Genomic DNA, 72,089 nt, shown 5'->3' on the forward strand with positions numbered 1-72,089 from the left:
CACATCAAATGTCAGTCAAAAATATTGCATTTCAACCTGCTTCAACTAGTAAAGTTTTCACACAAAGAAGTGCCTATTGTTAGAGTTTATTTCATTTCCTAGAATTGTAAAGACATATTATTTTACAACTATTGAAAATACTTTGTACTCACCTCCAACTAGTCACAGGTAAATGCAGAAAAATTTATATTACTTTGTACCATATGAAATTGCTGTTTTGTAGGTCAAAAACACTGTATATAAAAGCTTTATTCAATTAAAATATATACCATGAGTAGCAATAATTTTCTTCTAATAGGACACTAAATATTTCATTTTTATAAAAATTCATCATTTGTTAGACTGTTTAAATTGTTGAAATCCTCAATTGCTTCTTCAGTTGAAAAATGTTATTTGTTAGAAAACATCTCAAAAAACAAATCTCCAAATAATGAAAAAGATGGCAGTTCATTGGATAAAGGCTTGGGGACTAACATGGACATGACAAAATAGCCCAATTCAATTAATTGGGCTATTAACCAAAAGATATTTTCTAAGTCAGATTTTTCAGGCCTAATTTTAGCTTCTTGTCAATATGCTGCTGTTATTGTTCATCAGGGTTTAAATAGTAGTGATTAATTACCCCTTTCAGATTACCACATGGTCTTCAGAACTTTTTTGGTCCCGATGAAGATGGCGCAGGTTTGGGAGCCTCAATGACATCTAACCATTGTATAAATTGCTATCAAATGTCATATAGTATCCTGGAGTTTTTTTGGTCACAGGTTATGATCCACTCCCACAAGTGGATTTCTGATGTTTTGAATCTTAACTAGTTCACCTCCAGCTGTTTCCATTCTTTATCATCTCTTAAGAGGACACACTCAGGTCCATTTTTATACTTTCCCCAGTCACAGCAAAATTGCTGTAAGGCCTTAAATTGTTGTTTGTAAGTTAGCTTACACCTTAGCTATTAAACTGACCTTTGCTTAAAATGAATTTTGATCTCCCTTAAGGCTCAGTTTTTAATTCACCTCCCCAGAACAAGATTTTTCAAACTGTCAGTGAGTTGTTTTTTAGCCCGCAGAGTGCTCTAAAGCCAAATTTATGTTTCTACCCATCTCATTTGCAGTATATTCCAGATTGGAATCATGTTTTTAAAAGTGTTCACAATTCTCCTGAGACTACTATATTATTTATTTCTCTGGAAAACAGTAACAAAACAACCAACAATCAAATAAAATGAAGAAAAGCCTAATACTGTTACAGTTCTACATAGCACAACTAATAACATACTTTGTCAACTCTAGTAATTGAAGTCAATTTTCAACTGATCTAATATTAGCAATTTCATGTGGTACAATTCACAAGTTAATCAACAAATACATACTGAGCATCTACTATTGGCTAACACTAGTCTCATATCTGTATAAACAGATATCCTGAAGAGACTGGATTTAAATATGAAAGTCACTAATTTCAAGGACCCTAGTCAGGGAGCAATATGGTGTCATACTTTGTTATTTTTAAAAACATCTATTAAAATGTATATTTTCTTCCATGTGATAGCTACACATATTTTTTTTCTGAAAACATGTTAAATGAATCCTTGAAAAAGTTTTTGAAATAAATGTTCAATATGGAATCGCCCAAGTTCAGCACTGAAATACACACTCTTCAATGGTGCTAACTTTTAAAAGTCAAAACTTGCCTACATTTGCTATATATTATTTTGAAACTTCAAGAGGCTTTTATGAATAGGAACAACTAGCATTTACTTATATAGTACTTTCTAAAGCACCCTCATATACATTACTCTCATTTAAGATAGCAAATGAAGACTACAAAATTTGCACTAGTAATGAAGTGGAATAGTAGTAAAAAAAAAGTAATCTTTTTGCATGTGCATTTAAAAAAATATTGTAAAACATTTAAAATCCTGTGTCACTGAACCTTTGTAATACACAAGGGGAGAAAACCCCACTTCAGTTAATGCCTGTGATTAAGCATCACTGCCCACTGCAGGTGGACCAAAAGTTTCTCTAGTGCGCATTAACTGGACATCTTTCTCAGCCATACAAGTATCACAGCCCCATACTGCTGATGCTTCTGCTGTTAGCAGGCCATAAGCTGTTTCAGTCATTCCAGTGCAGATCCGATGAAACCATTTCTGACAAGATGCTTCACATAAGATGGCATCCTGATCATCATTCACTTCATTTGTACAAATTCCACAAGGATACACTGGGTCAGAAGAAGAATGGCCATGACGGCTTGGGTGGAGAGAGGATTTATTGCTTTTTTCAGTGGTGCACGTGTCTGCTGCACCTCTAGGTTGTCGTGGCTTATTCTGTGTCCCATTCGCATGGCTGTTGTTTGTAGCTTCAGTGCTACTTGAACGGCTATTTTCTTGATTTACTGCATTGTTTCTATTAACGTTTTTTAATTCAATATTACTCTGATTCACTGTGTCATCCATATTTAAGTGAGGTGGATGAGCAGAGGAATTTTGATTAGTGTTTTTGGTTGCTCCTTGATTAAAGTCTGATTTTGGGGGTGGTGCTTTTGCTTGACCAAAAGTATTTGGGGGAGGAATAAAAGAATGATTAGATTCTAGTGGAGAAGTAAAATTTGAATTATTTCCAGGGACAAAATTAGATGCCAAGTCAGAATTAGATACCTGGCCAGCATTCTGTGGAGGAATCTGATTGAAGTTTTCAGCAGGATTTTGTCTGAAATGTTGATTAGGTATATTAACATTCTGACTTAGTGCATTATTATAAGATGGATTTCCAAAACTAGAATTATCATGTGGCCCAAAGTTAAAAGCATGAGGCCGATTAAAACCCATGCCCAGAGGATTCTGAGGAAATGGGTGTGGCTGATTCCTGAGTGAGTAAGGACCACAGTATGGGGCAGACATTCTTGGAGGAACATGAGGTGGCATTCTGAATGTGCTATATCCTCCAAAACCAGGATAACCAGGGCCAAGATATGGATTTGATGAAGGTAGTGGTTTATAGGAGATAGTATTATAGTTGTCATCAAACGGATTAGCAGCCACTAGATGGTCAGAGTTTGGATTCGGTGGTGGAGCATACTCAGACAGTGGAGGAAAAGAAGGCCCCTGAAATGAGAATATAAAGTAAACACATGCTTTTGATAAAAAAGTCATTAAAATTGTCCTGTTATGAAATCTTAACACTTATGAACCTAGCTTCAGTCAAATTTCTCTTGCAGTGTAATAAAATTTAATTCTTCACTTAACTTTTGGGTTGGCCAATATTGGGTTGGCCAAAAAGTTTGGGGCTTCTTCCATGTAAGATGGCTCTAGTAGCACTTAGTTGTCTTTAACTTCATTAAAAACAATTTTGTTAGACTGTATTGAGACAGCTGTCATATCGGCATGTGGTTAAAAAAACATTAAAATTGGTGAATTTTTGTGTGGCCATTTTAATATTGAAGATGGAAGAAAATGTCCAACATTTTGGGGGTATTATGCTTTTTTTCAAGAAAGGTAAAACTGCAACTGAAATTCAAAAAGATTTGTGCAGTGTATGGAGAAGGTGTTGTAACTGATTGAACATGTCAAAAGTGGTTTGTAAAGTTTCTTGCTGGAGATTTCTCTCTGGATGATGCTCCACAGTCGGGTAAATCAGTTGAAGTTGATAGTGATCAAATCGAGATATTAATTGAAAACAATAAAGGTTATACCACACAGAAGATAGCTGACATTCCCAAAATATCCAAATCAATAAAGTTATTGGTGAAAATGAAAAATATGTCTTTTATTTTATGGAAAAAACTAGACAGACTTTTTTGGCCAACCCAATATTTATATATAATTACATTTAATGATAAAAATGTGCAGGTTTCTTTCGCTTAAAAAAGGAAATAAGATATGCTTTTCTGAGTGCAAATCCATTGTTACTTCAAACTCTGAAAGCATTTAACCTTTAAAAGAAAATTCATTATAATTTTCATTTAGTATGTTTGCCTATAACTCTAGAATCTTTCACCTAAAATTCTAACTAAAAATGCCTTTTATACTCCTAAATAACCATAAAATTAAATAATTAACAGGATCTAAAATTTTTTCTAGCTTAACTTCAGGGAATAATTATTAACTTATTCCCAAAGCACTAAGCTCAAGGCCTCAGAATGGAAAAATAAATGGCCAGTTTTAGTTACACACTGCAAGGTTAAGAGATGGTGGCCAAAATGGAAAAGAAGTCATTGGTGCACACATCACACTTATTTGCAGTCTTTATCATAAAAAAGAGTGCTTCAAATTTATAGAGAATAAAATCATGAAAGCCAGTATTTATAATTGCTTAATACAACCACAGGTTACAAACAAAAGATACCTCCACCATGACTGCTTCATGATACACACATGCTACTGCATTATTATAATTGTTGAACATTATTACTTCAAGTTAAACTTATGTCAAAATGTATTTTCAACCTTTTAAAAGAATACAGGTATTGATGTCTTTTAAATTATATTTAAGAATAAGCATATTGATTTGTCTGCCTACACTTCCCTCTTGCAATATCCACTCTAGGTTTACAGTCCAGCACCAGCCACTAGCTGCAGAGTTAAAAAAACAAACAAACAATCATTGCAGAATTAATTCACTATTAGTTTCTGAATGAGAATAGGAAACAAAATACATGACCAAATTTAAGTTTACCTCATCAACCTGATCATATCAGCAAAGAAAAACTGTTATTACAAAAAAATGTCAATTTACCTGTGTATTTGTCTTTCTTTTTTTCTTATCTGGGCTTCCAAGTTGTACACCTGGTCCTCCTAACCCATCCAGTCCACTATCACCACCTGAAAATAAATAAAATCCAGATAATATTTCTACTTGTAAGTGAAATCACTTTTTATACCCCATAGCAATAACTATTATAATTACCTATTTATATATTTTCTACTTTTGTTAGATAAAAGCAATACTAAATTTTTATTATCTTTGTTTTTCAAAAAATCTTCCCCATAATTTCAGACTGAAATAGCCCTTCATCTCTACTTCCAAAGTTTTGGGGCTTTTTTGTTATTCTTTCAGTGAAAAAGAAAGTCTCCCTCCTGCCTTTAAACCTTCAGGCACGTTGGTTCCCTGTCCCTGAGGCAGTCACTGCTAGGTAGATTCTGGTCTATCTTTCCAAAGATAATCCAGATAAATTCCATTATCATATGTAACCTTTTGGTTACAAATGGACACAAATGATGGTATGCATACTATACACAATGGTCTGTACCGTGCTTAGGAACCATTCCATGTCATTACATACTACATTACATAACTGCTCCATTCTCTAATAACTGAGTAGTATTTCATAGTATGATTATAGCATAATTCATTAAACTTTCCCTCCCCCATTGATACCTAGGTTGTTTTTAAACCTTTGCTATTCTGGAATGAAAATCCATGTCTACATATCTTTATATGCAAGTAATTTCTAGAACTGTGCATTTTAATTCTTAAAGGGGATTATTTTCTCAAAGTGTATGATCAAGCAAAAACAAAACCTTGACTGTGAATTTTAGAGATTAACAAAATTTATCAATGGAATTTTTTCCATTAAAAATCTTATTATGGAGAATTCTGAACACATACAAAAGTAGACGGAATAAAATTATGTAGATACATATACAGATACACACTTGTAATGGATTAATAAATAAATTCAATGAACTGACAGAATAGAGAAGACCTACTCACTCATATACATGGACTCTGGAAAAGGAATATTTATTTATTTATTTATTTATTTATTTATTTATTCATTCATTCATTTAAAATTATATTTTATTGATTATGCAATTACAGTTGTCCTGATGTTTCCTCCTTTGCCTCCTTCCACCCAGCAACCCCCATTCCCTCAGGCAATCCCCCAACCATTGTTCATATCCATGGGTTATGCATATAAATTCTTTGGCTACTCTGTTTCCTAGACTATACATCCCCATGGCTACTCTGTAACTGTCTATTTGTACTTCTTAATCATCTCACCTCTTTTCCCATTCTCCCACATCCCCCTTCCATCTGGCAACCATCAAAATGCTCTCTGTACCCATGATTCTGTCTCCGTTCTTTTCGTTTGCTTAGTTTGTTTTTTAGATCCAACTGTTGATAGATATGTATTTTTGCCATTTTATTGTTCCTAGTTTTGATCTTCTTTTTCTTAAGTAAGTCTCTTTATCATTTCATAAAATGATGGTTTGCTGATGATGAAATCCTTTAGTTTTTTCTTGTTTGGGAGCTCTTTATCTGCCCTTCAATTCCAAATGATAGCTTTGCTGGGTAGGGCAATCTTGGCTGTAGGTCCCTGCTTTTCATGACTTTGAATATTTCTTGCCAATCCCCTCCAGCCTGCAAATTTCTTTCGACAAATCAGCTGACAGTCTTATGGGAACTCCCCTGTAGGTAACTAACTTCTTTTCTCTTGCAGCTTTTAAGATTCTCTCTTAATCTTTAACCTTTGGCATTTTAATTACCATATTTTGCCATGAACAGTGCACACCCACGTTTTTGGCCCAAATTTTCAGGAAAAAAATCTTTTTAATTTCTTAATTCAATTATTTATTTATATTTAGAAACAAAACTGATTATTGTATTTTTGGGTACTATTTTGCATATGGGTATCATTATTGCTTTCTAGAGTTACACTTTTAACACATAAGCATAAATAAAAGAAGAACATTTATACAGAGTTGGAATTAGCACTACCCATGTATAAAGTGCATCCTTATTTTCTCTCAAAAATTTGGGCAAACAAGTGCATGTTACACACAGTGAAATACAGTAAGATGTGTCCTGGAGTGGTTCTCTTTCCATCCATTTTGTTTAGGACTCTCTGTGCATTCTGGCTTTGCATATCTGTTTCCTTCACTAAACTAGGGAATTTTCCCTTCATTATGTTTTCAAATAGATTTCCCATTTCTTGCTTTTGCTCTTCTCCTTCTGGCCCCCCTATGATTCGAATGTTGGATCTCTTGAAATTGTCACAGAGGCTGCTTATACTATCCTCATTTTTTTGGATTCTTTGTTCTTCTTGTCATTTTGATTGTTTGATTTTTGATTCCTTATGTTCCATATCGTTGATTTGATTCTTGGCTTCGTACACTCTACTGTTGTTTCTCTGTAAATTGTTCCTTATTTCAATTAGTGTATCCTTCATTTCTGACTGGATCTTTTTTATGCTGCTAAGGTCCTCACTAAGTTCCTTGAGCATCCTTGTTCTGAACTCTGCATCTGATAGATTGCTTATCTCCATTTTGTTTAGCTCTTTTTCTGGAGTTTTGATCTGTTCTTTCATTTGGGCCATGTTTCTTTGTCTCTTCATTTTGGCAGTTTCCCTGTGTTTGTTTCTGTGTATTAGGTAGAGCTGTTTTGATTCCATACTTGGTAGTGTGGCCTAATGTAGTAGGTGTCCTATAGGGTTCTCTGGCACGGCCTCCCCATAAACCAAGCTGGGTACTCAAGGTATGCCCTTTGTGTGGGCTGAGTACACCCTCCTGCTGTAGGTGAGCCTTAGCTGCTATTAGCAGATCAATAGGAGGTATTTACCCAGGCCAGTCAGCTGTGAGGACTTTCTGTGACCACTTACCACCAACCTCTGTCCTCTGTGGAAGATCAGCTAGCTGTACAGGGGCAGGGTGGTGATGCTCCAACATAGTCTGTAGCTATCCACTGGGTGCACTGGCCCTGGGGATTCCAGTCTTAATGGATGTGGTTTCTTTAATTCTGTAGTGGTCAGACTTCCACTCAACTTGATTTCTGATGGTTCTGAGTGATAATTGTTCCATATTTTAATTATTATTTTGATGTGGTTGTGCAAAGAGGTGAGCCATATCTGTCTACAATACCATCTTGACTGGAAGTCTCTGGGAAAGAAATATTTAAACTGAAACCTGATTTAAATAAATCTTTCATGTGAAGAGTTGAAGGAAGACTCTTTAGGCCAACAAAACAGCATATGTAAAAATTCTTAAGTAGAAAGGAGCTTGATGTGTTTGAGAAATTTCAAAGAGGTCAGTGTTTTTTAAGAAACTATGGAGGGTATCTCTAGAAGAAATTGAAGAGATGGTCATGACCAGATAATTTTAGATTGTTATGGACTGAATGTCTGTCCTACCCACCCCTACCCCCCCAATCCATACATTGAATCCTTAACAAAATTTGGTGGTTTTTAGAGGTGGGTCCTTTAGGAGGTACTTAGGGTTACATTACGTCATGAGGGTGGGGATCTTATGATGGGATTGGTAGCCTTGTAAGAAGAAGGAGAGAGAGCAATCTCTCTCTCTTCCTAGGTGTATACACCAAGAAAAGACCATGTGATGATACAGCAAGAATGTGGGCATCTTGAAGCCAAGAAGAGAGCTCTCACCAGGCACTGAAATGACTGGTACCTTAGCCTTAGATTTCCCAGCTCCCAGACTGTAAGAAAATAAATTTCTGTTGTTTAAGCCACCAGTCTATGGTATTTTGTTATGGCAGCCCAAGCAGACTGAGACCTAATTTATAATAAGACAGTTGGATTCTACTTGAAGAACAATGGATGATCATTTAAGGATTTTGAACAGGAAAGTGACATGATTTATGTTTTTAAAAATATTTCATTAGCAGTTGTGTTGAGAATAAACTGGTGATGGGATGGGGTAGAAGCAGGGAGACTAGTAATGATATCTTTACAATAGTAGTACAGGAAAAGAAATGGTACTTGTCATAAAGAGAAACCAGTGTGTTGGAGATAGTTTCCTGTATAACAAATACAAAGAATATTTCTATAAGAGCCACTTAGAGGATCTTAATTAACAAAGGTGAAAACCTATGACAGACAATAACAAAATTTAGTAAGGTTTCTGCACAATAAATTAATAATTAAACATTAAGAGCTTTCTTATATACAAACTACAACCAGCTAAAAGATGAAATAGAGGAAAATTTTCCATTTACAGGAACAAAGCTGAACTAAAATAACTAGCAATAAACTTAAGAAATGCCTAAGATCACCATGAATAAAAACTTTTAAAAGCCCTGTTGAGAGGTACTGAGGAAGAATTCTAAGTGGAAAGGTATTACCTGTTCTGGCTAGCCATCTAGAATAAAATAATATTGTTTTTTACCTCACTTATTATCCCAAATAGTTTGTTGTGATGATCTCAGAGACACTAGCACCAGATGTCTGAGTCCCACGCCCAAAGGACCCATTCTCCATGCCCAGAGGCGTTAATACCAGCCTAAGCACCACCCCCTTCTCAGAGATTTTCATTTAAACTCCTTTGTATTTATATATTTTAGTAATTCTAAACTCTCCTTTGTTCCACAGTCTTAGGAATGGTAGCTGCTTTCCACCACTGACACCTGAGAAAACTTTTGTATCCTAGTTTACCACTTCAGTTTAATATCGCTTAACAATACTTCATATTAAATATTTTCTGTTAAAAACAACTGGTTTCTGTTTCCTGACTAGACTCTGATACATATCTCAATTCCCATCAGCCAGAAACTAACATTACTGCTAAGTTAACATCATTCCAGACACTTAGCTTACTATCTACCTACCAACTTTTCCTTCTGCATATACAGAGTAAAAGCAATACCTTTATAAAAATAGGATACTTTTTAAAAATGGAAGCATTAAATTATAATTTTATTGAGATTTAATATAAGAAAAAAGACAGAAGTTAAACTGAAGAATATGCTAAATATCTCTTCAGCAAAAGAGAAATTTAGGAAAAGAATCCTCTAAGGCTAAGAACAGACATTAAGAAAAGCACTAGCAAAAGATAGACACATAGATCAATGGAACAGAATAGAGAGCCCAGAAATAAACCCATATCACTATGGTCAATTAATATTTGACAAAGGGGGCAGGAGCATAAAATGGAGTAAAAATAGCCTCTTCAATAAATGGTATTTGGGAGATCTGGACAAGTATATGCAAAAAAAAAAAAAAAAGAAACTAGGCCACCCACATACACCATATACCAAAATAAACTCAAGATGGACAAGAGACTTAAATATAAGACAGGACACCAAAAAAGTCCTAGAGAAGAATGTAGGCAGGAAAATTTCAGGTATCCCACGCAGCAATATTTTCACTGATACATCCCCTAGGGCAAGGGATAAAAAGGAAAAATAAACAAATGGGACTGCATCAAACTAAAAAGCTTCTGCACAACTAAAGAAAACATCAACAAAATGAAAAGGGAACCAACTGTATGGGAAAACATATTTGCCAATGATACCTCGGACAAGGGTTTGATCTCCAAAATACAAAAAGAACTCACATACCTCCACATCAGGAAGACAACCAATCCAATTTTAAAAATGGGCAAAGGACCTGAACAGACAGTTCTCCAAGGAAGACATACAAAGGGCCCATAGACACATGAAAAAAATGCTCAACATCACTAGTCATTAGAGAGATGCAAATTAAAACCATGATGAGATACCATGCCATACCCATCAGAATGGCTATCTATCATCAATAAATCAACAAACAACAAGTGCTGGAGAGGTTGTGGAGAAAGCGGAACCCTGGTATACTGTTGGTGGGAATGCAGACTGGTGCAGCCACTGTGGAAAACAGTAAAGAATTTCCTCAGAAAACTAAAGATGGAACTGCATTTGATCCAGAGATCCCACTGCTGGGATTATATCCTAAGAATCCTGAAACACCAATTCAAAAGAACCTACATACCCCAATGTTCATAGCAGCATTATTTATAATAGCTAAGTGCTGGAAATAGCCTAAGTGCCCATCAGTAAGTGAGTGGATCAAAAAACTGTGGTACATTTACATGATGGAATACTATGCAGCAGAAAGAAGGAACTCCTACCCTTAGCAAAAGCATGGATGGAATTGGAGAGTACTATGCTAAGTGAAATAAGCCAGGCAGCAAAAGACAAATACCATGTGATCTCACCCATAAGTGGAACCTGATCAACAAAACAAATGAGCAAAACAGAACCAGAGACATGGAAATAAAGGACAAACTGACAGTGATCAGAGGGAAGAGGGATAAAGGGGGAAAGAAGGGGAAGGGGCAAATCCAGGAACATGAATAGAGGACTCATGGGCATGGACAATGGGGTGAGGATTGACTGTAGGGGTGGGGAGGGCAGGGGAGAACAATGAGAAAAAAGGTGGGACAACTGTAACTGAACAACAATAATTAAAAAAAAAAGAAAAGCACTGTGGATGAAATTATGGTTTTTCTTTTTTCAATTTTAGATAGCATTGACTGACTTCTTGCTTTGAAAGTTGAGGATAATAAAGAATCCCATCCTATTTTAGGAGGATATTTTCTATCTCTAGAGTCAATTCTTCATTTCAGGTAAATCTGCTTTTATCATATTGTTGAATACTTTCCTGCTCTATTTGTTGAGTGCTCTATTTCAGGGCACTCATTACTATGCTAGAGAAATTTTTAGCTCCATATTTATTAGTTAGCTCTTCTGACTTTTTGTCATTTTTATCTGCATTTAATCTGATTATTTGAAACTTATAAAATGTTAACCATCTCTATTATGTTCCTTCTTCTTATTCCTAATTTATTCATTTTGAAACTATGTTATCACTTGAAGTACATGTGAGATATATCCTTCTATATGTAGGTTATGGATTATTCATCTTCTGTGTGCTATTTCTTTTTGTTTTCTTGGTTTTTGTTAGTTCACAGTTTGCTACTGTATTTCACATAGTCCTCTTTTTTAAAAATCCTCTCCTGAAGAGGGAATTTCAGGGGGGAATGGGTAGGGTTTACAGTAACAAATTTGGAGGACACATGGACAAAAACTAGGGGTGGGGGGCAATGGGGGAAAGGGGGGAGGGTTGGGTGGGTGGGTTGGAATGGGAGTAGGGGGAGAAAACTGTACTTGAACAATGATCAAAATAAAAAATAAAATAAATAAAAATAAAATAAAATAAAATAAAATCCTCTCCTGAGGATATATTTATTGATTTGCTTTAGACAGAGAAATATAGAGAATGAGAGAGAGAAAAGAAACATCTATCTGAGAGAGAAACAACTGGATCCCTCCCATGCTAGCCTTGACCAGGATCAAACCTGCAACCTTTTAGTGCATGGGACCATGCTCTAACCAACTGAACAACCGGGCTGGGGCTCTTTTAAAAAAATCTTCCAACTTTGCCCAGATCTTTTATTTGCTCTGACTTAACATGGGTGTCTTTTGAGTACCATTTATTCACATCTAAGATTGGTTGCTTGGCTTAGGTAGTATTCTGCACCTACTGAGATAATCATATGATTTTTTTCCCTTTAAATTACTTTAATGTTTCACAAAGTCCCAACACTCCTGAAATAAACCCAATTTACTCATTTTTATATAAATATTATCATGTTACTATGACTAGATCTGCTAATAATCTCTTTAGGAAAGCTTGCCTATGTTAGTATGATCAATTTTTTGTGTTTCTTTGGAATATCCAGACTCTTAATTCTGAGGCCTTGTTAAATGCTCATCTACTGAGTTGGGAGGTGCAATAACCCTTTCACATGGGGGAAATCCCTTTTGTCCCCTGATCCTTGATTCAGTATGTATCCCCAGAGACTTGTGTCAGAGACAGTCCTTGTTTTAATTTTCTCCATTTCACTCATTTTTCTTATTCAAAGGAGTGAGAAGGTAAGAATGCTGATTTAATGCACACAAAATGTGGGTGCATGTTATACAGGGTAAAATATGGCAAACATACTGTTGATGGAAAAGTGGATAGGGGTTACAATTTCAAAACATTGAATCTTAAATTCACACATATTTTGACCTAGCAATTTCATTGAAAGGAATTTATTCTACAGATAGAGTCATACAAATTCCCAATGACATATGTGTAAGAATATCCATGGACACCTTATTTATAATAACAATAAATGAACATGATTGAAATGTTAAAAAAAAGAATGCTGATTTAATTTGCTTCTCTATAGACTTGTGGTTATTACTGATAATTCTCAAATATTCTATAAATCACTACCAGCTTCCAAGGGGCAGGTGTTGTCATATAAGCCTAAGAAAGTATATTCACCTTGTTCCAGATTTTTTGTATTGGGCTGTGTTATTTCCCTTGGTGGTTGCTATTGCTGAATATTTTTGCTGTTTTTATTGTTTTTATTTTTTAAAGATTTTATTTATTTTTAGAGAAGGGAAGGCAGAGAGAAAGATACAGACAGCAACATCAATGTGAGAGATATATCCATCAGTTGCCTCTCGCACACCCCCAACTGGGGATTCGGACAGCAACACAGACACGTGCCCTGACTGGGAATCAAACTAGCAACCTTTCGGTTCATAGGCTGGCACTCAATCCAATGAGCCACACACACAGGGCCATTTTCGCTATTTTTAAAACACTGTTTCGGTTCTTTTCACTTGGAATTAAAAAAGAGATTTTGTTCTACCTTTTTTTTTTTTAATCCTGTCTCAAGGACATGCCCATCGATTTTAGAGAGAAGGGAAGGGAAAGAGAGAAAGACAGAAACATCAATGCAAGAGAGAAATATCAATCAGTTACTTCTCATATGTGCACTGTCTAGGGATTGTACCCACAACCCAGGCATGTGCCCTGATTGGGAATTGAGCCAGGGACGTTTTGCTTTGTAAGATGATGCCCAACCAAGTGAGCCACACCAGTCAGGGCCATTTTGAATCATTTACATAAATTCATTATTTTCAGATCTGTGAACAAAACCACCTAAAATTCTTTTTTTTTAATTTATATTTGTGACATTAATTTTTTTGTTAAGAGTCTAACATTTCCCTCCATAAAACAAATATTCAAGTGCTCTCTGGTCTCTCTTCTCCCACTTAACTGTTCATCCAAAGAATGAACTATACAGATGCTCCTCAACTTATGATGGGTTACGTCCCAATAAATCCATTATAAGTTGAAAACATCAAAGGTCAAAATGCACCTAACTTACCAATCATCATAGTTTAGGTTAGCCTACCTTAAACATGCTCAGAATGTGATATCCAAAACATACTGGAAACATGGAACACTGCAGAGCATCAGTTGTTTACCTTTATAATCACCTGGCTGACTGGGAGCTGTGACTCTCTGCAGCTGCCCAGCATCATGAAACATTACCTTATTGCATATCAATAGTCCAGGTAAAGATCAAAGTTCAAAATTCAAAGTATGGTTTCAACTGAATGCGTATTACTTTCATACCATTGTAAAGTTAAAAAATTGAAAGTCAAACCACTGTTAAATTGGGAACTGGCTAACACTTCCAATGGCTCTGACTCTTGGCCTTTCCTATGTCCTTCCTGCTGCTAACTATAATACTGGTGCTTCCACTCCATGACATAATCAGCAATTTTAGACCAGATTCATGTTCATCAGTGCTAATGGGAACATAAGCTACTAAGAATTTCTATGGTTCTCACTCTTTAAAAATGAAGTGATGGAACACTATGCAGCAGAGAGAAAGAAGGAACTCCTACCTTTCACAACGGCACAGATGGAACTGGAGAACATTATGCTAAGTGAAATAAGCCAGGTGGTGAAATACAAATACCATATAACCTCCCCTATAAGAGGAACCTAATGAACAAAACAAACAAATGAGCAAAATAGATCCAGAGGCATGGAAACAAGGAACAGATTGACAGCAACCAGAGGGGAGGAGGGAGGGAGATAATGGTGGAAAGATGGGGAAGGGACTAGTCAAGGAACATGTATGAATGACCCATGGATATGGACAACAGGGTGGGGGATTGATGGTGGGAGTGGGGGGTGGGCTGGGTGGTGGAGGGAAAGGGGGGAAAATGGGGACAGCTGTAATAGAATAACTACAATATATTTTTAAAAAGATGAAGTGAAAGGTCAAAATTCAGGGGAGGGAAGGTAGTTACAGAACTAGTTATTTGGGCTACCCTAGTAACTTTTGATACCAAAGCTTCTCTCTGTCTGCTCTACATACCTGCTGCTGCTAACTTTGCAAGGTGAACAATGACAATTCATCCAGAAATAGAGAGTTATGGGGCACAGAACTGAGAAAAGGGGAATTCCAAAGCTTATTGTTACACTGGCCACCCTGATCTTTCTATTTGTTAATACTTGAATTTCTTCACCTCATCTTCTCACTCCCACCTGCCTAGTGGGAAATGATGATGTTAGAATAGAATGAGAAGCTTCTTTCTTCTTAATAAATGGATTTTACCTGTCTACATATTATCATTCTGCATTATGCCAATCAATCTCAATTAAGCAAAATAATAATACTCTTACCTCTCTTTTCACCCTTTAACATTTATCTAGAGCTGGAAGCTGAAATTGTATTTCTCCTTAAAGCGTTTTATATGAGTCTAATCTCTTAAATGAAGTAATTATTTCCCATCTAAAGATTCTACAAATTAAGGATATTTTATACAAAATCCATGTGTAAGTATAAAATTATTTTTACTTGTATTTTAATTGTTATATAGTGCAGATTATTTACTTTAGGCCTTTTCCTTAAGTGTAATTATAACCTCTTTATTCCTCCTTTTAAAGACTCAATCCATATTGGCCCCCAACTCCTTTAAAGGGAATGAGGGCATTGTTTTGTACACTAGAGAGCAGCATGCCTTTATATATTTTAAATTTCCATTTTTTCATATTACTTTACTTACAATAATGGTTTGGTTTTGACACACCTCATAAGTACTGTGAGTGCATTATTTTAAACTATAATTAATATGTTCCTTTAACTTGCTTCAGCATTATTCTAAATAAGTACATATCTTTTAACATTTTAAAGTATATTTTATTGATTATGCTATTACGGTTGTCCCATTTTTTTCTCCCCTTTATCCCCCTCTGCCCTGCACCCCCATTCCCTCCAGCATTCCCCCCTTTAGTTCGTGACCATGGGTCATACATATAAGTTCTTTGGCTTCTACATTCCCTATACTATTCTTAGCCTCTCCCTGTATATTTTGGACCTACCAATTATGCTTCTTATTCCCTGTACCCTTTCCCCCCTTCCTGCTGATAACCCTCCATGTGATCTCCATTTCTGTGATTATATTCCCATTTTAGTTGTTTGCTTAGTTTGTTTGTTTTTGTTTTTTTTAGGTTCAGTTGTTGATAGTTGTGAATTTGTTGTCATTTAACTGTCCATATGTTTTATCTTCTTTTTCTTAAATAAGTTCTTTTAACATTTCATATAATAAGGGCTTGGTGATGATGAACTCCTTTAACTTGGCCTTATCTGGGAAGCACTTTATCTGCCCTTCCATTCTAAATGATAGCTTTGCTGGATAGAGTAATCTTGGATGAGGGTCCTTGCTTTTTTGACTTTGAATACTTCTTTCCAGCCCCTTCTTGCCTGCAAGGTTTCTTTTGAGAAATCAGCTGAAAGTCGTATGGGAACTCCTTTGTAGGTAACTCTTTTACTCTTGCTGCTTTTAAGATTCTCTCCTTATCTTTAATCTTGGGTGATTTAATTATGATATGTCTTGGTGCGCTCCTCTCTGGGTCTAATTTGTTTGGGACTCTCTGAACTTCCTGGACATTGTGTGTCTATTTCCCTTGCCAAACTAGGGAAGTTTCCTTTCATTGTATTTTCAAATAAACTTTCCGTTTCTTGCTCTTCCTTTTCTCCTTCTGGCACCTCTATGACTCAGATGTTGGAACGTTTAAAGTTGTTTCAGAGGTTCCTAAGCCTCTCTTCATTTTTTTTGAATTCTTGTTTCTTTATTCTGTTCTGGTTGAATGTTTATTTCTTCCTTTTGTTACAAATCATTGATTTGAGTTCTTGTTTCCTCCCTTCATTGTTGGTTCTCTGTATATGTCTTTATTTCACTTTGTATACCCTTCACTTCTTCCTTTATTTTGCAGCCATACGCAATGATTTCTATGAGCATTCTGATTACCACTGTTTTAAACTCTGCATTTGATAGGTTGGCTATCTCCTTATCACTTTGTTCTTTTTCTGGACTTTTGATCTGTTCTTTCATCTGGGCCATATTTCTTTGCCTCAGCACATCTGTTAAGCTGTAAGGGGCAGAGCCTTAGATATTCACCAGGGTGGGGCAACCCACTTCACTGGGTTGTGGCTCTGTATGTGGGAGAGGAGTCAGAGAGGGAACAGTGTCACTTGTTTGGCTCTGGTCCCACTTTCAGTCACTTCCTGAGCTACCTGCAAGTGAATTGTGCCCTTCTGGTGATGATTCCCAGGTGTCTGGAATGTTCTAGGACCCTGTGGGCCCCTCCAACAGACTCTCCTGTGACACTGACAGTTTCTCTTGCTACTGCAACCCCCACAGATTTTTACAGCTAGAAGTTTTGAGGCTTTATTTGCCTGGCACTAGAACCATGGGTTTCATGGTCTTTCTTGCTCCCCAGCTATTCCTCTTGGTTTATCTGCATGAAAATGTGGGACTGCCAGCTGCGGCCTCACCTGCCCTGCCTGCCAGCCACTGCCTCGCCACATCCTCTCCATTCCAGCTGCTCATCTCTGCCTTTTCTACCAGTCTGGATGAATGCTTCTTCTTTAACTGCTTGGTTGTTGGACTTCCATACAGTTCAATTTTCTGGCAGTTATGGTTGTTTTTTGTTTTTAAATTGGTTGTTGTCCTTCTTTTCATTGTGCACAGAGGCAAAGCGTTACCTCCTGTCTACCTATGCCTCCATCTTGGCCAGAAGCCCTCAGGTGAGTAAGTGTATGTTCTAATATATGTATGGATTGGTTTAAGTATACATGCTATAGTGATTAAATTACACAAGCCAGGTTTGTTTCCCCACCCCGAATTCATATGTTAAAATTCTAACCCTTAAGGTAATGGTAATAAGATATAGGGCTTTTAGGAAGTGATTAGGTCATGAAGGCAGAACCCTCATAAATGGATTAGTGCCCTTATACAACAAACCTAGAAGAGCTCTCTCAACCTTTACCCATTTAAGGACACAGTGAAAAGCACCATCTATGTACCAGGAAGAAGGTCCTCACCAGACACCAAATCTACTGGGGCCTTGATCATGGACTTCCTAGACTGCAGAATTATGGTAAGTACAATTTCTGTTGTTTACAAGCCACTCAGTCTATGGCATTCTGTTATAACAGCTTAAATAACTAAGTGCCTAACACACTGCTTAGCACACAGTAGGCACTCACATACTAGTTCTCAGTTTGCTTTCCTTTAGACAAAACTATACCATAAGCTCACTTCACTCCAGTTTCTATAGTATTTAAGATCCTATTAAAATATCTAGTATTTGGCAGTGTCAACACACTCAATGGACACTCAAATATTAGTTTTTCATAATAGCACAGAAGTTTGGGTTATAATATCAGATTATTCTATCATTTACTATGATGTGAACATCTTAGCTAACAGCTTTGTCTTCACCTGAAACACATCTATAATGTTGCTCTCCACCATGGGATGAAAATATTGTGAATTAACTTGTGGATATAATATTATACAAATTCTACCAAGTATTTGACAATGCTTGATGACTGAAAGTGTCATTACTTCCTTTTAGAATGCAAGGAATAAAGTGTCCACTGTGTGATGCTCAGTACTAGATCAATCTGCATATGTAATAAACATTAAATTCAGAAAGCAGCCAACATCAGGTATTTAAGGTTTCAAATACATGTGATTCTTATGCCAGATGTTTCCCCAAAACTAGTGATCTTTGTATTACTGACATGCATGAGGTTTAAGGTTTAAGCTTACAAAAGTAAAGCTTAGGAAGAGTGAGTGGATAGCATCAATGTGTGAAGCTGTCTCTATACAATAATACCCCTAAATAATAAATTTATTTTATTACCAATGTCAGCCAAATTTTTATACAAAAAACTTCAGAAATCATGGAGAACAAAGCTGCAAATTTTTACAAAAATCATGTAATAAACATTGTGTAATTGTCTTTCTCAACAAAACTGAAATTTGAGCAGTTTCTGCTTTTATAACTTTTCTGTTCACTATTTTCTCCCTAGAGGAAGATAACCTTCATTGTTTTTCACCCCATATGCATTCCCAATCTAAATGAAAAGGAACATGCTGTTCATTATTTACTGATGGATTAACTGATTCAATATACCTAGGAGTGAACGTTGTCCTCCCTCAGTAGCTCAGTTGGTTAGAGTGTTGTCCTGATATGCCAAAGTTGCAAGTTAGATCCCTTGCAACTAATCAAGCAATGATTGCATAAATAAGTGGAACAAATTGATGTTTCTTTCCCTTTCTCTTCTTTAAAATCAAGTACATATTTTTTAAAAAGTGAATGCTGATCACATTACTATATTTTAGAACGTGTATTTTACTTTTTTAATTGTATTTTGAAAATACTATTAGAGTAGTTCTTCTGATTTTCCCCCCTTTTCACCCCCTCCATCCAGCATCCCACTCCCTCAGGCAATCCCCAAATCATTGTTCACGTTCATGGGTCATGTGTATAAGTTCTTTGGCTACTCCATTTCCTATACTGTACTCTACATCCCCATGGTTATTCTGTAACGACCTATTTGTACTTCCTAATCACCTCACCTCTTCACCCATTCCTCCACATCCGCCTCCCATCTGGCAACCATCAAAATGATCTATGACTCTATCTCTGTTCTTCTTGTTGCTTAGTTTGTTTTTTATATTCAATTGTACAACAGATAGATTTGCCATTTCATTGTTCATAGTTTTGATCTTTTCTTAAATAAGTCCCTTTAACATTTCATATAATAATGGTTTGGTGATGATGAACTCCTTTAATTTTTTTCTTGTCTGGAAAGCTCTTTATCTGCCCTTCGATTCTAATTGATAGCTTTGCTAGGTAGAGCAATCTTGGCTGCTTTTCATGACTTTTAATATTTCTTGCCAATCCCTTCTAGCCTGAGAAATCATCTGATAGTCTTATGGGAACTCCCCTATAGGTACCTAACTTCTTTTCTCTTGATGCTTTCAAGATTTTATCTTTATCTTTAACCTTTGGCATTTTAATTATGATGTATCTTGGTGTGGGCCTCTTTGTATCCATCATAATTGGGACTCTTTGTGCTTCCTGGACTTCCAGGTCTATTTCCTTTACTAAATTAGGGAAGTTTTCCTTCATTATTTTTTCAAATAGATTTCCATTTTCTTGTTTGTTCTCTTTTCCTTTTGGCACCCCTATGATACAAATGTTGGACATCTTGAAGTTGTCCCAGAGGCTGCTTATACTATCCTCCTTTTTGGATTCTTTTTTCTTCTTGTTGTTTTGCATGGTTTGTTTGTTTGTTTGTTTTTGCTTCCTTATGTACCAAATCATTGATTTGATTCTTGGCTGTATCAACTCTACTCTTGTTTCCCTGTAAACTGTCCTTATTTCAATTAGTGTATCCTTCATTTTGGATAGGGTCATTTTATGCTGCTGAGGTCCTCACTAAATTCCTTGAGCATCCTTATAACCAGTGTTTTGAACTATGCAGCTGATAGATTACTTATTTCCATGTTGTTTAGCTCTTTTTCTGGAGTTTTGACCTGTTCTTTCATTTGGGCCATGTTTCTTTGTCTCCTTATTTTGGCAGCCTCCCTGTGTTTGTTTCTATGTATTAGGTAGAGCTGCTTTGACTCTGTGTGTTGGTAGTGTGGCCTAATGTAATAGGTATCCTGTAGGGTTCTGTGCCACAGCCTCCCCTATCACCCATGCTGGGTACTCAAGGTATGCCCTTTGTGTGGGCTGAGTACACCCTCCTCTTATAGTTGCTGTTGGTAGATCAATGGGAAGGATTTACTCAGGCTAGTCAGATGCAAGGATTAGCTGTGACCACTTACCACCAACCTCTGCCCTCCATGGAGGATCAGCTATGGAAGGGCAGAGTGCTCTAACATGTGCTGCAACATGGTCTGTAGCTATCGACTGGGTACATTGGCCTTAGGGTTTCCTGGGTAGTGCAGGCCAAGGTCTGCACCACTCATGTTTTGCCCAGGGCCACCCTGCCTGAGCTATAAAGCAATCTGAGATAGCTGCTATTTGTGCTGGGCTTGGAGATTCCCAGGAGAAGTCAAGTTGTGAATCTAGGCTGGCTGCTGCTAATGTTGGACCTGGGACTCACTGAGGCCAGCTTCTGCTTGTTTGAGAGGATTTAGGAAGTTGTGCAGCATGAGCAAAGACCTGCCATTCATATGGAAAAGCAGCTTTGGTGGGCCCAAGTGTTGGGTGGGATGGAGTCTCTGGGGATCTCCAAGGTGGGTCAAACAGTGTCAGACAGGTTGATGGAGTCTCAGATATGGCTCTAGCTTGCCAGCTCTGTGAAGAGAGGGTTTAGAAAGTGGCCTCTGCTGGCCTTGATGCCAGACACTTCAGTTTCTCCCTGTGTGCCATTGGTGTCTTTCAAGCTGCTACCCTGATGTTTGAGCTAAGAGGGGGTGAGTCTGAGTAGGTGAGTCCTTGAGTGGATTCTTGAAGAGGAACTGCTTGGGGGTCCAGAAATTTCTTCCACTGTCTTAATCCCCACTGTTGTTTTTTTCTTTTTTTTGTAGTCAGAGGTTGTGGGGACTAATCTTCCTGGCACTGGAACTCTGGGCTGAGGGCCTGGTGTGGGTCTGGGACTCCTCACTCCCTAAATCCCTCCCGAATTTTTATCCACCACACATGGGTGAGAAACCAGCCCATTCCACATCTGGGTCTTTCCTACCAGTCTGGATGGAGGTAGTTTCTTTAGTTTCATAGTTGTCAGACTTCTCTTCAACTCGATTTCTGATGGTTCTGAATGATGGCTGTTGTATTTTTTAGTTGTAATTTGATGTGGTTTTGTAAAGAGGAGAGCTACATCTGCCTATTCCAGCATCTTGACCGCAAGTAGAATATATATTTAGACTTTATTTTGCTGATTTTAAAAGTAAACACTTACAGATAATTTATAATGTACAAGACACTACTGTCAGTGATTTATATATATTAACCCATTTAATTGTTCAAACAACACTACGAGATTCTCATTTGGCAGCTGAGGAGATTGATGAGTACAGAATATAAGTAACCTGTTTAAGTCTGCACAGCTAGTAAGTAGCAGAGTGGGATAAGAAACTTGGCAGTTAGGCTCCAAGTCAAAATACTATACTGTTTCTCAGTATTGCTGTTAGCACATTTATAGAGACTGGGAACAGGAAAGAAGACCTAAAATCACTCTTCACCATATCTTATGGCTCACCTTGATAATAAAGATGACTTGGATATCTTGAGTTGCCTGAAATAATAGTATTAGAAAGAACTGTATAATCTTCCCAAAAGGTAATTCTTCCATACCTCTGGTGAAAGAAACTACTAAGGCTATATTAATTAAAGTTACTGAAAACTCTTTGTTTTAAAAAAATAATTAATTTTTAAATATATAATCTTTATATATATATATATATTTTTAAAGATTTTATTTCTTTATTTTTCGAGAGGGAAGGCGGGGGAGAGAGAGAGTAGAGAGAGAGAGAGAGAGGGAGAGAAACATCAATGTGCGGTTGCTGGGGGTTATGGCCTGCAACCCTGGCATGTACCCTGGCTGGGAATCGAACCTGGGACACTTTGGTTCCCAGCCCGTGCTCAATCCACTGAGCTACGCCAGCCAGGGCTAATATATAATCTTTATATTTTTTCACCAAAACCTCTTTGTTAACAGTTATCAAATTAGATTGCAAAAACACTTGTTGAGCTTCTGTAAGTATAGAAATGAAAGTAATAATTCCTTCCTGTAACATCCCATAATCTAGAGGAAATAATTTCTTTTTTTATTGAAACTCTTAAATTTAACATGATAAATACTATGATAAAGATGAGCACAAGATGTTGAGTGAACATAAGGTACTCGCATGTAATCTTGACTGTGGGAGGAGTGTCAGGTACTCCTTTGAAACCTTGACTGGGAAGTTTCAACTGAGCTGATACGTTGAAGATAAGTATCTCACCAAAGAGGGAATAAAAAGAGGACATGCCTAGGAGAAATAACAGAATGTGCAAAAAAAGATTTATAGGGAAGAGAGAACATAACAATGTCTAGAGAGTAAATATGAATATTTCAGAACTAGAGCATAATACAAGGGGGAACATTTCATGGAATATGAAGGATGGAGAACTAAGCAGTAGGCCTGGACCAGTTGAATTTTTATCCTAAAGGCAATGGAGAACCACTGAAAATTTTTACAAACCCAAGATCAGTATGACTGAATTGTGCTTGGGGAGCACTATGCACTATGACAATGGAACATAGTGACTAAGTCTTTGGGCCCTAGAATTTAAGTTCTAGCTTTGCCACTTATTAGCTGGGAAAGCTTGAATATATTACTTAACCACACATTATTTAACCTCTCTGAGCATCAATGCCTCAACTGTAAACCTAGAATGATAACATCTAACTCACAGGATTATTGAGAGGATAAAATAAGATGATCCATTTAAACCACTTAGCAAACTGGTAAGTTTGGTAACTGGTTCAGTGGGAGGTAATCATTTATCACCATCAGGAGCAATGTGAACAATGGATTTAGGGGGACAAAATGGGAGGCAAGGAAACCAGTGAGGGCTATCATGATAATCAAAGAGATAACATCTGAACTCAAGTGGCTACGAAAAGTCCAGGTGATGATGGGTTCAAAACATATTAAGGGTAGCCCTGACTAATGTAGCTCAATGGGTTGGGTATTGTCCTGCAAACTGAAAGGTCACCGGTTCAATTCCCAGTCAGGGAACATGCCTGGGTTGCTGGCCAGTCCCTGGTTGGAGGCAAGTTAGAGGCAACCGATTGATGTTTCTCTTGCACATCCACATTTCTCTGCCTCTCTCCCTCCTTTCCTTTCCTTTATAAAAATTAAATAAATAAAATCTTTAAAAACAAAACAAAAACATATTAAGGGTAAAGGTATTCTAGAACTTCAGGATACTTTTGGGTGGGAGTAGGGGATGGGTTTGGGTCACTGGATAAATGCTGTTCACCAAGATAGGGATTATGTGAGAAAGAGTAACTGGACATCTCACAGATAGATACCTTTCATTCATTACATTCAAAATAAAATTTATTAACTTCTCCCTCATAAATCCATTCCTCCTTTTATATATCTGTGAAACCATTCTTTTAAAGTTTTTCTCCTCTAACTCTCTGGGTACTTCTTCCCATTCTGCTCCTCAGGGTCCTCTTTGCCCTTCTGTATCCTAAATATTGTGTTTCCAAAGTTGCTTTTCTCTTCTGACTTTTCACTCTCTTAGGTGAGCTCATCTACTCCCAAGGCATTAATTAGTATTCATCTGTTTACTGATAACTTCCAGATCTCTATTTCTGACTCCAATCACTTGCTTCAGTTCCAAACCATTATACCCATTGTGTATCCTGGAAACATCCCAGGGGAATATTCATTCAACGTGTTGAAAACCAAGCTTATTTTCCTAATAATCTGCCTACTTCTTACATGTACTAATTAAACAACAAACAACAAAAGCTAAAAAAGAAAACACCTTTCCTTTAGACATTCTCTCACCTTCTCTTCCCCTTGACTCTGACTATATAAATTATGCATCCTCTCCAATTTTAATCCAAATCCTCCATATGCCTATCCAATGAAGGCAGTCTATATTTTTTTTAGCAAAGTGTACCTTTAGCACTTCCATGACATTTCTGTGTTATCCCATTCTAAAATACATCCTCACCTTTCCAATTACATTTTTTTGTTTAAATTTTATTTTAATTATTGTTCAAGTACAATTTTCTATCTTTTACTCCCATCCCAGCCCACCCACCCAGCCCTCCCCGCCTCCCTTCTATTTCCACCCACCCCTAGTTTTTGTTCATGTGTCCTTTATACTTGCCAATTACATTTTTAACTTAGGTTAAAAACATTTCATTTGAAATAAATGTCTCAGCTTCCTCCTCCTTTAAATTTCTGTCTTCCTCCATTCTTTTTTTCCCTCCAAAACTACTCTTCATTTGCATCCTTGATACTATTCCCCTTCTCTCCTCTGCAGAGACCTGATTTATGAGAATAGGAGTCTTATCTGTTTCATCCCCAACTTCTGGAACAGTGAGAGCCTAGCACATTGTAGATATTCAAAACTATGCACTGAATATTTTATTCAGGAATTATTCTTTCTTTCTCTTGCTTTTTTAGTTTCTCCCCTCTCCTTCTACATTGATTTCTTCTACAAGTCTAAAATATGCTTAAGTCTTTTTTTCAAGGGAGAAAAAATAAATAAAAAGATATCCATACAAACTTTTTCTTGACCCTATCTTTCCACCTACCACCCAAAGTTCTTTCAAGTTGCATTTGCACCACTTTGCATTTGCAAAGTAACTTCATTACTTTGAAATGTGGTTTTCTCCTAAAAGTGCCTTCTCAAAATCACTACTGATTTCCTAGAACTTTTTTCATCCCTCATGTTCTTTGTTGATCCTATATTATTTTACACAAAGGAACTCCCACTGCTTCTTAGAACTCTTCTCCAGGATATCTTCCATGGTTTCCTTAAAAACAAATTATATGTACCTTTATTTTCTGTTGGTGGTCACCTCACTTATCATGCTGTTTACAAATGTGTATTTATTTGTCAGCATCCTGGACTAGACTAAAAATGTCTTCAAAACAAGCGTTATGTCTTCTTAATATATATATCCCCACTGTCTGACACTATGAATGCTCAATAAATATTTGTTGAGTAATGAAATGAATATTGTCATTACATCAACACCCAGGAATTCTAAGAACATTGTAGAATGGGAATGTTGGTTAAAATAAATAATACAGATAACTTGCTAAGAGAGAAGGACATATAAAAGTAGTATGAGGGGCTATGGACAATCAGAAAGCGGCCTAAATATATGAATGAATTATTTCACATACTTACTCATTCACTCACTTGGTATTTACTGTGAGCAAGGCAATTTGGGGAGAAATTGAAAGATACTCCAGATATTATACCTAGGCTCATGGATGTGTTTTTTTTAAAGATTTTTTTTATTTATTTATTTTTAGAGAGAGAGAAAGTGAGAAAGGGAGGGAGAGAAATATCGATGTAAGAGAGAAACATCGATTGGCTGCTCCTCCTAAGCAACTCGACCAAGGACTGAACCTGCAACCCAGCCATGTGTCCTGACCAGGAATCAAGCCAGCAGCCTTTCACTTTGAGGAACAATGCCCACCCAACTAAGCCACTGTTCAGGGCCTCATGGATGCATCTTACAATCAAGGGCTGAGAATCTAGGAGTGATTAGACTGGTAGAAAGTAGGAAGGAGTAAGATACTTTGCCTTATTAAAGAGTAATTCTGAATCTAATATTAAAATATCAGGACAAGTTTAGATGACCATAAATTAGCTTCCTCTAATCTGCTCACCTTTGCAATCTAGGTCTACCGGCAGCAGTTCTCAAACTTGAGTGTACATAAGGAACACCTGGGGATCTTTTTTAAAACATATTTTATTGATTATGCTATTACAGTTGTCCCATTTCCCCCCTTCACTCCCCTCCACCCTGCATACCCCCTCCCACCCACATTCCCTCCCTTTAGTTCATGTCCATGTATCATACTTACAAGTTCTTTAGCTTCTACATTTCCCATACTATTCTTACCCTCCCCCTGTGTATTTCTACCTACCTTCTCTACTACTTATTCTCTGTACCTTTTCCCCCCTCTCCCCATCCCACTCCCCTGTTGATAACCCTCCATGTGTTGGGGAATCTCTTTAAAGATGGAAAAAAGTCTCCCAGGAATCCTGATTCTGTGGGTCCAGGAATGTGTATCTTTAATAAGCATCCCACAGGATTATGATGCATTTGGTCTGCAGAGTATACTACTGTAAAGTCCTTAGTCATTCACGTCATGATTTTGCCATATCTGAGTTACACCTATATCTTAGCTTTATCCTACTTAAGAAGTTTGTTGGCTTATATTTTTATAGCACACATGATATAAACATATAACTATTAAAAAGTTGCCCTGGCTGGTGTGCCTCAGTGGATTGCGCTCTGGCTTGCAAAGCAAAAGGTTGCTGGTTTGGTTCCCAGTCTGGGCACATGCCTGGGTTGCAGGCCAGGTCCCCAGCTAGGGGTGTGTGAGAGGCAAGGAATTGATGTTTCTCTCACATCTCAATGTTTCTCTCCCTCTTTTTCTCCCTCCCTTCCCTTCTCTCAACACACACACACACACACACACACACACCAAATAAAATCTTTTAAAAAGTTTATCTGTATGCATCAGCAGATGTGAAACAGTTTGAGAAACACTGCTCAAGAGTTTATGCTCTGTAAACACCACATCCTGCAAGCAGTCTGATGACACAAATTATAACAAAGTTCCACGACAGTGAAGTTCAACAGAATAGTGCTTCAGAATAGTTCATGTACACACCCTGGTGTGTACCTTTATGGATTATAATGACTTATTATAAAAATTCCTCCTAATATTGACTTTAAAAATACTTTGTCTCTTACTCTGGTATTTAATTCTCAGAATGTTCTTGAGCAGACACCTAAACCAACTCCCAACAATTAAGGCATCAAACTTAAAAGCAGCAGTTGGAACAAAATGAAGATAGATTTGTGCTCCCAACGCACAGTAAAAAATATATATCCATTTTATTTAAACTTACATTTGATTAAGACTGATAATTGAGTTCACAAATATAAACTTGATAGCTCTCTTCCTTTTCCTTCAACACTAAAGTAATTTATAATTATAGGTAAAATAATATGGCAAAAAGATCAGAGGAATAATTGCATCTCAGAAAACTCTATTCCTTAAAGGTTTGGCAACTTGCAACCACAAACAGAAACGAAAGTTGAAATAGAAAACCATAACCAAATTAAAGATTGTGTTGATATTAAGCCTTTAAAAACAATATTCTGCTCTAAATTATGTACTGGCTTAAATGGCTAAGAAAATCAATCTTTACCTAAATAACTAGCGGATGTTTTTCAGGTACCACATTCTCACTGTGTCAAAAGCCAGTTCCATATATTTAATCTCTAGTCACACGGAACAAAAACAGATGAATGACTGTGGTCCTTGACCTCTACATCACTTAAGTCAAATGGAAATTTACTTTACTACTTACTGATTTATAAAGCACTTTATCCTGTTTGGATAAAAGGATTATTGCAATAGCCTCTGAACTAGCCTGCCTACTTCCACCCTTGTTCTCTACAGTCTATTTTCCACACAGCAGCCAGAGAAACCCTGTTAATATGTCAGATCAGTCACTAGTCTGCTCAAAACCGCCCCTCCCTATCTTAAAGGCAACGTCTTTTAAAAGGCCTACACAGGCCCCCCTGTACACAATCACCTTGTCCTTAAGCTCAGCTCATACTACTCTACCTTTGCTCACTCCTCGCCAGCTACATTAGCTTCTTTGCTGTTTCTTCAGTACACCAAGCCAATTCCAGCCCTAGGGCCTTTGTATTTGCTGTTCCTTTTGCCCAGACTGCTCTACCCAAAGGCAGCAAGGTGCTTCTGCTCTATCACTTCCTTTGGGTCTTTGCTCAAGCATCAAGTTCCAGGTGAACTCTCTTACACAAATTGCCACCTCCCCACCCTCATACATATTTCCTAACTACATTCCCTGCTTTATTTTTCTCCATAGCACTTACCATTGACATTCTACACCTTTTATTTGTTTAGCAGTTGTTTACCCCACAAGAGTGTGAACTCCTGCTGGGTGATGATTGTGTTTTTGCTTTGTTCACTGTTATATCCCAGGGCGAAGACCAGCGCCTAGCACACAGTAGATGTTCAATAAATATTTGCTTAATGAACAAACGGTATTACATCAATTTGCGGGTTTTCATCCTTAACCCTATTAACAGCTAGAAATGAAAGCTGGAGGATATCCCCCAAATTTCCAGACGGCACTTGGGGTCTGTCAACTTACATGCATTATCTTTTGTCTGGTACATCGTTCCTCTGATTTTTCTTAGATAGTAAGGCAGCAGGAAAAGGCCTAACGTGGGCAAGGAAGAAACAAACCAATCATGTATAAAACTGATTTTGGGTGGCTTGATTCTTCTCCATAAGCCAACAGAGAAAATGCCTTTTGAATTTTCATAGTTTCTCCTCCTAAACCTGAGGGAAATAAGCTGTATGTCTGTCTTCTGGGGGCGTGTTGGGGGGTTGCTGGAAGAGACGCGAAGGTGCACCTTCTTCAAGAACGTCAACTCTTGTGCGGTCTAAGTTACTTTTTGGGGGGGGTGGGCATCGTTCGTGGTCTCTGCTAGCGGGTGTTTCTTTCTCACCCTCTGATGTACCTATTGTGCTGTGTCTTGCGAATGAGATAAGGTGGAAGAGGAGCGGGGGACGAAGGGATGCTGAGCGCGGCTTCAACTGCCTCCTACCACAAAGTCGGGGAGGCGAGGGCTCCGCGCGGGTGTCTAGGGGGCGAGCGGGCGCCGGAGTCACGCGCCTCCGACCGCAGCCTCGGCCCCGGGTCTCAGGCGGGATGCGGGCTGCACGGAGTTAGGCCCGGACAGAGGCCGGTGGCCTCCGAGCGGCCGGGCACGCGGCCCCCGCGCACCCCGCTCTCCCGACCCCCTCAATCCGGCGCCCGTCTCGGTTACCTCGAACTCTCTTCAGCGAAATGGGATCCTTCTCCTGTTCCGCTGACATTACAAACCGCAAAGCATGACTCCCCCCCAGGCCGCGGGAATTCGGTCTCTTTGATGCGGCGGCAGCGGCGGCTCCTCCTCCTCCTCGCGGGGCCGCTGCGGCTGCGAGGCAAGCCTCGGAGCCGAGGCGCGGCCGAAGGCGGCGTGGACGCGGGCCGACTTTGCAAAGTTTGGGAGGAGGACGAGGCCTCCGGGCGGCCGGGCAGCGTGCTGGGGCTGGCCGAGCTCAGCGGCGGTAGGAGGGAGCGAGGCCTGGGGGTGGCCCCCCGCCCGGGGCCGGCATGTGCGGAGGACTAGTGCGCCGCCGTCTCCTCCCACTCCTTCTTCGTCGCCGCCGCCGCCGCCTGAGGAGCCGCTGACAGGGGAGGCAGGAGCGGGCGGCCCGGCCCTGGCGGCGCACTCACAGCGCCCTCTGAGGAGGAGGTCTGCGCTCTCACCGCTCCCGAGTCACAGACACAAAAGCCCCCAGCGTGGAGCCGCCTGCAAAACCCGCTCTAGGGCGGGCGACAGACGTGGCGCAGCCTGGCGGCTTCCCCTCCCTGGGCTCCCCAGCGCCTCGCGGGGACGGACTTCTTGGGGCGGGGGCCGCCGCCTGGTCCCACCGCGCCTCCCGCCGCCGCCGCCACCAACGCCTCGCGCTCCGCCTCAGCCCAGCCCCCACGGCCCGCGCGCGCCTCTCGCTCCGCGCCGGGTTCGCGGGCCCGCGGCCCTCCTAGCCGGGGCGAGCGGCGCGCGCCGAGGGGCCGTCCCGCCCCGCCCCGCCCCGGCGTCTTCTGCGAGGCCGTGGCATCTCCGAACTTCGTCGGAGGCCACGACTGGCATCACGGCCTCGCAGCAAGGGATCTGAAAGATCCCTTCGTGTGTACACACGATCAGAGAAAAGTTTCTAAGTGGGAGCTGTAGAGTTCTCGGCGGGCTTGTGGACACCCACATTCCCTAACTCCGTGTCCGGGTCTGGACACCTGTTTGTGGAATGCCCCAACTTCAAGTTTTAACAACTTGACCGGAAGAAAGAGCGATGCAGAATTAATACAAGAAGGGAGACTGGGTAGAAGCTATGAGAAGGCTTGACTTGCTTTTAGACGTTAAATTTTGAGAGGACCACCAACGTGCTTGTAGATTGGATTTGGTCACTGGTAACACATCAGTTGAGCTGTGTGACCTGAGGCAACGTACATAACCTCTCTGAGTCTCATTTCTCATCTTTGAAAGGCAGTGGAATCTTCTAACTCTGACATTCTTCAGCTTACTCTTAGGAAACTGTTCTCCCCATTTGTCGTTAGATTTTTCAGTTATCCTACTAAAGAGAATCTGTAGGTGCAGACTCAGATCTTCAATCAGGAGAGACTCTGGGTTTATTTTGATGTCAGAGTCACTAGAAAACACTCATTATTCATATGAGGACTTAGAACTAATCACAAACAGGAGTTGCATCCTTCTGGGGACAAGACCCATATAACTCAATTAACTGCATAAACAGATGTAAATTTGAAATGTATAGTCTTAACAGATACATAGCAGATAAGCACCACAGCAGCAGCAGAATCGGCTTTACAAGACAGGATATGGCATGGCCAGGGTACAAATGTTACCCTTTTTCTAATAAGTTTTTTGGGGGAAATTCCTGATTAGAAGATTCAGACTAGGATAGGCTAGGAAAAGTTTTCATACAGGGCACATCTAGGAGAAGGCTCCCACAACTAGAATATAAGCTCAATATAGGCATTTTATCCAGTTCACTACTATATCCTTTGGTACCTAATAATGACTGGCAAGTGTTCAAAAAAAATTTTTGTTGAAGAGATGCATGAATAAACAGGCTGGAAGTGGCACTGAGCAGACTGGATGGACAGGGTTTGGTAAATGTGATAAAGCTCTAGCAAATGCTAAGAATGATAAAGCAAATTGGTTTTTATACTTTATCTCACAGGATTGTTGAGAGATGAGAAAGCACTTTGAAAATATCAAGCAATATGGAAACAGAGTTTTTATTATATAATCCTTAGTGCAAGGGGAGTGGTTGAGAAAAATCATTGCTAAGAGATTTTGAATTCTTTATTGTAATTCCCTAAAACTAGAGACTCAGATATAATATGTAAATCAAGGGAAATGAATTGGCCTCTTTTTAATGATTCATCAAGAATAAAAAGACCATCTTACTTGGCCATGGATTTTTAGATCAATTTGTCTTCCAGATTCTGATGACTCACTTGCTACATATCAGAACTACCAAGAAAGCGTTCTAAATTTCAGATCCAAACTCCTCCCCAGGTTTACTGAATCAGAATCTCTGGGAATGAGGTCTGAAATTTGTCTTTACACTTTTGTGGTGATTCTACAGCAATGATCATTATGCCCTAGACTCCTTATGTTCCCAGTGTGACCGAATTCCTAACAAAATATACCTTCATCTTGCTGTTGTAGTCCTTATCTGTGGAACTTGTTTATGAATTTTAGAGGTAATCTAAATCTTTAATCCCCCTCTCATACAGGGAGATGCAGCTAAATCTATTGTTGTCAGGCCTGCCCTACTATTCAAAATACATGCTCAGCCCTGACTGGTGTGGTTCAGTTGGTTGGGAGTCATCCTGGAAAGTGAAAGTTCATGGGTTCAATTCCTGGGCAGGGCAAATGCTTGAGTTACAGGTTTGGTCACTGGTTGGGGTGTGTATCAGAGGCAACCCGTCAATGTTTCTCCCCCTCCCTTTCTTCCTCCCTTCCCTTCTCTCTAAAAATAAATAAGTAAAATCTTTGTTAAAAAGTTTTTTTAAAATAAATAAAAATACATGTTCAGTCCTACCTAAAACTCAATAGTAGGCACAACTTAGACTAGAACAAGGCTCAGTAAACTTATTCTATGGAGGGCCAGATAATATTGTAGGTTTCGCAGGCCATATTCTCTGTCACAGCTACTCAACTATACCACTACATTAGGAAAGCAACCATAGATAATATGTAAAGATAGATGGGTGTGGTGCATTCCAGTAAAACTTTATATATAAAAGCTGGCAGTGTACCGAATTTGGCCCACAGTCTGTATTCTGCTGACCCCTAAACTAGAACTTGAATCACACAAAGGACGTTGGAGCTCAGGGGACAGAACTAGGCTACAGACACAAATGAGGGAGACATTGCCTAAGAATGGATAAACTCACCCAGAAACAATGAGAAATGAGAGCCAAGAACAGAATCCATGGAAATACTGACATTTTAAACTGTGGACAGAGATAGAGGAATCTATCTGTAAAGGAAATAAAGAAGTCATGAAAATAAAAAAAAATAGGAATGTCAGGGCAATCAAGAAAGGAGAGAAATGATCAACATTGTCACATGCTGCAGAAAGAAGTACTCATTTCTATCTTTAGACATCCTTGGCCTGGAATCTACTTAACCTCCTTGTTTTCTTATATTTTAAAGTAATTTACAGTCTTTGCCTTTAGTATTTTACATCTCAAGTGTTATGTGTTTATATTGTGGGAAGTAGCATAGTGGAGCATTTAAACATAAAGCCTCTAATATAAGTTGGTTTAGATTAACATGAAAACTTTTTTCAGAAAAAAATATTGCTCTAAGTTTTATTTTCAAACATTGAAAATTATAGATTTGTTTTAAATTGAATAATAGTAAAAATGAGACACAATTCTAGGTGTTTGGAAGTTCTGCAATATTGGTTTGAATTCTTTTGCGAAATAATTGAAACTGTGGTCATCTCAGTAACCTCTATATGTTGGTCAGCCACATCCAGCATCCCCTTGTTGACAAATATAGGGAGTCACAACAGCAAACTTTGGAAGATGTTTGTATAGGCTAGGATTCAATCCAGACACAAAAATCACACAATTTCAACATGGTATATTTAATACAAAGAATTACTATCTTATTTACTTATTTTTTAAATTATATTGTATTGATAATACTATTACAGTTCTCCTAATTTGTCCCCCTTTGCACCTCTCTACCCAGTACCCCCTATTCCCTCAGGCAATCCCATCATTGTTCATGTCCCTGGGTCATGTATATAAGTTCTTAGGCTACTCCATTTCCTATACCATTCTTCATATCTCCCTTTCTATTCTGTACCTACCAATTCTTGATCCCTTTCCCCCCATTCTCCTTTTCTCTCTCCCAACTGATAGTCCTCCAAATGATCTCCATATCAATGATTCTGTTTCTGTTCTTGTTTGTTTAGTTTGTTTTTTAGATTCAATTGTTGATAGCTGTTGAGTTTGCCATTTTGATGTTCATAGTTTTGATCTTCTTTTTCTTATATAATTCTCTCTAGCATTTCATATAATAATTGCTTAGTGATTATGAATTCCTTTAGTTTTATCTTGTCTGGGAAGCACTTTATCTGCCCTTCAATTCCAAATGATAACTTTGCTGGATAGAGTAATCTAGGTTGTAAGACCTTGCTTTTTGACTTTGAATACTTTTTGCCAGCCCCTTCTAGCCTGTGAAGTATTTTTTGAGAAATCAGCTGACAGTCTTATGGGTACTCCTTTACAGGTAACTCTCTGCCTTTCTGTTGCTGCTTTCAAGATTCCCTCTTTATTTTAACCTATAGCAGTTTAATTATGATGTGTCTTGGAGGGGGCCTCTTTGCATCCATCTTTTTGGGACTCTCTGTGCTTCCTGGACTGCATGTCTGTTTCCTTCACCAAATTAGGGTAGTTTTCTTTCATTATGTTTTCAAATAGATTTCCAATTTCTTGATCTTTCTCTTCTCCTTCAGGTACCTTTATCATGCAAATGTTGTACCTCTTGAAGTTGTCCCAGAGGCTGCTTATACTGTCCTCATTTTGGGGGTTCTTTTTTCTTCTTGTTGTTCTGCATAGTTGTTGTTTGTTTGCTTTTTATTTATTTTTTTTTGCTTCCTTATGTCCCATATCATTGATTTGATTCTCGCCTTCTACAACTCCACTGTTGTTTCCTTGTAAATTGTTCTTTATTTCAATTAGTGTATCCTTCATTTCTGACTGGATCTTTTTTGTGCTGTTGAGGTCCTTAGTTCCTTGAGCATCCTTATACCCAGTGTTTTTAACTCTGCATCTGATAGATTGCTTATTTCCATGTTGTTTAGCTCTTTTTCTGGAATTTTGATCTTTCATTTGGGCCATGTTTGTCTCATTTTGGCAGCCTCCCTGTTTGTTTCTGTGTATTTGGTAGAGCTGCTATGACTCACTGTCTTGGTAGTGTGGCTTAATGTAGTAGGTGTCCTGTAGGGTTCCGTAGCACAGCCTCCCTTATCACCCAAGCTGGGTACTCAAGGTGTACCCTCTGTGTGGGCTGAGTACATCCTCCTCTTGTAGTTGCTATTGGTAGATCAATGGGAGGGATTTACTCAGGCTAGTCAGCTGCAAGGATTGGCTGTGACCACTTACCACCAACCTCTGCCCTCCATGATCAGCTATGCAGGAGCAGGGTGGTGGTGCTCTGACATGGCCTGTAGCTATTCACTGAATATGCTGGCCCTGGGATTTCCTGGGTGTTGCAGGCCAAGATCTGCTCCTACCTGTGTTTTGCCTGGGGCCATCCTGATGAACTATAAAGCGACCTGAAATGGCTGCTATTTGTGCTGGGCTTGGAGATTCCCAGGCAAAGCCAAGCAATGAATCTAGGCTGCCCTACCAGTGCTGAGCCTGGGGCTCACTGAGGCTGCTGTTTCTTGTTGGAGAACATTTAGGAAGCTGTGAAGCATGAGCCAAAACCAGCCATTCATATGGAAAAGCAGTTTGAATGGGCCCTAAGTTGAATGGAGTCTCTGGGGATCTCCAAGGTGGGTCAAACAGTGTCAGACAGATTGATGGAGTCTCAGATATGGCACCAGCTTGCTGGCTATGTGGCTCTGTGGGGGGAGGGTTTAGAAAAGGGCCAATGGCCTCTGTCTACCTTGATGCCAGATACTTCAGTTTCTCCCAGTATGCCACTGGTGTCTTTTAAGCTGCTATCCCAGTGCTTGAGCTAAGAGGGAATGAGTCTGAGTAGGTGAGTCTTTGAGTGGGTTCTTTAAGAGGAACTGCTTGGGGCTCCAGAAGTTTCTTCCATCTACTCAATCCCTGCTGGTTTTTGCAGCCAGAGGTTGTGGAGACTAATCTTCCTGGCACTGGAACCCTGGGCTGCAGGGCCTGGTGTGGAGCTAGGACTCCTCTCTCCCAAGATATCCCTTCCAGATTTTTATCTACCACTTGTGGGTGAGGGACCAGCCCATTGGTGTCTACGCCTGTCCTACCAGTGTGGATGGATGTGGTTTCTTTAATTCTGTAGTTCTCATACTTCCATTCAACTAGATTTCTGAAGGTTCTGAGTGATGGTTGTTCTATATTTTAGTTGTAATTTTGATGTGATTTTTAGAAGCTGTAGCCATGTCTGCCTACATCACCATCTTCACTGAAGTCCCTGTACAAAGAATTATTAACCCCAGTATGAAATAGGAGTAGGGAGGGATTGGGTGATGAGAAGAGAATGCTAAAGATAGTGAGAAAATCAAGTATGTGGAGGATCCACTACCTTAGTTCTACCTTTAGAACTAAGATAGCGCACCCAAAGTAGAGGCCCCACTCTCTCTCCAGGCTGTGATCCTGACAGCTGTGCACTCCGAGCAGAGTGCCAGAGGAAGTTTCTGTCCCTGACTGCTGCCTGCATTGCAGATTCCAGGTACTGAATAAGATGCCTGCACTGGAAGAGCTGGACCCTGAAGAAACCCTGGGTGCTTAGGAGCCTGCAAATAGGAGCACCTTGGAACAGGAAGAAAAGCTCTTCTTCCTGCAATATCTCTTCAGCACCCTCTACTAACAATGCACAACATCATGCTGGCTGGCAAAGGAAAAATATTTAAAGGGTACAGCACCATTTTTGCAGAAGAGGCAATAAAGGGTACATTGGGGTTGCAAGCCAATAAACTGATTACTGACACAATGACAGTGTGTACTTTAGCCTAGCAAAACTTCCTACATGACCTCATAGCAACAGCAACTTTGGTTCTGGAATATGCTTTGTCATAAAATTGTACTGATTTTTTGCTGTATTATTCTAAATGTATATTTATTTTCTAGGCTATGATATGGGACATAGTTTTACTTCGAAATACCCTTTGAACTCATTCTAACTAACCTCTTCTATCCCATCCATCACCAGAGTCCATAAACTCTACCTCTTGTATATTTCTCAGATGTGTCCATGCTTCTCTATCACCACAGTCGCCACCCAAGTCTAGCCATTATCATTTATCTTTTTTCTGAACGAATACATTAGTCCTCCAATAGTTTCCCCTATACCCACCTTAACCTTGATGCAATTCATTTCCTACTTGGTAGCTACAGTGCTATTAAAAAAACATATAGATTTACAAGTTTGCAAACAAATGGATAGGGAAGTCCTGTGTATTCTTTTCCCAGCCTCCCTCAATGTAAGCATGGTGTGCAACTCTAGTGCACTATCTAACCCAATAAATTGACATTGGTGCAATCCATAGAGCTTATTCAGGTCTTTCCTGTTATATATGCAATGTGTGTGTAGGTCTGTGCAATTATATCATGACTTGTAACCTTGTGTAACCACCACCACACTCAAGATAGGAAGATACTGAACTGTACAATCACAAGATTCCCTGATAACAGGACCCCCTTGTATTATTACTTTATAGCCACACCCACCCACTTTCCTGATCACTAACCCATCAGTGGCAGCCACTAATCTGTTCTGCATTTTTATAATTACATGATTTCATGAAGGTTACAAAATGAAATCATGTAGTATGCATCCTTTTGAGATACTTTGCCACACAAAAACTTCCTTGAATTTTATGAGTTATTGTATGTGCCAATATTTTGCTCATTTTTACTACTTAGTAATCTTTCATGGTATGGATTTACCACAGCTCGTCAAACCATTCACCCATTGAAAGACTGCTGGGCAGTTTCTACTTTTTTTGCTATTGTGAATAAAGCTATTATGAACATTCATGTTAAAGTTCCTCTGTGAAAATAAGTAATTTTTCTGGGATAAATGCCCAAGAATGCAATTGCTGGGTCATATGTTAAATCCATTTTTAGTTTGAAACAAACTGCCAAACTATTTTCCAGAGTGCAGAGTGCTCTTTTTTAAAACACACAGCTCATCCTGTCATCACTTTACATACAACTCCTCAGTGGCTTTCCACTGCCACTGTAATTAAGGCTAGATTTTTAAAACATAGACTATAAGCTGATATGATTTCCACTCATTTCCCCAAACTCATCCTACACCACTCCTCTTGCTATTTATGCTCACTGGCTTTTTACAAATTTCTTCCAATACTCTCCTGCCAGAGGACTTTGCAAATGCTGTTTCCTCTTCCAGGAATGCTCCGCTCTCTATGCCTAGTCCAATCAATTCAAACTCTACCTTTCAGTCTTGACACAAGTATATATTTCCTCATTCTCCCTCTAATCTACCTTGGATTCTGTTTTTTTTCTGGTTTGTTTTCTTTATCATGTCTCTGTTTGAAATTACTTATTAGTTTCTGTGAATATCTGATTAAATTTTGTGTTGATCTCCAGACTTTCAAATTCATTAGAGTAAGGATTGTGCTGACTCTTGCTTATTACTGTCTGGCACACTTAAGGTGCTCAAAAAACATTTTTTGAATGAACGAACAATATAATTGCAAAGAATTCAATGTCAAAGCCTTGACATTCTGTAATTTTGTCTGCCCATTATTTTAGATATATTAATCACTAATGTTCAAGATAGTCTGCTAAGCAATAGATTCCTATAGCCAAAGTGCAGATTCATACAAAGTTTACATTAATACATTCTGATATATATATTTCAGGCTTAAGACTTATTTTAAAAATAGTTCTAGTGGATGACTTATTGAAAAATAACAAAGAAAATAATTAATAGAACATTTGTTATTCTTTTTCTTTTAAATATTTTATTTATTTTTACAGAGATGGGGAGGAAGGAGAAAAACATGGATCTGAGAGAAGCATCGATAGATTGCCTCTTGCATGTCCCCAACCAAGGACCCGGCTCACAACCCAGGTATGTGCTCTGACCAGAATCAAATCAGCGATCTTTTGGTTCATGCGAGGGCACTCAGTCCACCAAGTCACACCAGTCAGGGTAAAATTTGTTATTCTTTAAATTATTAAGGAGGCTTGCAAGTCAAGAAAAGGGACAAATGTCTCCATAGCTCTCTCCATCTTGATACTGTCATACTAACTTGAATACCCTTTGCAGCCAATAGCCAAAGACTTGAGTTTAATATAACTATAAAAGTCCATGGCATCTTTCCTGGGGCTGTTGGTAAAAAATATTCATGGTTAAGTGAGGTGCCTCTAATATCTCTTTGATCTTTGATTCTGAAGACATCGTGAGTCACATACTTCTTATGTGACAGATAATGAAACCAATATGGCAAAGTAATGTGGGGTTTTTGCTGTGTTTTGTTATGTTTCTTATAGCAATGGGAAAAGAGGCAAATTTTTTTTTCCAGGATATAAATACTGCCAACATAGGCAGACTGCAACACTGTGGGTGTTTGAGAAATTTTTAAGAGCATGTGGGAATGAGCAAGATATGTGTATATTTGTGAATGAAGCACAGCAAGGCAGAACTACCTAAGAAACATGACAAATCTTGGTGTTAAAACAAATTGTAAATATGGAACAATTGGCATTTTATGAAATTCATTTTAAAAGAATATGTGCCAAATTTAAAACTTTTTGGTTGGTATGCATGTTTGGAGGGCTGAAGAAGGAAAGGGGAGGCAAGATGACAACTTTGCACAGTAACCTTCCTTTGAGCCTCCCCCTTTTTTGTACAGTCACATTTATTTATGGAGATGTAATTTACATATCCTAAAATTCACAATTTTAATGTGTAAAATTCAGTGTATAGTATATTCATTTTTTTAGTGTACTTTAGTGTTTCACAGTGTTGTACAATGATCACCATTACCTAATTTCAGGACATTTTTGTCACCCACGGAAGAAATCGTGTACTGGTTAATAGTCATTTCCTATCGTTTCCCCAACCACCACCCCAACCTCCCCAGCCCTTGGCCACTACTAATTTACTTTGTCTCTATAGATTTGCCTACTCTGAACATTTCATTTCACATAAATGGAATCATGCAATATATGGTCTTTTGTGACTGGCTTCTTTCACTTTGCATAATGTTTTTAAGGTTCATCCATGTTATTTATGTAACAGTATTTTATTCCTTTTTATGGCTGAATAATATTTACATTGTAGGGATATACCACTTTATCCATTTGTCTGTTGATGGACACTTGGATTGTTTCCAGCTTTTGGTTATTGTGAATAATGCTGTAAATGAACAATGGTGTACCTGTATCTGTTTTAACACTTGTTTTTATTCTTTTGGTTATATACCTAGCATTGGAATGGCTAGCCTGTCTGGTAATTATGTTTAGCTTTTTGAGGAACCCAAAGTGTTTTCCACAGTGGCCAGACCATTTTATGTTCTCACTAGCAACACATGAAAAGTTCCAATCTCTGCATATCCGTAACAATATTTATTTTCCTTAACTTTTTATTTTTATAATAGCCATCCTAGTAGGTATGAAGTGGTTTCTCACTGTGGTTTTGATTTGCATTTCCCCAATGACTAAAGACTTCTGAGCATCTTTTTATGTGCTTGTTGGCTACTTGTATACTTTGCTGGAGAGATGTCAGTTCAACTTTGCTTATCTTCAAGTTGGGTTATTAGTATTTTTGTTGAGTTTTAGAAAGTTCTTTATATGTGCTGGCTATTAAACAATCTTCAGATGTGATTTGAAAATATCTGTCCCATTCTGCAGGTTGTCTTTTCAATTTCTTGATAATGTCCTTTGATGAACATAAGTTTTTAATTTTGTTGAAGTTCATTTTTTCCTTTTGTTGCTTGTGCTTTTGGTCATATCTAAGGCTGAACCTGCAAACCAAGCATTTGCCCTGATAGCAATTGAATGGCGACCCCTTGCTCTGCAGAACAATGCCCATCGAGTCACACCAGGCAGGGCCATGTTTTCTTCTAAAAGTTATGGTTTTACCTTTATATTTAGGTTAATGATCCATTTTGAGGTAATTTTTATATATGCTGTGAGGTAGAAGCCTAACTTCCTTTGCATGTGGAAACCCCATCTGCCTCACTACTGTTTATTGAAGAGATTGTTCTTTCCCCCATTGAATAGACTTTACACCCTTGTCAAAAATCACCTGGCCATGGATATATGAATTTATTCCTGCAATCTCAATTCTCTTCAATTGATCTGTATGCCATTGGTTCTTAGGCCATTACCACACTGATTTATTACTGTACCTTGGTAGTAAGTTTTGAAATTGGGACGTGTGAGTCCTAACACATTCAAGACTGTTTTGACCCTTGCAATTCCACATAAATTTGAGGACTGGCTTTCCCATTTCTGTAAAAAAAAAAAAGCTATTGGAATTTCAACAGGGATTATATTGAATTTGCAGATCACTGGGTGGTATTGATATCTCAACACCTATGAATATGGGACACCTTTCCATTTACTTAGGTATACAATTTCTTTTACAATGTTTTGTAGTCACCAGTATTTAACTTTGGTTAAATTTATGCTTAGGTATTTTTCGATGCTATTGTAAATGGGATTGCTTTCTTAATTTCCTTTTCAAATCATTCATTGCAAGTGTATAGAAATGCAACAGAGTTTTGTGGGTTGCTCTGGTACCACACAAGTTTACTGAATTGTGGGGCCATTATGTTTTAAGTGGCAACAATGTATAACAAGTTTCTTTTTCTATCAAATCTTTAAAGTGGCAGTTTACTTTTTTAGAAAACTAAGATATATTTTTCCTACCACACTACTGTTCTTTTCAGGATTATTTTTGAATTTTATTCTGTCTCCTTCTCTGCCTTCTATTAAATTGATTGTGTATATTTTATTTCCTTTTCTACTTTAATTAGGAGATTTAGAAATTTATATTCTATTTCTATTATTTTAGCACCCACTCCTTAATTTATAACATAAAGTTATTTAATAAAAGAATGGTAGAATTTGACTCAGCTCATTTTTCTTCCAGTCTTATGGCTTATTATTGTCTAGGTTTTATTTCTACCTTGTTTTTATATAAAGTTAGTTAATAGTATATTTGTTTTATATATCAATGCTGACTTAGATTTACCCATTTTGCTCAGCATGGCTCTTAAAAAATAGCTTTATTGAGATATAATCATGTACCATACAATATACCCATTTTAAGTGTATGATTCAATGGTTTTTCAGTATATTCACAGAATTGAGCAATTATCATCACAATCAATTTGAGAACATTTTCATCACTCCCCTCCAGAAACACCCTCCAAACCCAATAGCAGTCATTTCCCATTCCCTGCAACCTTCCAGCTCTATGCAACCACCAATCTCCTGTCTCTATAGATTTGCTTATTCTGAACATTTCATTAAATGAAATCAAACAGTATGTGGGGTTTTATTTTTTGTGACTGGGCACTTGCCTTCAGCATGTTTTCAAAATTCAACCTTATTGTAGCATTTATCAGTACTTCAATTCCTTTTTTATTGCTGAATAATATTCCATTGAGTCAATATCCCACATTTCATTTATTCATTAGGCATTTGTTTCCATTTTTGGCTGTTATGAATATGCTGCCATGGGTATGTCTGTACATATTTTTGTTGTAAACATGTGTTTTTCATTTCTTTTGGATATACCTGGATGTGAGATGTTGAGTAAAGCTGTAATTCTGTTACCTTTTTGAGGAACTGCTGAAAAATTTTACACAGTGGCTGCACCATTTTGTATCTCCAACAGTAATGTATAAGTGTTCTAGTTTCCCCACATCCTTGCCAATGTTTGTTACTGTCTTTTTTATTATAACTATACTATAGATAGAGTGGTTTTTCATTGTCTTTGTGACTTATATTTTTTGCTCATCATTGCTTCTTGCTTCTCCTATCTTCCTCGTGGATATTTCCATTTCCTAAAGTACATACTTTATTGTTCATTAGAAAAAGTGTGTGAGCAGCGAATTCTCTCAATCTTTATGTATAATTATGTATATTTAACCCTAATATTTAATGATTATCTGGGCATAGAGCCCCATATTGCAGTTATTTTCCTTTGTGATGTTTTGAAGATGTTATCCACCATCTTCTTCTTTTGTCACTGAGAAATCTTCTTAGTGTAATCTATATAATCTTTTTTCCCTCTAACTGCCTTTAAGTTTTTCTCTTTGTCTTTGATGTTCTGCAGTTTCACTGAAATGTCTTGGTGTGATTTTATTTGTATATTTGTATTTTGAGGTTCATGTTTCCTATTCTCTGAGGATTTTGTAAGTTATTTAGTCATTTTCTCTTTGAATATTGCTTATCTATCCTTTAGTCTTTCATTTTAGAATGGCTGCCAAGATGTTATTTTGACTCTTAATTGTTTTATTTGTATTTTTTATGTTTCTCTCTCTGTGCTAAATTATCCAGAATAATTTCATCATACCTATATTCCAGTTTTAGAATTTTCTTTAAGTGTATTTGCTATGTGATTTACAGAAATCCAATGACTATTTTTTAAATTTATTTTCTAAAGATAGAGGGAGGGAAAAAAAGGAGAGAAACATTGATGTGACAGAGAAACATTGGTGGATTGCCTCTCACATGTGGCCTATGGAGAACTGAACCCCAACCCAGGCACATGCCCTGAGTGGGAATCAAACTGGTGACCTTTTGGTTCAAGGTCCGACACTCAACCAATTAAGTCATGCTGGCCAGGGCTGTATTTTCTTTATTTCTGTAAATTGTATTCATTTCTTTTTCTAATATACTTGTTCTTCAAAAAATATACAGTTTCTTATGTTTCAATTCTTTCTTTTATATTCTCCATAGTCAGCCCAATGTCATTTTAAGAACTTTCTGTTCTATTTTTCAGTTTCGCTTTCATTCCCAAAATTGGGAATTAAAAAAAAAAAGAATTCAATTAATTTAAAAAGCTTGCCTGGTTCATATTTTTTATCTGATATTTACTTATTTATGTATTTATTTTTAGTGGAAAGGTTTTTAGTATTCTTTTCATATTTTTTAATAATCATATTAAAACAAAAATTCTTACCTGAATTAAAGCTGTGTCTATGGATGAGTCCATAGCTTTTACACTCCTTACTATGTAGTTCCTGAAGTAACAAATCATCTGGAATAGGAAAACTGTTATTTTCTTGCTGCTGTTCAGTAAACACCAGATGAAAACAATTCTTATATACTTAAATAGGCTCTCTTCCTACTGCTTGAAGTAGACCGTACAAATAAATCATCCCATCCCAGGATATTAAAGCCATCGTTCTGTACATTGAAAGTTTTCATTCTTATTTCCTCCCTGCAAAAAAAAAAAAACTAAAGAAAACATGGATTTTTCTTTTTTAACTAAGGAAAATTTTATTTAAACTGTGCAATCAATATTTAGACAGCAGTTTCATAAACATTTTGGCATTTAAATTTTTATTCATTTTTGGCATGACCTGTGGGATAGTAATATAAACTACCCTTAGGAGGGGGGAAATACTAGGCAATATTTACTATGATGCTAGAAAAAGAAAACAAACCCACATTATTAAACAAAATATGTTTTAAGAAGACATTAAAAAGGTACATTCAAAATCAAGGCAAACATGAGCTTTCTTCCTGCAATGGAGTTCACAGAGCTGGTCCCCTGAGTCAAGCATAAAGTTAAAATAGCTCAGCCCTAGAGTCCATTAGCAAGTCTGCCAATGCTGCCTTTACAAGAATATTGTGTATAGAGTGAAAGGATCCAGAACACCCAGAATATGAAATAATATAACTGACTCCCACTTTCATTTAATTCACATCTTTGAAAAAAGAAAAAAATCACGCATACACAGACATGATATTTTGTCCAATAATAGCAACAAACAGACAAACTTAATACATGTCCTCTACTCTACTGATAGGCTAAGGCAATGTGTGTGTATTCAGGCTTTACAAATTTACTGCAAAAGGCTCAAGTTGCTAATCATCAGTAATCATTTTCATTTCCAAACGAAACAGTAATATGGAATGTTGTAATAGGAAGAAGAATGTTTTAGGTAAAAATCTTAAATATTTTTGTTGTTTTTAAAAGACAGTTCCATAGAAAAATAAACTTTTATAACATATTTTTAAAGATAAAGTTTCTAAGTTAGGACTGTGTCTAATACCATTACAAGATATAAATGAGTAAATCTTGCAAAAGTGTTCTAAATCTCATGAATTAAGAGTGATATTGGGGAAAATAGTGATTCTAGATGCAAGAAAAAGGGAAAATATATATATTTTTTAAAGATCACCATATCATTCCTCTCAATATGCCTTAAAGGTAGACTTGAATTACCAAGAATAGGTGCCAGGAGGTAATTACTACCCTACATAAAAATTATTACAAAGAGTTTAAAGAAATGTCAAAATACTTCATAATCTTGAAAAAGTAGATCTGTTAAAAAAGAGTCCTAAAAATTCACTTTCTCCTCACCCATTTACCCCTTTGGGAGTATCTGACTCTCCTTAAATCTTTAAAAGCCAAGATATTTAAAAGGTGAAAGATTTAACTTGGTGTAAGATGATTTCATGTTCAGTACTCTCAAAAGTACTGTAAATTCCCATTTCTCCTTATGGATTTACCTAAACTACAGATGAATATTTAAATCCCATTCTATGTCTTTTACCAGCCACTGTCTTTACTTATTGGAGGCGGGGGAAGGAGTGGGAGAGGGAGACGGGGAGGAAGGGAAAGAAGGAGAAAGAGAGAGAGAAAGAGAGAGAGAGAGACAGGGAGAGAAAAAGGAACATTGATTTGCTGTTCCACTTATTTATGCATTTGTTGGTTGCTTCTTGTATGTGCTCTGGCCAGGGGTGGAATATGCAACCTTGGTGTATCAGGACAACGATCTAACTGAGCTACCTGGCCAGAGCCTAACTGCTTTCTTCTACTGCTTTTTTTGGGTGGATATATAGGAAATGCAAACATTCTTAATTTTAGCACAGGCAAAACATAATTGGAAAGGCTGACTTGTAGAAAGAAAAATCAGTTATGTTTCACAGCCTCACAGAAATTACTTTTACATTACAATTATTTACACTTAAATTTTCTTTTTAAGTTTTCAAAGATACTACTGGTTCATTCTGCACAACAAATTATCCTCATTCCATGACCGGGGAAGGCACAAAAAAAGGTTAAGAACTTTCCTACCAAACAAGTCTCAAAATTGTCAAGGACCAGAATTTAGGTGCTCTGAACACCCATCATATACTTGTTCTACTATAGATTGTCCCTCAACTTTGCTACACTCCTAAATTAGTGTAAATAATAAATTATGTTGCATTCATATAAACTATTGGCTCTTCAAATCTAGCAAGGAAGGATGACTGGTTATATACCTGGCTTTTTCTAATTAATAAATTCCTATTTGGATATGGGAGCTACTGGAAAATTACAAGAGATTCTGAACATATAATCTAATAAGGAAATGCTTGAATAGACAAAGATGGCAGAAACCATCCCAACCTTATTTCTCATGCAACTCTAGGCACAGCATCAGTTCTCAGACACCATTTTGGCTAAGATAAATTGAGGGTTTTAAGGGAAGAAAGAGGGTGGTTAGGAATGACACCTCAGCCTCCTAAATTCTTTCTGTGAATAAATAGATGTAACTAAGACAGACTTCTGTCAGCTAGCTGGATATTATCACCATGTGGACAGGTTGTTCTGATACAGTGGAAGGCACTATGAGCCTAGGTAATTAAATACTATTTCTTAGATGAGAAAATGCATCATAGTAGAAACCCAATAAACTTTGGCATTGGACCAACTTGGGTCTGTATCTTAGTTAAGCCACTTACAAGCTGTGATCTTTGGCAAAGTAGCCATTTGAAGCCTCATTTTCCCCGATTTCCATAATGGTATATACTTCGCAGAATGTATCAGTAGCAGTTTAGAGGAATGGAGTATATGCTTGGCATGTTGCATATACTCAGGAATGGCATTATCCCTTTCTAGAAACTGGAGTTAGAAGCAGCTGAAAAATGACTAGCATTCTTATCCTTACTCGGAATATTATCATGGTCATTACTCTGTGATGGAGATAGCTTTATCTCTTTTGTTGAAGGAATGCTGAAAATTAGGTAGAATTAGAAACTATCCTTCAAAATGAAAAGACTTGAACTTGAAATGATCCAGGAATTAGAATAAATTAGAGCTGTGGAACCTAAAACTTTCTAGGAAAAGGGACAATTGGAATCAAAAAAGAAGAATGACAAAAAAGCTGTAATTTCTTAGGAGTTACTCATGTTAATAAGTGAAGGGACTTGCTGAAATTGATGGAAAACTGAGGGGTTACCAAAATGAAAGCCAGAGTCAGTAGCTGCTGAAACTGAAGAAATAAACTCAATTTAAGAGGGAGAAAGGTTGCCTTTCTCCCCTGAAAATATGAAAAGTCCCTATAAAGAGAAAAGGAAAAAGTTCAGCTATAAGGACAGTTTTCAAATATTTCTCATGAAATTTCATAAAGTTAAAGCCAAATATTTAGGAAACTTTCTGTTAAACACACAGAACTGAAGTGTTACTTTATGAAGCATATATTTAAAAAGTTTAAGCTGAAGTGTTTTTGCAAGTGATTTAGAGAGAAAGCTTAACATACACATTTGATAGGTCACAAGCCAAAGTTTTCAAAGTTCTGAAATTCTGAAGATGCCCAAGGGACACATGACTTTAGACTTCTAATCTCTGTAATGCCATAGACATTTTATGGGGATCAGAATTCTATAGAAATAATGTATCTGTGGTAGGGAAAACAATGGCTACCTGCAGAAGTCCATGTTCAAATCCCTGGACTCTGAATATGTTATTACCATACACAGCAAAAGAGACTTTGAGGATGTGATGAAATTAAAGATTTTGAGATGGGGAGATCACCCTGGATTATCCAGGTGGATTCAATCTAATTACATGAGTCCTTAAAATTGAAGAACCTTTCATGGCTGGGGTCAGAAAAGAGGCATGTTAATGGAAGCAGGATCAGAGAGATGCCACATTGCTGGCTTTGAGGATGGAGGGAGGGGTCCTTGATTTTGTCCCAGTGAGACCTGTGTCAGACAGCAGACTTAGAGAACTGGAAGATAGCCCTGCTGAGTAACTCAGTTGGTCAGAACGTCATCTGGAAACACCAAGGTTGAGAGTTTGATCCCAGGTCAGGGCATACACGAGGAGCAGCCACTGAATGCATAATTAAGTAGAACAACAAACTGATGTCTCCATGTCTGTCTGTCTCTCTCTCCCCACCCACCCTGCCCGCCTCTTGCTCTAAAAGCAATTTAAAAAAAATAGAGAACTGGAAGATAATAAATGTGCGTCATTTTAAGGCTACTAAGTGTGTAGTAATTTATTACAGCAGCAATAATAAGATAATACAGTATCTGTCAGGTAAAAATGCAAGACTGTCATGTTAAACACCTTCAAAGGCCTGAGAAGAGTAAAGCCTGCAAACATACAAATTGCATTAACCTGTGATCTTATATCCTGAGTGTAAACTGATTAAATGCAGAATTCTGTGTATATGTTTTAAAATAAAACATAAAATCAATAAAATCAATAAAATTCGCAGACAACTGGTTGTGTATGGTGCTCTCCAAAACCCTCTACTCTGTGCTCACAGCCCATAAGAATTATTTTGACTATTAATTAAGCCAAAGAATCTTGACCAGAGACCCATGGCAAACTGTCAGAAACCGTCTACAAATACATGTTTAGACTTAGAAAGATCATGACTCTTTCAATATAGTTGGAACTCTGATTTTACATTCAGTATTAAAAATTTACATTCAATGAAATATAAACATACATGTAAATCACTACAGACACTGCTGAAGTGGTGCCACATGTGGATATTCTTGCATTAAAAAAAAGCTTTTAATTCTACTTTCTTTTGTGACACTCTAAATTGTTTCTAAAGGTGTCTTCACATGAACTTGAACAATGATCCCGAGTCATCAACATGAGCAAGTTTCTAGCAGGAGTCCCTAACAAAGCCAAGACATGTGAATGCAAATCACTATCGTTGTTCCTGATGTTGACACTGCTCTTGTCTGAAGCAAAGGCAAATAAAAGACATTTCACTGAAGATCTAATTTCCCTGGTGTGCCAAAGCTGATTTTTTAAAGCCACTTAGTGGATAAAACTGTATCCTTATTTTTAGGCTAATCAAAATATAAAACTTCAGATTTCATAAAAAATTTTTTTGTTTCACCCAAGGTTCCACTAAAATTTCAAATACTGTGCTATCTTGATGTAATTAAAATATTTCAACTTATGGACAACTTTAAAGAGCACATCTATCAAAGTATATTCTACTCGAACAGTGATGTGATTTGTTTGCCTGTTATGTCCCAGTGCTCTCCAGAGATGAGAGCATTCCTACTGTTCAAGAGAATGCCTTAAGCCTTCTGAAGTAAGTAGGCAATGCTTTAAGCAGGAGGAAGACTGCACAGGCTAGTTCAGGGACTGCCACCATAATATCTGCAATGGAAAAGCTTGCTGATATTTCTGTTGACATCTCATACTTAAGGTGCTTAGGGAAAGATCACATCATTTGGCAAAAACATCCCGTGGCTGAATCAGCAGATTTCATGGAAAGTCCCTATGTATGCTATTTGTATAAAGTCTGGGTTCTGGAGAGACATGTTTATTTGACATAAAAACAAGAAACAACAATTTAACGTACAACTAAGTTTGCTTATATGCGGAGGTAACCTTAAATATCTTTGGTTTTTTCAATTTGCTGATAAAAAGTACTTGACTAAAAACACTGATAAATACCAATATAATTGTATTGCTTTTAATTATGTAAACTTAGCCCTTTGATATATTTTGCTACTAAAGCTAACCCTATCAGCCTCTAAATAAATTTATTTCAAATCTGCTCATCTTCACTTACTTACAGGCTAATCTATACATTTTAATGGTCTTTGGTATGAAAATACTGATGAGCAGTATCTTGTAATATTTGGCATAAAAATGACATGCATGTATCAGTACTTACAGCAAATAAGTCTTTGGAAAAGAATACAGTTACCATTTGCATATTAGCCCCTTTGGAGTGAAATACCATGAAGTAACACCACTATGAGACAGAAGTGAGAACCTTCACATTTTAGTTACAATTTTATATTTAAGGCTTCAGAGAAGCTAGCTTTGGCCAAGTGAAAAGAAGTCTTTGCAGTACACTAAATACCTTATTCAATGAGACCAAAATATTTATCTTTGGTGAAAAGACTTTTTTTCTCTCCAACAAGTAGTTTCAACAATTTAAAAATACTTTAATACTGTTTAGTTGAAGATTTACTTGCTGAAGAAAAAAAATTACACTTGAAATTCTTTGGAACTTTCTACTGGTAAAGAACTTATTTTAAATGCTCTAGTAACAATAAGGTAGTTAAGATTACTAGTCTATTTAACTACAGCAATCAGTATAAACCCTATTATTTTGAGTCCTATTACTTTGAATTAGTAACTACTTGTGTAAGCTTCATTAGCTATAGATGTTTCTAGTTAATTCAAGTGGGGGAAATTATAGTCAAATTTTCACTTTTTACTGAAAATTCTTTGGTAACATGATTATTATGAAAAAATCTGTATAGAAACAAAAGGTGAAAAAGTAAGAAATGCACTGGTAAATGATTAGCAAATAGTTATAGCCTAAAGGTCTACAACAACTATGGGCCTATTTATCAAAAACCAAACAAACCAAACACTTTTCTCAAGGACTTCAGATCATCTCTCTAGGCTTTCCAAATGATTTAAATTCATACAGTCCTACACACATCTTCCATAACCATGATGGATGATGTTTCAGCTGTAGGTATTTTTTTGCCTTTTAATGAAAGTTTAAGAAATAAAATGAACTTTTGTACTCCTTAATTTTAGATACTGAGAAAAGTAGGCCCCACATACTTCTACTTACGAACCAAAAAGCGCCATACCCTGTCAATTTGCCCATGCTTCCATGAGGCAGCTTAAAAGTAATAACATGTTCCCTGAGTACAGGAAAAAAAATAACACTAGAATAACTTTAAAAGGAGGTAGTATAAAACAGGAGCTATAAAGGCAGAAGCAGCATTTTTCCTTGCCTCAGATTGTTCACCTAAAGCTCTGCTTTTTAAAATTTTTTTTGTCATGAGGCCCATACTTAGATAGCTAAATGGGGACTTTGAATTTAGTTCAGATGTGGCTGCTGGCACTTAATGTTGGTCTACTTCTGAACACATCCAGTTTGGCACAAGACTACAGATTAAAAAAACAATTAAAAATATATCATCAGACATTGGGATAGAAGATGCTACAGGGTAGGACTATATTATCCAATAATATTCCTTTGATTTTAAGAACACCATTTAACATAATCCCCCCTCTATAAACCAAAGGTTTCAAGGATAAACCATAAGATTCCTTCTAAAGTCAGGCTCAGAAGTCATTTCCAGATAATTTGAAAAAATACATTTTAAAGGATATGGCCCCCCCCACTCCACACCATGTATTGTGATTCTGTATCCTCTCCCACTGCTGGGCACTTAGTAGGTAACTGTCTCATGACCCAGAGAAGGCCTGTTCTATGTGGCTGAGTAAACAGTTTGCTGATTTCAAACCAGCAAGAGGATTAACTCACTCCTGGAGTTAGCATTCCTCATTCGCAGCATTGACACTGAAGGAAGATTAAATAAAAGTACCAAATTCTCTTAAGAAGTCAAGAAAATGCGTACAAAGTGGCAGGACTCTGAATACTAATCCCTAAACAAAACCTGCAGGATAACGAACCAAAACACTTTGATAAGATATTGTACATCAAAATAGTTACTGATAAAATCCAAGACAGTCTTAAGGCAACTTTCTGTACTCTTGTCCTGAACGACTTCATGAATATTAAAAAGATATAAGGCAAAGAATTCATAATATATAGTGGAAGGCACTGTTACCATGCTAACCTCAGGTTAATTTTACTGTCTACCGTTGCACTTATTTCACTGTTAGTATTTCATGAAATTCCTTTAGCCTTTTAAGCCAAGTAGGGATTTTTTTAAAAACAAAAACCTTAACCCATTCTCTTCAAAAATCTGTTTTCTGCATGGAGTTTTGCTACTAACTCTGGAAATTGAGGATGCTTTGCAAACTAGACAGTGCAGCCTTTGGCCAGCTGTCAGGCAAAGAGGAAGACAGAAAAGGCACAGCTCTAGGCAGGCTAAGTTTGGGATACAGCAGACAAAGCATTCAGACTCTAATGCCCAAAACATAAAGGCTCTTGAAGCAATAGTATTCTCTGTATGCTACCAAATAGTTCTTTTCTCAAGAGAAACTTTTTTTTGTCTTGGTCATTCACTAAAATCAACAGTCCCACTTTTCCGCTTCTTAGTGGTTTGACAGTCCTCACAGTGAGAGGTGTTAAATATACAAATCATGCAGAATCATATATTTTTTTAAAAATCAGAGCTTCAGATAAACACTCTTACTCATCTACCTATATGACTCCTTTGATCACACACATTACACATAGAGCAATGAAAACAAAACACTACTAGGAAGTATCATCAGTTATGTAGCTGAGAACTATCACAACAAACGAGGTAACAAAGTTGTCTTCTAAGTTTGCCATCGGGCAAACTGAGGTAGATAGTTAGCAAAGGGGCTTTCAAAAGTCTTCCCTTTGCTCCAGTGATATATTTTTATAATCCAGTCAAATATCTTGACTGTCTTTTCACATTGCTGACAATGAAACATTCAAAATATGCGAATTTAAAAATAAAACACATTCAAAAAAGCTGAAATACCCAATAAGACATCAAGATTTTCACAAAAGGCTTTGGCTCCCTGTTCATTGTCCTTCGAACAGAATTAAAGGTGAGAATACCTGAATATGACTGTCTAGATTGGAAAATCATTTTTATCAAAGCTTAGCATTGCAGATGGTAGCTGCAGAATGGAAGAGGAAGTTTGCTCAGCATCTGACGGCACTGCAGGGTCTTGACACTTCCTCTTCAAGGCATCTCCACCTGAATCACTGCCAGGGAAGGAACTGGAGGTCAGGGGTGTGGTACTTATAACTGAAGACAGGTGTATCTCATCATTGGATTCATGGGAGAACCTTCCAGAATCTCCGGTCTCGTGGCTGCCTTCACTATTGGCTGAATGCTCAGTATCAGCTGCAACACCAAAGGGTCTTGGGAAGCTGGCTGTCTGACCTGGGGAGCTGGGGGAGTCTTCATCACTAATTAGCACAGTCGTGCCTGGCTGGTAAAAGCAGACCGATTGAGTAAATCTTCTTTGAGGCTAGGCAAAAATACATAAAACATGATAAGTGATGACAGAATGCCCCTGAAAAATAATCAATTTGGTTTTACATATTCTGAGATAGCAAACTGTCCAAGTACATGGGTGAAGAAAGGTCATCATGAAGGGACTGCCTAGGTCAGCAGTTCCCCACTGAGAACTGGGAGCACATAAGAACTACAGGGCCAAGTGAGGTATCAGTGGTTTGGATATATGCTCCTGCCCGATCCCTTTCTCCACTGCCTACCACTCCCCACTGAAAACCCCAATTCTAATTATTATTCCAATTGTCACTGATTGAAATCAGTAATTTCTCCCCATGGCTTTCAATGGGGTCCTGCCCCAAATGAAGAAAATAACACCCAGAAAGAACATGAAAACTCAAGTATCCATTTACATTTTCCTCTCTTTTTAATTACCATCTCATACACCACGGGTTGCCAAAGATTTTTCTCATATAGATGGGTTACCTGCTCAACTTTCATCTTCTTAGAATCTTGGAAAAAATGCCATTTTTTCTTGGAGTTGTTTTTAATCACAGGACCATAGCTATTAATTATCAGGTCAGTTCCTCCCTGGAGAAAGAAGAGGGGAAAATGTCAATATTATATATTTCAGTTTATCACAAGTAGTGCACAAAATGTTTAAATGTTAAAAGAAAATGATCACATTATTACCATTTCCTCTTTTTTTTTATGAGACATTTGGTTTATTAATGTGCTGTTATTAGAAACTTTTGACATTACCCTTACATTGTGAAAGTTTTTTTTTTTATTTTAATCATTGTTCAAGTACAGTTTTCTTCCCCCTACTCCCATTCCAGCCCACCCACCCAACCCTCCCCGCTTCCCCCCATTACCCCTCACCTCTAGTTTTTGTCCATGTGTCCTCCAAATTTGTTCCTGTAAACCCTACCCATTCCCCCCTGAAATTCCCTCACCATTTCCTCTTTTACACAAGCAGCATACAACAAATTCAGGGTAGTTTTTAGTAATCAAAAAGATGTAATAAGTTTATCTGTAAGACAGATATATATCCTAAATAAAGTATTTGAGGTGAAGAATAATGATTCCAAAATTTCTTTGCAAATGATACAACAAACAAAAATATATAGACATGTAGAAATATGAAAGATATTGACAATTACTTGTGCATTCATTACATTATTCTTTTAATCTTTCCATATGTTTGAAAAATTTAAGAACAGTTGAGAAAAAAAATGGGCCCACATATGGCAATAGATGGGGGATCAACTCCCAAGCTAACCCAAGAGAATGGAGGTATCTGTCCTTCAAACTGACTTTGTGGCTTCACTCCAGGCCTCCACTTGACTGTCTCCCTTCACACTGGATTCTCCTGCTTTGTCTCCATGTCTGCCACCCTCCTCTGCTTCTCTGTAATCCTTTCTCTAGTTCCAAGTTAGTAGTAACAGAACTACAGTGTGTTTTAGTTCTTTTTGTGCCTATTTGAAAGGTTTAGGTTCTACTGCTCCAGATTAATTTGAAATAAATTTAATGGCTTATATTTATCTAGCAATAAAAGGTAAATTAAGTTGTAAACAAAAAAGACAACAGCCCTGACTGGTGTAGCTCAGTGAGTGAGGGGTCTGGTTTGATTCCCAGTCAGGGCACATGCCTGGGTTGCAGGCCAGGTCCCCAGATGAGGGCATGTGAGAGGCAACGGACTGATGTCTCTCTCCCTCTCTGTCTCCCTCCCTTCCCCTCTTTCTAAAAAAAATTAAAATCTTAAAAAAAAAAGACAACAGGAGTATCACACAAATCAATTCATTATCATTTACCCGTTATATACATAATATATAGCAGGGGTGTCAAACTCATTCTCACTGTGGGCCACATTAGCCTCAAGGTTGCCCTCAAAGGGCCAAAATAATTTTAGGACTGTATAAATGTAACTACTCCTTAACTGTTAAGGAGTTGAAATTATGTTCGGCCCTTTGAAGGCAAGAGCAAGGCTGATAAAGCCCCTGGTAAAAATGAGTTTGACACCCTTGGTATATAGCATCGTGCTAGATACAGGTAGATTGCATCTGTTAAATATAATTGTATAAAATTCAATATTAGTCCTGGCTGGTGTGACTCAGTGGATTGAGTGCTGGCTTGCTAACCAAAGGGTTGCTGGTTTGATTACTGGTCCCCAGTGGAGGGAGGGCACACAAGAGGCAACTATGCACTCATGTTTCTCTCCCTCTCTTCCTCCTTCCCTTCTCCTCTCTCTAAAAAATAAGTTAAATATTTTTTAAAAATTCAACATAAACATCCCCTGATATTTTGATATATTTTTATTATTCTAAATTTTAAAGAAGGGTTGGGGAAAAATAACTTATAGCATAATTTGGCAAACTTTTTTCTGCAAAGGGTCACATAATAAATATTGTGGGCTTTGCAGGCTATATATGGCCTCTGTCCATTTTCTCCTTCATCTTTTTTTTTCAAACTATCTTTTAAAAATGTCAAAAACATTTTTAGCTCAGGTGATGGCCATACAGAAACTTGTCATTGGCTGGTCTAGGCTTGTCAGTAGTTTACTAACAGCTGGTTGATAGCACATTGGTTATGAGAGCTATTATAATAATGTATACTATCTAATGTTGCAATGTGGCTAAAAATGATTTTCAGTTGGTGTTCCTAATGCTTATCACTGTACTATTACAGGTAGTGGAAGGAACTTGAAGTAACATCCCCCAATGACATTCTTTTCTAACTATATCCAACTTTTTCTAGCAATAAAGGGAAGGATCGTGAGACATCTAGCAAGATCCTCACAGTTTTAAAAATGTCAGCCATACCTAGAATGTTCTGATGGTCAATTCAGTTAAAAAAAAATCAACCAAACTAAGTACACAATGAATGAGAAAAAAAATTTGTCCACCCAATAAATACAGAGCAATTCAATTTATCATAAATGCATACTAATAACCCTGGTGTCCTCATTTAAGACAGCATAGCTCTATATAACCCCATCTAATTGAATTTATGCTACTCTTTTTTATATCTCTTTCATCTTTTTAAAATTAATTTTATTTAATTATATTTTTAGAGAGATGGGAAGGGAGGGAAAAAGAGAGGGAGAGAAAGATACATCAACCAGTTGACTCTTGCACACCCACAACTGGGGACCCGGTCTGCAACCCAGGCATGTGCCCTGACTGGGAATCAAACCAACAACCCTTTGGTTTATAGGCTGGTGCTGAATCCACTGAGTCACACCAGCCAGGGCTATCTTTTTCATATTTTATTCTTTTATATGTCCCTATCTTCTCCCCAAATTATTTTATGTAAGGAAGGATTTGAGTAAAACTTTCACATTTCATTAAGTAGAATATGGATATAATACATTTGACATGTTTTTTTTCTAAGTAGATTTTACACATATATGGAAGACGAATGGAGGGAAGGATTATGCAGCAAATCGGTCTCATGGCTTGGAGTACCTTTGCATCAATGAAGCTGTTGGGCATCATCATTGGCATTAAGGAGTCTTCACTTTCTACAGCCTCTTCCAGGTTCTTTCCTACTTCATGTCCACTGGCCACGGAGGCACTGGTACGAGATAATGGTTGGGTTCCATTCTGTGCTGTCTTGGAAGAAGATGATTTCCTAAAATATTTAAAGAAAAGGAAATCTAGTTTCATTGTATATATAGGCAAATGTACCAAATTTGGCCTATAATCACAACTTTGCATACAATAAAGTTATTTAATATTTGCTTCTTACTTATGTTTAGAACTAAGTATTAGATTTTAACTGCATTTCACTGCTGAAAATGTGTATGATTTAAGGAAGCTTCTTTATTTTTTTGTTCCGATATATACTTGCATATACTTTTTATAAACCCTTATTAAAACCTAATATTGACAAACTATTATTTTTATTATTGATTCATACTTTATGCATAAATTATAATTTTTAATTTTACATGTTCTCCTTCAGGTCTGCAAATTGTCACCACTAATGTCACATTTCACTTGCCAATTAATGATGACAAATGTACAGCAGCACTTCTGCAAGATTTAGGCATCACTAAAAGACTGTGCATAAAGATTTATAGAAGAGCTCTTAAAGTGAGAAACTTGACAGTAAAATTAAGCCAGTTCAATATACAAAAAGGTGTTAGTACTAATTCTTCTTCATTAACATAATATCTTTTTTAGTCAAGTACCAAACAAATATATAAACTCTTAACAACCTAGGCAAATGGAGGAAGTCAAGTGACACACATTTCCTAAAAATATGTTTTTGACTTTGCTTTTCAATTTACAAAAGAACCTGAAGGAAATAAATTAAAACAAAAGCCAAAATATATAGATTAGAAATAGATAAGTTCACCGAATGCTGAGAATTTAGCTGAAGTCAAACTACAGATATGACTGCCTGATAGAGTTCATAGAGAATCAATCCCCAGTTATTACTTTGTTTTAATCCATGTCTGGAGATATTCAACTATATGTTCTGTGGTAATGTTGCGGGACAGCGGTGTTGGGGGAGGGGCTGTCAGTGACTCACACATTTCAGGCTATTTAAATGTGAAAATATTCGAGATAGTTAGGAATAATCCTCTCAATCAGCAGATATATCAGATATAGAAGTGTGTCATTTTTCTAAACTGAAGGTTACTTTGTGTTTCTCAAGATACTAAGGAAATGAAGAAACTAGGAGTTTTATTTAAGAATATTTTACTGGTACAGTAAACTTTTTCAAATGGCAAGAAAGTAATCTTCCAAAGTGAGTGTATTTCTATAGCTGTAAGAACTCAAGTAATAATACACTTATTTTAAAATGGAAAATCCTAATTACTCTAAACAGCACTTGGTTTCAATTTGCTTCTTGCGGTTAATGTAAGTTAAATGGTTTTTTAACCATTTAACATCTGTAGCAATGAAAACACACCTGGCTTTACTTCGGTATATCAAGATGAGAACACAGATGAGGATGCAGGTCAAGGCTATGCCAACACCTACAGCGATGCCAGTCATTGATTTTTGGTCCAGGTGGTAATATCCTGAATAAACTAGAAGGGGAAACACATTTACTCAGAATAAATAAAAATATGCATGATTCCATTTATAATTTTCTGACAGATAATTGCTTTTCTATACTTTTCTTCCTCTCATAGGAAAACTTTTGACACTGTGTCTAAGCAGAAAAGACACATTACACTTTTATCAGTGATCTCAGAAAGATCAGTTCATCTTCCCATAGTAAAGATTCTAAATATGAGTCTTAGATACTGTACTATACTATTATATCAAAGATGAACATTGGTTTATAACTTATAACACTAAAAGGCACAAGGCACAGTTGTTCCCTGATGGACCAAAGGACAGCTTTCATGTCATGTTACCTCAGAGCTGAACTGTATTAGATTAGTTTTCCACTGAACGTATTGGCAGTTACTTAGCAGTGCTTCTAAACTCTACTGTACATGCGGCTTTACTAGAGGATATGTTAAAATGCAGATTCTGATTCACTAGATCTGCAGTGGTAGCCATGATTCTGTGTGTTTTATAAGCTCTTGAGTGACACTCCCACTGCTGGTCCCTATACACTCTGAGTAGCAAGGTCTTTGAGGTGTGATACAAGCCTTGCTCTCTCTTTCCACTGATGATAGGGCAGCTACTATGGCTGCTCGCTTCCTGTGTTTAAATCCAACTGCCCTGTCCTTTTCTTTTTACTCTCTCTCCTTCCCTGGGTGGGTGTTTCTTTATCACTCATATTCTCTCCCTCTCTCTCATTTACACACACACACACACACACACACACATGCCCACTCCCCCAGAGGGGAGGAAAGGGAGGTGTCTACCCCTGCGCCACAGCGGGCTTGGTTTCCCTCCGAACAGGACAGTTGATAGGGAGTGAAGGTGTCTCTTTAAACATATTTTCCCCCAATTACTTTCCTTGAGAGAAACATTCTTTCTGGAAAGGCTGTTTTTCTGTGGTGAAAACTCTTAATGAAAACATGCTCATCTAAGCTTGAACACCACAGCCACTACTGCTGTTTATTTCCATGAAACCTCCCAGGAAGCCTACTCCCATAGTTCCAGGCGGTGTGGTTCATCTGTCTCGGTGGCTGAACAGCTGGGAAGAAAAATAACTGGGACAGAGTGGTCTGAAAACTGCAGTTAATTCTGAGGTAGGTTTGTCTTCTAGGAGTGCAGAGAAGAGCCGAGCAGCTCCACAGCATCAAAGCTTCACTGACAACAAGTCAAAAAACTGAGTGCAGGTTTTAGGATACGGCCATTGTAGGAGTGGACATAAAGTGAAGGGAGCTGAAAAATATGTCTGCTCTTTCTTTCCTTAAGAAAAATCAGTGATTGTGACAGTATACAGACCTTTGCTATCTGCAGAATCTAAACGCTTGGGCCTCTGATTTGATTCAGAACTTTCCTTTGGAAGCACTGCCAGCTCTACAGAATTCGAAAAGGGTCCTTCCCCCACTTCATTGGATGCAGATATCTTGACAATGTAGACATTTCCTGCCACCAGGTTTTCCAACAAAGCCATGGTGATTGCCCCTATTAAAAAAATATATCAATGACAAATTAAGTAAATGTTATCTTTTACTCATTCTTTCAATCACACAATCATAGTGCTTTATTTTTAAAAATATTTTTCTGATTATAAAAGTAACACATTCATTTAGAACATTTTGGAAAAGTAAAGCTAAACATAAATACAATGACAATTTCCCATTGTTAATATTTGGTTTATCTGTATGCGAGTCTACACCACTCACGTGTGAGTACATATTTACTACATGCATGTTTCTATCCTAGAGTTTTCACAGTTCCCCTACATAACTCTCTGCAATTTTATCTTAGGAGTAGTTTTTAAGAACAGCATGTCTTTTTGTTTTGTTATATACAAGGTCTGTCCAGAAAGTATCCATCCATGTAATATGAAAAATAGATGCATTTATTGAGGACAATGTAAGACACAAGATAGTACATAAGACACTGATGCCTCAGTCCCCTTCCAACTAGGCACCTTGGGACCTCACATAATTCTTCCCAGTTGCCATCAGCTGCCCCATCATATTTTCCTGAATCTTATTGATTCTGACGTCTCTTTTCTTTCAAAGATGATTTTAGTTTTGGGAAAAGCCAGAAGTCACAGGACACCAAATATGGGCTATAGTGGGGCTGAGTTACCTGGGTGATTTGATGTTTTGCCAAAATACTAAGCACAAGACGTGATACATGAGTGAGCACATTGTCATAATGAAGCTGCCAATCACCAGGTGCCCATAGCTGCAGCTTTCTGAATCATCCAAATAGTTCCCACGGAGGAATATTCAACCTTAACGCAAAATCTGATGCAGATTTGCTGCTCTACTCATTTTCAATGTGATGGCTACACTGTACACATGTTCACTCAACGGTTTCTACCACCCCACTGACTAGTAGAGTGAAGTTATCATTGTTCACACATGTGCATTCCAGTCCACTTTCTTTGGATGCCAGGTTGCAGCCATGCTGTACAAACCATTCTCACTATATTAACAATAGCTGGACTTTTTCTGGACAGACCCTGTGTGTGTGTGTGTGTGTGTGTGTACATCTTTAAAATATACATAAATAAAATATGTATTTATAAAATTTTTTATATATTCATATGCATATAATGTTTTACTCTTTACATAGGTGTGGATACAACCAGCATTAAAAACATTTTACTATGAAATAGTTCAAACATAGGTAGAGAGAGAATAGTATAATGAATCTGGATTCAACAATCATAATTAGATTTTAAAAATCCAGTGTAAGAGTCTTTCTCTTCTTTTGGAAATGTTTTAACTACTTATGGAAATAGCTGTAATAGATGATCTTGACTTTCTTAAATTAGAAACAACACAATTAGGTTTTTTAAAATTTATTTTTATTTTTTTTAAAAAAGTCTCTTTCATTTTTTAAAAAAAATTTTATTTATTTTTAGAGAGAGGGGAAGGGAGGGAGAAAGAGGCAGAGAAACATCCATGTGTGGTTGCCTTTCACGTAGCCCCCATTGGGCACCTGGCCCACAACCCAGGCATGTGCCCTGATTGGGAATTGAACCTTTCGGTTTGCAGGGCAGTGCTCAATCCACTGAGCCACACCAGCCAGGGCATAAAATTAGTTTTGAAAGTATGAAAATATTTTTCACCCTTCCTAATCATTATCTAAGATATCTTGAATGTAAACAAAAGGCCAAAAGTTATGTTGAAACCTCAGAGTGCTGAAGATTTAGACCTCAGATTAACTATCAAAATTACCACCAATTTGCCTAGCATCTACTTCTGTCCAAAGGTAATTGTCATTTGAATTTATATATGACACTTAGTATCAAAAGATACTTTCTCTGTTGACATGACTGCTAAGAAGGATTTCTATTTAGGCACTGCTATTTCTTGAGGAGTCTTTATGCTCTTGTTCTGTCACTGTACTGAAGTATTTTTCTTACAAAAGGGTCTCTCACTCTAGGAATTAATTCTTATGTTAAGAAAGCAGGTGTAATAGAAATTCAACCAGCAAGTGCTTCTATGACTGCATTTGTGCGTGGGTATTCACAGGCAACTTAGCTTTCCTATGGTGATTTCATCTTTCTCCTGACTCAGAGCATCTTTACAATAGCTTTAAAGAGTTTACAATAACTTGCAGCAGTCACTTCTAGGCTAGAGCTGTCTATTCTGATGCACTTGCAAGAGTGTATTTCATTACGCAAGAGAAATGCAGCGTGATCTTAGAGCTGAGGACATGATTCAGAGGCCACCTCTGAGGATCACATGGTGTGAGGCAGCTGAACCAAGTGGCAATGTGAGGAGCCAAAAACAGCTTGTTTTCATATTCTATGGTTTCAACTTGGCCTGAGGAGAGTGTGAGCTATTTGAGCATACAACTGTTAAATAAACAAACTGACCCGTATTTAGAATCAAGAAAAGCCTTTCCATTCTTACTGTGTTCTTAGGCAATTGAAATAAAAAACAAAGATGTATTGTGACATGTTACCATTAACTAGGAGAAGAACATTTCAATAAATAAATTGAGCTTCCATTTTATCTTAGAATACTTTACATTTATTTTTTAAAAGTGCTAGGCAAACTAATCACTACCTGAAAGTAAAAGTCTTTTCATTTAATTTAAATTTTGTAAGTGGATCAGCTGAGTGTGTTTGTGTACATGCATGCTCCCCTTCCTTAGAAAGAAAGGACACTGTTAAGATTCTGGTTCCCCTATGAGCACACTCAAAGCAGTTCCCAAATATTAAAGTGAACTGACTGTCCCTGTATTTTCTCAGCAGAATGTCTCAATCTTGGTATGATTATTTCAGTGTACTGCCTTTTATGTGCGTCTGAATCTTCAGCTCAACTAGGAGCTTCACAAACCAGACAGTGTTATAGGCTCAGTGTTGTATCAATGTTGATTAAATGCTGGCACACTACCAACTAAGTAATTTGTGACTTGGGGCATGTTACTGAACTTTACTTTCCTCACGGGGGCAGTAATTCCCACCTCATGTAATTATTATAAAGACTAAACAAGCTACCACTGCCAAGTGCCTGACAGAAGTGTATATATTCAATGAAAGTAAGTCTGCCTTACCTCTGACCTCCCTTCCTCTCCCCTTTCTAGAAGACAGAAAATTTCTTTCATATTTGAACAGTGTAATATGAATGAACAGCTAGCATAATGCCTTGTGCAAGATAATTCTCAGTAAATGCTAACTGAACTTATATTAAAATAGAAGCTATTTGCTACCAAAGTAGTGTTCATTTAAAATGTAAAAACAAAGGGTAAGAAGCATTCACTACAGAATGAAGTCTCAGAGCTTTCTATCTTTCATCCATGTTCTCTGATTTTTTTCAGTTCTACAGTCTTTTTTCTTTTTCAAAATTTTGTTTTCAATTACAGTTTACATTCAATACTATTTGTATTACTTTCAGGAGTACAGTACCATTCCACAGTCTTAAATTCATCTACAGGGATGACTTCTGATATACCACTATTCCCATTAACTTAATCCTCCTCCTTGTTCAATCTCTTTACTGAGACATCTAAAAGGCATCAAATTGGTTTCAAATTTAACATTCGAAACCAAACCTTTGATTTTCCCCATTAATTCTTTTTTTTTACACATCAATCTGCAGAAAATCTAGTTAGCTGTTCTTTCAAATTATGTTTTAATCGTTTCCCATTACCTTCCCCATTATCACCCCTGTTCAACCCCCCTACTAATTCTCACATAGACACTCAGTAGTATTAAATAGTTTCTAACTTCTACTCTTACCTTCTTATAATAAATTTTTCAAGCGGTTGCGAGGAGTAATCCTTTTAAATTGTAAATCTGATCAACAGTCTCCAATGTCTTCCTTCACTCTTTGAATAAAATCAGTGGTCCTCAGATTCTGCCCTGTAAGACCTGCCCTTGGTTACCACGATTGTCACCCTTGTCCAAACCCCCTTCATTTCCCACTGTCTGCTCTTCCCTCCACTCTAGCTGTCCTTGCCTTCTTGTTGTTCCTATAACATGCCAAACACACTTCTGTTTCAGAGCCTTTGCACTTCTCCCAGATATCCTCATGGCTCTGCCCTGATGTCATTTCTTCCAAAAGAACTTACCTTACTATCTCCATCACTTTGTCTTTTCCTCTTACTGTAGTTTTCTTTATAGCACTTATGACACTATCTGAATATTTTTATACGTGTTTGTGTATTTCCTGAGATGTAAGCTCCAATGGGGTAGGAACACTGTTTTATTCACTGTGGTATTGCCAATGTCTAGAAGAGAGCCTATCACATACTAATCATTCAATAAGAATTCATTTGCTCAATCAATCATGTTCCTACTTTTAGTAGTTTAACTTATTTGGCAAATGATGAGTTGAATGGATTCCCTCAGTAAAGAACTTTAATTTCCAATGTGAATCTCTAACAGGAGGGATAGTAACATTGTTTCTCTAATTTATGTAATCATGGAACTTTTTTTTAAAGAGGGGTATGTATCTTTAGCATGTTGGGAAACTCATGCTATGAGGAACAGAGTTCAGGAACTGCTGTAGTACAGCATCATTTCCTATAGTGTGTTTTAGATTTTAAAATAATTGAGTGGTTTAGGCTGATTTACTGTATTATCTGCAAGTGTAAAGGCTCTAATTTCTGATCCTTTAAATTACACACAAGCATACTTGCACATCACATTTCTGCTCAACCATTTTAGCATGTACAATTTTAGCCATGAATATCATATGGTCACCAGGAACATTTTAAAAATGTTTTAACTAAAGAAAAAAACTTATTTCACTTGGCAATAAATACATGAATTTATTATATATAAACATATATAAACACAATATGTAAAGAAGATTAACAGATACATAGGGGAGAAATATTAGTATTCTTCCTCTTTTCCCCTCCATCTTTTCCTATACCTTTACCAAAACAAAATACTGTCTTTTTAGGCAGGTACAAATGAACAGCTAAAGGAAGTATGTGCTCATGTGATTAAAATTCTTTTTATTTTATTTTATTTACTAAAGATTTTTTAAAAATTATTTACTATTTTTTAGATTGAGGGGGAGGGAAAGAGAGGGAGCAAAACATCAATGTGCAAGAGAAAAATCCACTGGCTGCCTTTTGCACACCCCCAACTGGGGACCTGGCCCACAACCCAAGCATGTGCCCTGACTGGGAATCAAACTAGTGATTTTTAGGCTCTTAATCCACTGAGCTTCACCAGCCAGGATTGATTGAAATTCTTTATTAATATTTATAAAATACCACACTAAATCAGGTTAGTCACTTGGCCAAATGTATTATTGATAAACCATTTTAGAAATAAGAATATTATGGTAGGTTGTAAAATTAATAGCACCAAATAAATTCTACATCCACTATCTCCACCTGTGGACAGTCCTCTGCCACACTAACTGTGGACTTGCCTACATGATTTGCTTTGCCCAGTGGACATTAGCGAATGTGATGCGAGCAGAGGCTTGCAAAAGCTTTGTACATGCAGATTCCTCTCTCTTGTCCTTAGAATTCTCTCTTGCTGTTTTTAAGCTACCCACACTCTTTTGAAATTGTGAGATAATTTACAGCCTCATGAGTGACATGAGGAGAGAGCAAAAGACCTGCTCAGCTGATCCCAGTCCAAATTGCTGACTCACTGAACTGTGAGAAGGTAGAGTGGTTTTTCAGCATAGTTTGTTAGGTAGCAACAGATAATTGATACAAATATAAAATTGTATTGCTGGCAAGTACTTGTTACTTTCATGTCTCTTCAGTGACTAAGAAATCACTCCTTAGTGGGGCTTCTGCTTAATGAAAAACATTATAAATATACAACTATGAAAACTCTAGCTAAAGTTACCATTTGTTGATTTTTACAATTGTATAGAGTTTATTACACCCACATAGTACCTTTAAGTTTATTCTCTTACTTAGATAAATATTCCCCTTAAAAGGTTAAATGTATTGGAGTGTCTAGTACTATAAAATGTTTAGAATATGTAGATGGCCAACAGATTTTCTTCTTGAAATCCTTCTTAAGCTTTTAATTGCTTGGCAAACTGTTCTTTTCTCGGTATGTGTATATGAATGAAGAAGGTGCCAAAATAATGAAGTTTTACAATTTATGTGATGACCCATCTAAAAACTGGCATGTAGGACTTGTTCATATGAAAGATTAAAACATTTGAAAAGGATATAATGATAAGAGTATACAGTAAGAATGTTAAAAATTTTTGAATTCAGTTTTGCTCAGCTTAAAAAAATTGTGTTAAAAAATTAAATTTAGTGTTTGTAAGCCCTAATAAGCCTTTCCCTGTACTAAGAGGTCAATTAATTTGCAAGTGGACCATTTTAGTAGCTGTACAAAAGTCTTCTCCTGTAAGCCAGGTCCTCTTCCAGTGTTTGCTTCTGCAGCACAAGCACACAACCACCAGAATCTCATAATCACCTATAACAATCTTCCTTCCCTAATGTCTACCTCCCTCCTTATGCTATCAAGTCATTCAACCATCCTCTCCTTTTCATTTCAAGCCTCACCACCCTAATCCAGGTTTATTATCTCTTTCCTGGACCATCACAATTGCTTTCCAGTCTCTGCATGACTCTTGCCACCCATTCCTCCTCAACCAAACCTCTTCTATTCACAACAGTCAGCATGATCGCTCTGAAATGCAAATCATATGCTCCTTCTTCAAGTATGTCAATGGCTTTCCATTGCTCTCTGAACAAAACCAAAATCCTTAATAACTTTTAACTTCATAAATATAAATTCAAAACAAAGTCTAGATCCCTCTTTCCCTTTGTTTCCTTATCACTAATAATCTTACTTTTCCTTCTCTGGTAATTTATGATCATATTTACCTTCTCGGTGTAGGACCTGCCACTCTCCTGCAATCCAGGCCTTCCTTGATGCATATAAGATAGTATAGCGTGTCACAACTGTCTCTGGGCCATCAGGGGGTTTCCAAGAGACCAGAGCAGTATCATCTTCTATCAGCGTCACTTTTACTCCAACTGGTGGTCCTGCTGGTGCTGTGCACACATGTAGAAGGAGATGGTATTAACAGGATAAATGGCCCTATACATGCCAATACCAGGCTAATAGAGTGACAGGCAGAGAAAAGAGTTTGAAAAACTAGGAACCACTATAAACACATCTAAAAAATCACAGCTTTTACCAATTAATAGTGATAACAGTAAAATACTACTTTTCTTCTTTTTCTGAAAGCTGATTTCATTTTTATAATGTTCAGAACATTTTAAAAATATAAAGGAGATAGCAGATTCCTAGATGTGGAATTACTAAGTCAGAGGTTGAAAGCATTTTTAGGTCTCTTGACATGGTTTTGTCAAACTGATCCCTCAAAGGCCTATAATCACACCAGTAGCACCTGCTCATTAGATATTGAGTCTTTTCCATTGAGTATTGGATCTAAACTACATTTCTTACTAAAATGTATAGAATATAGCTTCAAACTGATCTAGAAAGCCACTGAATAAATACTTCTGAGACCAGAAACATTCAGTTATTCTCCAAAAAAGTTGCAGATCAGTGAGTTTAAAGGGCAGGCTTTACACTAATAATTTACATCTTTGAAAAGTATTGAAGTCTTGGCATTTTAACTGATCCCATTTTTAATGTGAGCTAAAAGTGTGAAGAGCTGGTTTGGGGCATCATATAGCATATGGGATATTGTTAAAACCATAGCAAGAAAGCTCTTGCTCACTAAAATAAACATCCTTTGCTTTCTTTCAGCATAATTAAAACAGAAGTCCTCATATATCATCTAATCCTTCATCCTCACTCTAGAGAAAAGGAAAAGCAAGTTTTGGAGACAAAATACCTTAGCTAGAGTCACAAATAAACTATACAACTGGTGCTCAATTAGGTAGCATATCTATGCACAGCACACAGCATCAAGCTACCATACATATAGACAGAGGTTCTAATGTGGGCTCCTAACACACCCATTATTCACTTATTTACATTTAAAATTATTTCAGTGCAGCCTTGAATAGCACACATGATTTTAGCTCATTTGCTTGTGTAATATGTACACTGAGAGGGGAAAAATAAATTTAATAAAGGAAAAGAAATCTCAAATGTTAAGCAAAACAAATCAACAAAACCAACACAACAACATCATATCAACTGGTAATCGATGTGATGTTTTGTAAAAAACAAAGCAACACATCAACTAGTAGTGGCAACCAAGGTAGTATCCCTTTCAAAATGACGTATATAGTTTTTACACATTTAGATAAAACCCAAAAGGCAGCTGCCTTCTTTACCTTCTGGAAGTGTAGAATGGTAGACGACGGGACTCCAGGGACTTGAAAGTTGATCCACATGCAATCGAACAGCAAATTCATATTTGGTGTTTGGTTCTAGACCTTGAACCAACATATGGGTTTCTGATCTACAATGACGAGCAATGAAGCTTTAATGCTGTGAGCACACTGTTTCTCAAAGATTGTCAATATGTCCAATAAATACAGGTACGGAGGACACATTAAAATTATTTTACACTAAAAGAGCAATCTAATTTGACTATTATATACTACATTTGGTATTATAAAAATATCCCTACAAATGTCCTAATACAAAGAAATTTCCTCTGAAATGTTGGAAGTCAAATTATGCTTTTAAATCATAGTGATAGCCATCTTTTTATCCATAACCTAGAAAACAGAATAAACAGCTTTATTTTTTGATGCCAGAATGAAAATTATCTTTTGTTTCTTTATTAAACATGCTTCTCTTTAGCCACATGAAGGTCAAAGTAGCTTCTTGCCCAATTTTGTTGCATGAGGCTGGGGAAACAAAAAAAATCATTTACAAAAATTAAATGTCAAAAACATTTTCAGAACTGAAAATATAAAGATGAAAGAAAAACCCAGACATTTTATAAGCAAGATAAGTCCTAAGACAAATGCTTATAGTTGAAGCTCAAGCTAGCCCAAGACGGGAAGATGTATGAATCGGGAAGGGAGCAAAGGAAACAACCATTAATAGAAGCTACATACGTTTGAATATACAGAACCAAAGAAGCATTCTGCAGGCCAACAGGGTTACAGCGAATGGTGTAGTTAATTATTTGTGCAGTCGTGAATGCAGGCCTCCTCCAGTGCAGGAAGATGGAAGATGAGGTGTTAGCCTTCGCATAGAGATGGTGGGGTGGTGGAGGAGGAGGAACCATGCGATCACGAACAGCTATTGGAAAAGACAAGGTCTATTTACCGCACAGCATAGCATTTATTGTAAAAAGTGATAAGTGGTAAAATCATTAACACCCCACCCAGTAAGCTGACTTTAGGTCAGTCTTTCTTCCTTGAGAGGCTTGTAGTAGTCTAGAGATATATTATTCAAACCTGAGCAATTCTTCCATGAGTTAGAATATAGGGAATAAAATACTATCGATACAGATTATAAGGCAGAAGCATAGAGAAGTCAAGCTACCAAAGGCTTTCAGAAAGCCAGCAGTGGGATTAAAACAGACTGACACCCACTTTAGTAGCAATAAAATCATACAGCTCTTAGTAGCAATAAAACTGAACAGCAACTAGAAGGAAATAATTAGCCTCAAGCTTAGAGCAGATGAAAGAAAACTCAGTATATGTAGGTATTCAGGGTTATTTTCCAAGTTAAATTTCTTTTGGTCTTTTGCAGACAAAAAAAAATAGATTCTTATAATTAAATACATCTCACCTAAATATTTACCGAGCATGCATTTGTTCAAGCTACTATCTTAGGTACCCTGGAGAATATAAAGTAATCAATGAGGATTCCAAGCAGTAGTGAGTCTTAGATGTTGAGGAAGAGGAGCAACAGGAGTGTGAGCCATACATAGTGAAAAGAGCTACCATAACTCTACTTACACACGCATCCTGGGGTGCTAACTGTCTGATCTGCCTGGTAACCATCCTCTATGTTATTGTAAGCCAGCAGCCGCACATGGTATTTTCTTCTGGGGTCTAAAAAGAAACCAATAGGTAATAATTAGACCCAGACATATAGACACAAAGGTTCTAGAACATTTCTAGATTTGGGGTTTAAAATCTTCTGAATAAATACCAGATCTAAGTAAAATAAAAATTTGTCTCTCCCTGTCCTACACAATGACTAAGCAATTCACCTTAGTATGACATTGCTATTGTGACTATCTACCAATTATTTAAAATCTCACATTTAACCTCACTTCAAACAATAACATTACTATAACTGCCCTTCGTCCTCCTCAACTGAGCAGAGATAGACTCTTGCTTTTAAAAGACTTGGGTTGACTTCTGGCCAAGATGGAGGCATAGGTAGACACACTGTGCCTTCTTGCACAACCAAAATAAGGACAACAAAAATTTAGAAACAAAAAAACAACCAGAACTGACAGAAAACTGAACTGTATGGAAGCCCAACAACTAAGGAGTTAAAATAGACACATTTATCCAGACTGGTAGGAGGGGTGGAGTCGAGCCCAGTGGAGAGGGGTCTCAGCAAAAAAGCGCGGTGGTTTGCAGACCCTGGGTGAGCAAGGCAGCAGCTGACGGACCCAGGTACACAAGATGGCAGTGGGCGGACCCAGCAAGGCTGACTGATTGGGCGGTCACACATTCAAGCAGATAAAGCAGGTGAAACTGAGGAGCAAGACAAACCAGGCAACCCAAGGCTCCAGCTCAAGGAAATAAAGCCTCAAAACACTGATTGAAAACACCTCTGGGGGTTGAGGTGCCAGGAGAGACTCCCAGACTCATAGGAGAGTTTGTTGGAGAGACCCACAGGGTTCTAGAACATACAGAAGCCCACCCACATGGGAAGTACCACCAGAAGGGCCCAGTTTGCTTGGGAGAAGCTGGAGAAGTGACTGAAATCCAGCAGAGAGAAGAGCAAGCACCATTGTTCTCTCTCTGACCCCTCCCCCACATACAGAATCACAACCCAGTGACTAGCTTGCCCTGCCCTGGTGAACACCTAAGGCTCCACCCCTCATACATAACAGATGCGACAAGACAAAAAAAAAAATGGCCCAAATGGAAGAACAGGTCAAAGCTCCACAGCAAATACAACTCAGCAAGCAAGAGATAGCCAACCTATCAGATGTACAATTCAAAGCACTGGTGATCAGGATGCTCACAGAATTGGTTGAATTTGGTTGCAAATTAGATGAAAAAATGAAGGCTATGCTAAGGGAAATAAATGAACATGTACAGGGAGTCAATAGTGATGGGAAGGAAACTGGGACTGGAATCAATGGAATGGACCAGAAGGAAGAAAGAAACAACCAAACAGAAAAGAATGAAGAAATAAGAATTCAAGAAAAATGAGGAGAGGCTCAGGAACCTCCTGGACATCTTTAAACCTTCCAACATCCAAATCATAGGGGTACCAGAAGGGGAAGAGGAAGAGCAACAAGTGGATAAGTTATTTGAGCAAATAATAAAGGAGAACTTCCCCAATCTGGCAAAGGAAATAGACTTCCAGGAAGTCCAGGAAGCTCAGAGAATCCCAAAGAAGTTGGACCCAAGGAGGAACACACCAAGGCACATCATAATTACATTAGCCAAGATTAAAATTAAGGAGAGAATTCTAGAAGCAGCAAGAGATAAGGGGACAGTCACCTACAAAGGAGTTCCCATCAGACTATCAGCTGATTTCTCAAAAGAGACCTTACAGGCAAGAAGGGGCTGGAAAGAAGTATTCCAAGTCATGAAAGACAAGGACCTATATTTCAGATTACCCTATCCAGCAAAGCTTTCATTTAGAATGGAAGGGCAGATAAAGCACTTCTGAGATAAGATCAAGTTAAAGGAGTTCATCATCACCAAGCCCTTATTTTATGAAGTGTTAAAGGGACTTATCTAAGAAAAAGAAGATAAACAACATGTATAGTAAAATGACAGCAAACTCACAATTATTAACAACCACACCTAAAACAAAGCAAAAACAAACTAAGCAAACTACAACAGGAACAGAATGACAGAAAAGGAGATCACATGGAGGATTAGCAACAGGGGAGTGGGAGGAGGAGGGGGAAGGTACAGAGAATAAGTAGCATAGATGGTAGGTAGAAAATAGAGAGGGGGAGGGTAAGAATAGTATGGGAAATGTAGACACTAAAGAACTTATGACACATGGACATGAACTAAAGGTGGGGAATGTGGGTGGGAGAGGGTGTGTAGGGTGGAGGGGAGTGAAGGGGGGGAAATGGGACAACTGTGATAGCATAATCAATAAAATATATTTTAAAAAATAAAAGACTTGGGTTTATGTGATGAATCATTTCTAAAAATTTACACTATGTAGTTGTTTAGTTACTTGAGAGTAGTTTATTAAAAGTGAAAATACAAGTCAGATGTTTTTCCCCTCAAAGTTAAGGGGAATTACAGCTGTCATCTTTTAGTACTGTACATTTGAAAATCTTTAGAAATGTGTTATTTATTTCTAAGTACACCCTTTCCCTAAACCTGTATTTTCAAGTTGAGAGCCAAATTCTGCAAGAAAGATAAGCTGGAGCTCCCTCTACTGGTATTCATTAGCTAGTACAATCTGAAAACTAAAGTCCATCCCTCAGGTATAAAACAAAACAAGAAACAATTTCTGGCATTTGAGAAAATAAGTGATTATAAGATTTAAATGATATACTTTAGTAAATATACAGGAAGTTTAATGATACCAGTAAATTTAAGTAT

General features: G+C 37.5%; 2 protein-coding genes across 2 annotated transcripts in view; both read right to left on the reverse strand.

Moving 5' to 3' along the window:
- Nucleotides 1-502: 502 nt before the first annotated feature.
- Nucleotides 503-30,195, reverse strand: PYGO1 (pygopus family PHD finger 1). The gene is made up of 3 exons (XM_028506159.2): nt 29,513-30,195; nt 4,737-4,822; nt 503-3,106 (listed from the first exon to the last, which is right to left on the reverse strand). Exons 1-3 carry the CDS (start codon nt 29,559-29,561, stop codon nt 1,982-1,984), a joined length of 1,260 nt encoding a protein of 419 aa, XP_028361960.1. The 5' UTR covers nt 29,562-30,195; the 3' UTR covers nt 503-1,981.
- An 18,619-nt stretch (nt 30,196-48,814) lies between these two features.
- The window catches only part of PRTG (protogenin), a 123,798-nt gene continuing 100,523 nt past the window's right edge, over nt 48,815-72,089 (reverse strand). The window contains exons 12-20 of the mRNA XM_028507756.2: nt 69,285-69,380; nt 68,433-68,619; nt 67,698-67,825; nt 66,267-66,437; nt 59,253-59,435; nt 57,811-57,931; nt 56,355-56,520; nt 53,374-53,478; nt 48,815-52,903 (exon numbers count right to left, since the gene is read on the reverse strand). Coding sequence (XP_028363557.1) covers nt 52,499-52,903; nt 53,374-53,478; nt 56,355-56,520; nt 57,811-57,931; nt 59,253-59,435; nt 66,267-66,437; nt 67,698-67,825; nt 68,433-68,619; nt 69,285-69,380 — 1,562 coding nt within the window. The 3' untranslated portion in view covers nt 48,815-52,498. The remainder of the gene's footprint in view (nt 52,904-53,373; nt 53,479-56,354; nt 56,521-57,810; nt 57,932-59,252; nt 59,436-66,266; nt 66,438-67,697; nt 67,826-68,432; nt 68,620-69,284; nt 69,381-72,089) is intronic.

Source organism: Phyllostomus discolor, chromosome 1, assembly GCF_004126475.2.
Source record: "Phyllostomus discolor isolate MPI-MPIP mPhyDis1 chromosome 1, mPhyDis1.pri.v3, whole genome shotgun sequence".
NCBI lineage: Eukaryota > Metazoa > Chordata > Mammalia > Chiroptera > Phyllostomidae > Phyllostomus > Phyllostomus discolor.

Bases quoted from the DNA above. Each gene is read 5' to 3' on its own strand.
- PYGO1 (XM_028506159.2), bottom strand. From the start codon at position 29,561: ATGTCAGCGGAACAGGAGAAGGATCCCATTTCGCTGAAGAGAGTTCGA. The intron at 4,823-29,512 runs GTAACCGAGACG...ATTTATTTTCAG, and splicing joins TTCGCTGAAGAGAGTTCGAG to GTGGTGATAGTGGACTGGAT. The intron at 3,107-4,736 runs GTAAATTGACAT...TTCTCATTTCAG, and splicing joins AAAGAAAGACAAATACACAG to GGGCCTTCTTTTCCTCCACT.